Genomic DNA, 72,089 nt, shown 5'->3' on the forward strand with positions numbered 1-72,089 from the left:
ATACATATTCCATGGTGGTTTGCTGCTCCTATTGAGCCATCTTCTAACTACCCTTCCCTCACCTCCCACCCCCCAAAAGACCCTGGAGTGTGTTATTCTCCTCTGTGTGTCCATGTGTTCTCCATGTTCAGCTCCCACTTATGACTGAGAACATGAAGTGTTTGGTTTTCTGTTCCTGTGTTAGTTTGCCGAGGATGATGGTTTCCAGCTTCATTCATGTCCCTGCAAAGGACATAATCTTATTCCTTTTTATGACTGCATAGAATTCCATGGTGTATATGTACCCCATTTTCTTTATGCAATCTATCATTGATGGGCGTTTGTGTTGGTTCCATGTCTTTGCTATTGTAAACAGTGCTGCAATAAACTTACACGTGCTATGTGTCTTTATAGTAGAACAATTTATATTCCTTTGGGTATATACCCAGTAATAGGATTTAGGGGTCAAATGGTATTTCTGGTTCTAGGTCCTTGAGGAATCACCATGCTGTCTTCCACAATGGTTGAACCAGTTTACATTCCCACTAACAGTGTAAAAGAATTCCTATTTCTCCACAACCTTACCATCATCTATTGTTTCCTGACTTTTTAATAATTGTCATTCTGACTGGTGTGAGATGGTATCTCATTGTAGTTTTGATTTGCATTTATCTGATGGTCAGTGATGTTGAGCCTTTTGTCATATGTTTTTTGGCCACATAAATATCTTCTTTTTTTTTTTCTTTGTAGTTTCTTTTTTAATTGCATTTTAGATTTGGGGTACATGGAAAAACATGTAATATTGTTGCATATGTACACACATGGCAGTGTGGTTTGCTGCCTTCCTCCCCATCACCTATATCTGGCATTTCTCCCCATATTAGCCCTCCCCAACGCCCCACCCCCCGCTGTCCCTCTCCTATTTCCCCCCAACAGACCCCAGTGTGTGATGCTTCCCTCCCTGTGTCCATGCTTTCTCATTGTTCAACACCTGCCTATGAGTGAGAACATGCAGTGTTCGATTTTCTGTTCTTGTGTCAGTTTGCTGACACTTCTTTGGAGAAGTGTCTGTTCATATCCTTTGCCCACTTTTTGATGTTTTTTTTTTTCTTGTAAATTTGTTTAAATTCCTTGTAAATTATGGATATTAGACTTTGTCATGTAGGTAAATTGCAAAAATTTTCTCCCATTCTGTAGGTGGCCTGTTCACTCCAGTTTCTTTTGCTGTGCAGAAGCTCTTTAGTTTAATTAGACTCCATTTGTCATTTTTGGTTTTTATTACAATTGCTTTTGGAGTTTCGTCATGAAGCCTTTGCCCATGCCTTTGTCTTGAATGGTATTGCATAGGTTTTAGAAAGAAGTCAAATTATCTTTGTTTGCAGATGATATGGTCTTATATTTGGAAAAACTGACAGATTCCACAACAAGACTATCAGAACTGATAAACAAATTTGGTAAAGTTGCAAGATACAAAATTAACATACAAAAATCAGTAGCATGTCTATATGCCAACAGTGAATGATCTGAAAAAGAAACTTAAAAAGTAATCTCATTTACAATAGCCACACATAAAATTAAATACCTGGAAGTTAATTTAACCAAAGAAGGAAAAGATGTCTTAACATTCTTCACAAAAATAGAAAATCCTAAAATTCATGTGGATCCACAAGGTACATAGAGTACCTGGAGCTATCCTATACAACTAAAAGAATCATGTTACATAACTTCAAATTATCCTACAGAGTGATAGTAACCAAAACAGCATGGTACTGGCATAAAACCAGATACAAGAACCGATGGAACAGAATAGAGAACCCATAAACAAATTCACACACCTATGGTGAACTCATTTTTGATAAAGGTGACAAGGACATAACTCTGAGGATAAGACAGTCTCTTCAATAAATGGTGCTAAGAAAACTAGATATCCATATGCAGAAGAAACCCATATCCCTATGTTGCCATACACAAAAATCAAATCAAAATGAATTAAAGATGTAAATGTAAGGCTTCAAACTCTGACACTACTACAAGAAAAAATTGGCAAAAATCTGCACGACATTGGTCTTGGAAAGAATTGCTTGAGCAATGTCCCACAAACATAGGGAACCAGAGAATAAATGGACAAATGATATCTTATCAAGCTAAAAAGCTTCTACATAGCAAAGGAAACATTCAGCAAAGTGAAGAAACAATCCACAGAATGGGGGAAAATATTTTCAAACTACTCATCTGACAAGAGATTAATCACCAGAAGATATAAGGAACTCAAACAACTCTATAGGAAAAAATTTAATAATCCAATCAAAAATGGGCACGAGATTTGAATAGACATTTTCCAAAAGACATATAAATGGCAAACATGCATATGAAAGGGTGCTGAACATCATTGATCATCAGATGCTTCAAATCAAACTACAATGAGGTATCATCTTAACTCAGTTAAAATGGCTTATATCCAAAAGACATACAATAACAAATGCTAGTGAAGATGTGGAGAAAAGGAAACCCTGTACAATGTTTGTGGGAGTCTAAATTAGTAGAGCCACTATGAGGAACAAATTAGAAGTTCCTCAAAAAATTGAAAATTGAGTTCCCGTATGACCCAGCAATCTCACTGCTGGGTATGTGCCCCAAAGAAAGGAAATTAGTTTATCGAAGAGATATTCCTGTTTGTTGCAGCACTGTTTACAATAGTTAATATTTGGAAGCAACCTAATTGTCTATCAACAGATGAATGGATAAATTAAATGTGGTACATATACACAATGGAATACTATTCAGCCATAAAAAAGGAGATCCTGTCATTTAAAACAACAAGGTTGGAACTGGAGATGTTTTGTTAAGTTAAATAAGCCAAACGTCACATGTTCTCATTTATTTGTGGGATCTAAAAATAAAAGCAATTGAACTCATGAACATAGAGAGTAGAAGGATAGTTACCAGAGGCTGGGAAGGGTAATGGGAGGCTGAGGAGGAGCAGGAATTGTTAATGAGTTAAAAAAAAAAGGAATTAGAAAGGATGAATAAGACTTAGCATTCGATAGCACAACAGGGTGATTATAGTAAATAATAATTTAATTGTACATTTGCAAATAACTTACAGCATAATTTGATTGTTTATAACTCAAAGGATAAATGCTTGAGGGGATGGAATAACTAACTAACTAACTAAATAAATAAATAAAAGGGTGTTGTAAAATGTCCCTAAATACTGCAATAATATACCTAAGAATTATATCAATATACTCATAATAAACAGATGTAAATATAAATGGACAAAATCTTTAGTGAGTCTGTGCTAATGATTTTATTTACAGAATATCAGATCTGTGGGGAATTGTTTTTGACCATTCCAGAATATGATTAGTCATTCCTACTCCCAAACATTTGTTTTTAAAGTGGCTATCTTACTTTGAAGTTCAGAGTGAAACTTTATTGTCCCCAGGTTCTACGGGGCAATTATTACATACTTACAGGTGTTTTTTTAATCCTCTTTGGACTCAATTAAAAGATTCAGGAAACTTGGATTTGTAATGAAATTATTAGGTTTCTTTTCATCTGAAGACTATTCTTTAATGACATCATGTTCTTAGTTTACCTTTCTTAATTTTGGACGTCATGGAAATGACACATGGCTTTGCTTTCCCATGATCCTGCCTCTCAGTTTGAATTTTCCCAGGCATCTATGACCAAGTCTAGCATTTCAGAGTCTGGTCAAGATAACTTCATAGTCTCTCCCCTTCTGTCTGTTACTTCTAGTTCTCTGTGATAACCAACTAGTCCCTAGTGTCACACTTGGATTCTAATACAGATTTTGTGGCTGGTCTCCTTTTCTGCCCACCCTTCTAGCTTCCCACTATTTTATTTTGGTAGTGGGAGTGGTATGTCACACTTACTTTTTAAATGAGCACATTACAGTCATTTAAGACTACCAGAGACAATTCAATCCAACTTTCTCTCATTTTTTTTTCTGCTCATAAATCCTTAATGACTTCTGTCTTAGTCTGCTTGGTGCTGCTATAGCAGAATACCTTACACTGGGTAATTTATAAAGAGTAGAAATTTATTTCTCACAGTTCTGGAATCTGGGAAGTCCAAGATTAAGGAATGGGAAGATTTGGTGTTTGGTAAGGGTTCAATCTCTGCTTTCAAGAGGGTGCCTTGAATGGTGCATCCTCCAGAGGGGATGAACAATATTCCTCCCCTGGCAGAAGAGCAGAACAGAGCAAACCCACTCACATAAGCCCTTTTTATTGTGAACATAATCAATTCCTGAGCCCTCATAAGCTAAGCACCTCCTATTAGGCCCCAGCTCCCAACTCTATTGCATTGGGGATTAAGTTTCAACATTAGTTTTGGAAAGGATAAAAATATTCAAACCATAGCAACTCCTGTTTTCAAACAGGCTAAGACTATAACCCCCTTTGTCAAAGTCCTCCAGGTCGGACCCTACTCTCCCTTTGCTTATTCTGTTATACACTCTCAGATTCTCAGATGGGCTGTTCCCTCTATGGGAAGTCCATTTTTGCTCCCTGTTTCCAACACCCCTCAACACACACACACACACACACACACACACGCACACACACAAATGGAGCCTCCTGGAAACCCCTATTGCTCTTACAGTTTGGCCACAAATTATATAACCTTTGAGCCCAATCACACCAGGCCTCTTCCTACCTTTTTCCTTTCCTTAGAATGGACATAGTCCTTCCCTTTTCCCTTATTATAATAGTACTTCTCAGGTCAGGTTAAGTTGTGATTTGATCAGTTACTGGTTTAGTGGCCAGCAGGAGAGATGGGGGGCAGAAGGTAGGGGAGGAAAGTTGTCTTGTAAGGGAGATAGCAAAATATTATCTTCATGCAAGAAGGGGATGCTAGTCCTTAATTGGGAGAAAAGGGTTGGGTTGCCAGTTTAGCAAAAAGGAAAATAAATACAAAGACAGTCAGTTAAATTTAGATTTTAGGTAATGAATTTTTAAAGTGTAAGTTTGACTAAAGTATTACATGTAACACATTTATTACAATTAGCTCTTTATCTGACATGCACATTTAACTGGGCATTCTGTATTTTATTTGACAATCCTAGAGCTCAGAGGGTTCAGGAGAAAGTGAGATAAAATGAAGAGATGAAAGTCTCTTTATATGTTACCAAGGATGCCTCCTGACTTTCATATTTTGCCCTCAATTGGTCATTCATTTTCTCGGCCTTTCATTTTCTTTCTACAATGTAACAATGACATCTAAAAAGTCAGCAAATTCCATATAAATTCCATATAATTGCTATTTCCCCTAATCTTCTCAATTACTTGAGATATTACATTTGCATGTACATTCATTTCTACTAGTATCACTTGAAAGTTTTAACAACTTTCAAGTTGAAAAAGTTGTTAAACTTTTTCATAGCATGCCAGGGACTACCTACTATGAGTATTTTATCTGTTACCAATGACAGAATCCTCATTGCCTGCTTTGAAAATCCCATTTTGGAGGTCTGTTCTCTAGGATCACTTCTGTTATCACCTGTTTTGGGTAAAGTTCTAGGGGAAATTGACTATGAGATAAAAATTTGATTGTAAACAATTTATAGGGGCATGCTCAAAAGAACCCTTGTGAATTGATGAGGGAGGAAAGAATAGCAGAGAAAAAATTGAACTGATAGTGTCACAACGAAGGCCTCAGCTGATCCTTTGGGGAGTTTGGGAACTGAGATAGCCTTTCAAATTTGCCGAGAATTGAAGCAGGAGATCTGACTTTTGTCTATCTACATCATCCCATCATTGGATGTGTGCTGCATAGGCTTAGGAGAGTCAGTTGCCTTCAAATAAGGCCAATTCTGAATTTGGAGAAGTGAGTGCCCCAGACCTGAGAAGATATGGCAAAGGGTGGAGAGTGGTTCTGGGCAGCATAACACAGCCTCCATTTCAATGAATTTAATTGTATCTCTGTTGGCTATCTTTTATCTATTAGTTTTATCAATCTTTAGTATAATTTTAAAAATTATTTATCTTCATTTTCCTTTTTGTCTCGTTGCCAGTTTCTATCATGTATTCCTTCCAAGTTAATCTTCATTTATGATTTTTTCTTGTTTTCATGATTATTTCCTTAGTCCTGTTTCTGTTTCATAACCTTCTGTTGTTTATTTCTGGGTTCTTTTCCTGACTTATACTGTTTCAAAGCTTTAAATGTTTTCTTTTAGCTCATTTAGAAATACTTAGGTCAGAGTTTTTATCTGCTTTGTGTTTGCATGTTTCTGGTGTGTTCACATCCTATGGGACTTGTCTCTCAAGGTATTAGGCTCACCTTTGGAAGTTTATTTTGCTGTCATCATACTTTCTGGGATTTGATTTCTCTGGATTCTTCCTCCGTTTGCTACTATCTGAACTTTACTTTTCCCTTCCCTACAATATTTCTTCCCTGTTCAATTTGATTTCTGAAATAAGCAGTTTTCTTTCTGCATGAGGATTTTTTTTCTTCTGGAAGAAAACATATGCTGAATAGTTGTGAAATCCTTAAGGGACTAGCTCACCATAGCTCTCTATGAACTCTTGATGATTCTGTGCAGTTTTCTTTACTTATCTGTTATTCAGAACCTGTGATCACTTATTCCAATGTTTCAACTGCTCTCAAACCTATTTTCCCAGTTTGGTCAAGAAATAATGATATTTCAGATTAGGGTGATGACAGTGAAGATAAACTGAACATTGAGAGATATTTTGGTGATATAATCAAGGGGAATCACTTATGGTCTAATGTAGGAGAGAAGAGATGCTGAAAAATGGTTTTTGGCTTAGGCAATTAGATGAAGATTTTACAGAAATAAGGGAAACTAGATGAATAATTGGTAATGGCAGATGAAGGCATTCTATTTGTCTATATTAAGCTTGCAGCACCTATTAGATAGCCATGTAGATATATCAAATAAATCAGTCTTTGAACTGAGAGAAAACAGTGTGCTTATATGTCCTTTGGGAAGCCTTTTCTGAATGCCCTCTTCCCATCCCATTAATTTTATTACCTTTGCTGCCCACAGCATCCTTCATCACTTTGATTGAAGCCTTTATCAAATTTATTTTGTAATTGCCTATTTATTGGTCCACTTCCTCTGTTGGATTGTGAGGTTTTTGAAACAGAATCTGTGTTCATTCTTTTTTCAGTTTCCTTCCTGGAACAATGCTGACAGTCAGCTCTTACTTGTTCAATGCATGCACACAAGAATGTCAATTCTATTTTTTCTACAGCTCCAATTTTTGAAAAATATTTTCCAAATTTGGCCTCTCTGTATCTTCTACCCACTTCAGGATTTATCTCTGAAGTTAGATACTTTTAACTTGTTCCAAATATTCTCTTATATATTTGACTTAGACCGTATGTGTATTTTATGTCTGGGTGAGCATATTAGTCTTTCAAACTAAATGCGTAATAAAATCCTCAACACTGTTTTCACATATATCTTAAATTATGTCTCCACAAATAGATTTTTGTATTGAAATACCTAAATGTAGGATTTAATATGTATATCATTAAATTTCATCTTAGTGAATTAAACACAATTCCAGGAGTGGAGATCATTTGGGATCCTACACATAAACATCTTGACTTATATATATTCTTACCTCTAAGTACTCAGACGCAGAAGTTGGAAGCATAACAAAAGTGCCAATGTTGGGCTCCAGACCCTTGTTCAACCCTCAACCAAAAAATTATGTTTTTAGGTTAATGTAAAACTTGTTTTATGGTGAGGTCAATGTAAAATTTATTTTTGGCAAAAAATTGTCTTAAAATTTTTGAAAACCATTTTTCTAGAGCAAGTCACTGGTGCATGTCCCTAGACTGTAATCAATACTACATCCTTTTCTCTCTGTCTACTCATTATCCAATTTAAATGGTTTTAATTTTGTAAGTTTGCATGATTTATCCACTATAGTTTAAAAATGGGTAATTTTTATGAATCATTGTACCTACTTATTTTAAAAAGATCAGAGTAATTTGGTATCTTAATGAATAGTCTTATGATATATAGTTTTGAGTCCTCCTCAACTTTAAACACAAAATAAACTGTTGTGAAAGAATTTGTCAATTTAACAGATGCTGGCAATTCAATTGATCTTGCACTTTGTGAAAAAATGCTGCATTTCGTGGTATGCTCAAAAAAGGTAACTGGCCGATTTGTGCTTGGTAATTCAGTCTATGCATTCTACCCTGGTTATTCTTTCCCTTTTCCTTTCACCAATACACCAAATGTATTTAAAAGGGGGGATGATATTGTACCATAAAATAATCTTACAACAACAGTCCCATGGAAGAAAAGAGGATTTGGGAACCATCTAACTCCATTTAGGACTATTTACTCAACTAGGTATAAATCCAGTCAATGATACTATGCTTCAGCTCACACTTACTATTTTATTTAAATTGCAAAGAACAAAAACAACTATTAAATCCCTTGTCTAAATGCAGATATGTCACCAACTAAATTTGTTATTTTTAAAAAATAGACACAGGATCTCACTATGCTACCTAGGTTGTTCTTGAACTCCTGGGCTCAAGTGACCCTTCTGTCCCAGTCTCCCAAAGTGCTGGGATTATAGGCATGAGCCACTGTGTGGAGCATAAATTTATTTTTTGATAGAATTAACATATGAAGGGCATACTAAAGCCTATTTTTCGTATTCCTGGTGACTCAAGTTGGATTCTAATGGTATTCTCACAAGTTCACAAAGCAACTTGATGATACAACTGAGACCAGAATCCTGGAATTTGGGTTCACAGGCCATTACACTTTCTACTATCCCAAATACTTACAAGAGGGACTGCTCATAAATAAAGAGAGCACCAATGTAAAAAAAAAAAAAACCTGACAAAATCAAACAATTCAAAGGTAACATCCTCTGGCCCTTTACCACTTACAAATTCTTCCTTCTTCGGTTTCAAGTATTTAATTCGTAACATTTTCCTAACCTAAAACTGACTTTGAGACTGAATATCAGCTTCTATGAGGTAAGATGTAGAAAAAAACAAAATTATTACAATTTCACCGTGTGATCTCCCCAGAGGTATTAAGTGCAAACTGTTTAAGTATTGCCCCTCCAACTTCCAAAATAATCATCTTTGGATGGGAAATGATCATTTACATAAAACAATATGTAGAAATTAAAACACTTTAATATAAACATTTCCAGAATATAGACTGACTTTTTATATCAGCACTTTTTGAGAGCTTTTAAAACTATATATCATCTAAGTTTATTATAGACTGTTTCATTTTCCGTGTTCAGAACTAGAAAATGCAAAAAATACACTGCAAATTAGATTGAATAAAGAAAAAAACAATCAGCTTGTTATTTCATACATATTCCTTGAAGAAAGCGGAGACACATAAACACAGGAAAACAACAATAGAATGCCACCAACACTAAAGCAAAACCAAGCAAAGAATTGATTTTGTAATGCTTGGCAATTCTGTCCTTTAAAATAAATTATCTCCCATGAGCAAATAATTCATTACCAGAGCAATTTGATGAGCAGAAGTAGACACAACTTCATTTAGGAAAACTACATTATATATGAGATATGTGAGAAACATTTAATATTTTTTTTCTTTTTTAAGAAAATGAAGGAAAGTAACGAGGAAAAGGCATATTGAATACTTTGACTTCACTTGGCTCTTTTAGAGATTAAAGTAGCCATCTACCTAGAAAAATTCCAATAACATGAATTTTATGAAAGCAAACTCTTTAACTTTTTTCTTCAACTTTGAAGGAAAAAACTAAAAAGTTAAAAATCCTAGAGTAGACTCATCCCAAATCACTGTCTCTTGTGTCTTTTCTTGAGTAGATTTCTTTTTCTCTTAACTTCTTGTGTTCTCATGTTAGTGTTCAGGGGCTAGGTTTAGGCTTTTTTGTTGTTTCTTCTTTCAATTAAATTACAAGTTTTTTAAAAAATAGCTTTCCTGAAGTGACACTGACTGTTTCTACCTATCCTTTTCTTCATCTGATCCTCTTGCATTTGTCTAAGTCCATTTTCTTAGCTGACTTTCTCAATTAATCCTTGGATAAACAAAACTAAAAGTTCAATACACAAGCGTAGACTCATTCCAAAACACAGACTCTTCTCTTTTCTTTAACAGTTTTGCTTTTCTCTTATGTTCTCCTTGAGTTTTTATGTTCTTTTTCAGATATTAAGTTTAGGGTTTTTTTTCCTTCTTCTTTTAATTCAATTTTAATTTTTATACAAAAAAACTAAGTATCCTGAACTGACACTGACTATATCTACCTCTTCTTTATCAGATGTTGCGGTCTTTTTCTAAATTCATACTGTTTTTTCAATTCAACTTTGGGTAAACAAAACTAAACATTCAAAATCCAAGAATAGACTCATCCCAAAGCATTTCCTCTTCTGTCCTTTCTTCAACAGATTTCTTTTTCTCTTTCCTGTGCTTACGTTCTTCTTTCTCAGAAGGTACATTGTGGCTTTTTTTCTTTTTTCGATGCTTAAGCTTTCCTGAACTGACCCTGACTCTATCTCCCTCTCTTTTCCTTTGTCGGATGCTCTTGTCTTTGTCTAAATCTGTATCTTCATAAGTCTTTTTCCTTTTATGCTTGGACTGTTCTTTCTCTGGCCTTTCTTTGCCTTCTTCCAGGTGTCGTCTTCTCTTCTGATGTTTCCGTTTATGACCCGCTTGATGGTCAGTAGTATTGTTTTCTGGGGAGAGGTGCTTGTAAACTTCAGATTCCACACTGTATGAGCCAGAGTTATTTTCTTGCTGATTAAGGCTCAAGAGTACTGGTTTTTCTGGGAAACAGTCTCTGGTGAGTTGACAGTAGCTAATAGAATCTAGTCTCTGTTTGCCGTCATAAGCTGATAAACAATGAGGTAACTGGTTTTCCACTGCTTGTGAAATACTGTATGGTCCTGAATAGGCCTGGAAAGTCTCAAATGGGATCTTTTCCTCCAACATTCTATGTCTAGGTCTGGCATCAACCATTTCTCTGTTCTGTGTTTCTACAGAGCTATCACCTATCTTTCTGAAACAAGTTTTTGGCTCTAGTCCTCTGGCTTTCTGCACTTTTATGTAATCTTCAAGTTCATCTTGGAAAGAATCATATGTCCTCTTTGAATGAGCTGGTAACCACTGAGGTAACTGGCTTTCCACTGGTGAAATATGGTATGGTCGTTGGTAGGTCTGAGGAGCCTCACGTGAAAATCTTTGCTCACACATTCTTGGTCTGGGTCCAGAATCAACCTCTCTGTGTCCATGAGTATCCACAGAGTTCTCTCTCATCTTTCTGAAACAAGTCTTTGGATCCAGTCCTCTGGCTTTCTGTACTTTGATGTAATCTTCAAGTTCATCTTGGAAAGAGTCATATGTCTTCTTTGAATGAGGCAACTGAGTTTCCACTGCTTGTGAAATATTGTACGGTATGGGGTATGTTCGGAAAGTCTCAAATGGGAGTCTTTGCTCAAACATTCTATGTCTGGGTCTGGAATCAACCACTTCTCTGTATCTGCACGTTTCCAAAGAACTTTGTTCCATCTTTCTGAAACAAGTCTTGGGCTCTAGTCCTCTGGCTTTCTGCACGTTGATGTAATCTGCACATTCATTTTGATAAGAGTCATGTGTCTTCCTTGAATTCTTCACTAGATTGATAACAATGGATTCTCTGTAAAGAAGACAGTAGAAAATTCTTGTTATTAGATTATTTTATACTGAATATTTTCTTTGCTCTTAAAAGTATTAGTCTGAAAAAAGAAAAAAAAATGCTCAAATTTTAAAAACCTACTTCATTATAAAAGCTATAAATCGTCAATTTTTATGCCAAAAAAGCAGCATGAACAGTGAGAACCTACTTCATTATAAAAGCCATAAATCATGATGTTTTTATGCCCCCCAAAAGGCAGTATGGACAGTGGTATATCTCCCAGGCACCTCACAATTTTTGTGCAAAGAAAAAAGAGGAAACTTCCTCAGGCCCAGGATGAAAGGGAAGATGGATATAAAGGAGCAGACTTATCTGATGTTGTTGTAGCACTAAAAATGTTAAGGCATGTTGGAATGTATGTGTAGGAACTAATGATATTTAATGTCCTCACAGATGCTCTGATTTGACTGTCATATTGTTTTTAAAGTTTTCATTAGTGAGTTCCTTATATATATCTTATAAATGTGATAGGTATTTATTCTGTAATCTTGAGGTTTTTTTAAAGTCTAAATTATAAATCTAGCCAGGTGAGGTGCATGCACCTGTATTCCCAGCTACTGAGGCTGAAGCAGGAGGATTGCTTGAGCCCAGGAGTTCGAGGCTGTACTGCACTATGATGAGGCAAATAGCCACTGTACTCCAGCCTGGGCAAGATAGCAAGAACCCATCTCTAAAAAAAGGAATGTAAATGTAGGTTAATTGGGCAAGTCAGGCAATTTAGCTTCCAAGTATTCAAATTCAAATAATATAAATATTTTCTACTAGAATAAAACAATGTAACAGAAAGAATATGTCTTGATTTTATTTTATTCATTTTATTTTATTTATTTTCTTGAGACAGGGTTTCACTCTGTTGCCCAGGCTAGAGTGCAGTGGTGTGATCATGGTTCACTGCATCCTCAATAACCTGGGCTCAAGCGATCCTCCCACCTCAGCTCCCCAAGTAGCTGTGACCATGGGTGCAAGCCACTAAACCTGGCTAATTTTTCTTTTTTGGGGGTAGAGATAAGGTCTCACTATGTCACCCAGACTTGTCTCAAACTCCTGGGCTCTGCCTCCCACAGTGCTGGGATTACAGGCATGAGACACCGGGCCTGCCTCTATGTCTTGACTTTAAAAGCATCAAGACAAAGATAAATAGTCAAACACCCTCTGACTTGCTAACTAAACTACCCAGTCTCCAACTGTCCACTCAATTCTCCTCTCCTTGAAATAACAGAATAAAATGGACTAAATATTTATTGAATTTTTAGTATGTGCCAGGGCAGGCACCTTACACATATTATATTTCATCCTAACAATCTTATATAAAAACTATCCAAAGTTACACGCTTGGTAGAAAAATGGATCTGGTATTCTACTCTAAGTCTATCTAACAGCAAGGGCTCTATTCTTAACCACTATATCCCACTGGAAAAATGGTGACTGGATCACTGGCTCACTGAATCCCTGGAACTGAGCAAACCTTCCAGAAATTCTCTGAATTTGGGGGGTTAGTATCAGAGTGATTCTTTAGCATCTCTCCAAAGAATACTGCTCTCTAGTCAGGAGGGGTGCCAGTTAGCCAGCTTTGTCAGTACACTATCATTACTACAGAACTCTCTGAGGGACACTAGTATGCAATAAGTTATAAATACTGCCAACCATACACAGGTTTAATTCATAGGGATATGGATGCCTAAGAAGTTTGTAAAAATACATCAAAGAGTGCTTAACTAGAAGCTCTAGTGTTTGGCACCATAGGAAAATTTTGGCAAAAATACTTACTTAATCTGATGTTCACTTCCTTGCATGTGGGACCGGAACATATCTAAAGATGTAAAAGCAATACTACAAATATGGCAAACATAGGTTCTCATACTAAATGCTGAAAAAACAGAGAGTTCAAGTTAAGAAGGTCAGTATAAATATATTTAGAATCACATAATGTTAGAACTGGAAAAGAATTTATTAAAGACCATCTACTTTACATTTTCCAATAAAGATGGGGCCCAGAGAGGTCAAATGATTTGGTCAAAGTCACAGAGCAAGTTAGTAGTAGTGTTAGCCTCTCAGAGTCCAAGCCTCTTAATTGAATGGCCAGAATTCTTTATACTACACCACACTGCTTCTCTAGCTTGACTTACTCCCTAAAAATCTGCTATCTGTCTACTTATTGTTGCTACATGGAGGTGCAGCAGGCACCTGAAATTTAGCATGGCCAACCAACCTTTGCCTCTGAATATCTTAACCAACTTCTTTTTGTTTGCCTCTAATTCTGTTCCCACCCAACCAAAAGGTGAAATGTCCCAAAACTTTAAAATCAAATAAAGGCAAATTTTTTACTCTCTTACCTGAAATCATTGCAGTGCATTAGTTACCAAAAGTAATTTCCACAGATTTTAGAAAGGAGAGAGGTTCAGTGAGCCCCACTCTCAGGATAAAAGCTGAAAGCAAAATTCTAAAACAAAACTACTAGTTACCACTTAAAAAGAGTCAAGAACTATTATAGTTAGGAATTATATAGTAGCTGGCACACTATTCTGCTTCGTAGAATTAGAATCAAGGAATAAATTAATTTTTATCTTTCTAATCTCATCATCCTTCCACTTCATCTTTGATCAGAAGAAGCAAATTAATACATTTCATAAGCCAAATATAAAATCATTCTGACCCTAAGGAGAAGGAAATAAATTGGTACCTGCAAAGATTTTAAGGACAATCAAGGTCATCTTCTTTTAAACCAAAAAGCGACCTAATCATTTAAAAGAACCTAAATTAATTATTATCAAGTGTATTGGCCATGTCTGAGCAAAGACTATTCATAGAAACAGGAGACTGCTTACAAGGGGAAAGAAAGATGCTGACTTTTCAGAATATGAGACTGCACACTACTGACATATACTCTACTGCAGGCCTAGGAAAACTCAGCAGGTTATGTCAAAACCTGAATGAAATGAACCCTCAAAACTATCCTTCTCTGCGGTCTAATTTCATGTGTACTAAGTCACTTTATGATTATAATTTGGTTTTTCATATTCTTTGATACCAAAAAAAGGATACCCTGGATGATATATATCAAGAAAAACTAGGAAATGGAAATATGTATTTCCTCATACCATAAATCAACACCAGAATAACAATACAATAACTTAAAGTACAATGTTTCCAAGACTTCTCTGATACAAATCACCTGGGGTGTTAGTTAAAAATATAGATTCCCAGGCTCTCCCCTAGAGAACATGACTTAATGTTTCTGGGTGAGGGACAAGAAATTTCTATTATCACAAATATGGCAAATGATTATCACAGGCCTTGTGAAAAACATATTAAAGTAATATTTTTCCAGTTCCTCAGTTATTTATCAGCCTCTTTCAAGTTTGTTTGTGGTTAGTGAGTCCCTGATTGAGGCTGATCAACTTGAGGATTTTGGACTTCCTGCAAAGTTAAGGACTAAACCCAGGAGAGTACACATTCACAAGAAACTCTTAGGAAATTCTTACTATCTTTTATAGCAGCTGTAACTAAGGCTTACATTAACTTGCCAATACATTTTGAGGGTACCCAAGTGGTGCAAGATAAGCAGGAGTCCTGGTTTCCTCTGGATTAATGGTTCTTAATGCTGGTTATACATTAGAATCACATGGAAAAAATTAAAATTATTGATGTTACAGCTCCATATCAGACCAATTAAATCAGAATCTCTAGGAGGAGAATATTGAGTCATGTTCTCCAGGGGAGAGCCTGAAAATCTATATTTTTAACTAACACCCCAGGTGATTTTTATCCTTACTTTTTGAAAGCTTTCCATATGATTTCACTGTCCAGCCACCATTGAGCACTTGCCTTAGATCAAGCTCCTCCAACCTGCAGCCCATGGGCCACATGTGGCCCAGGGTGGCTTTGAATGCGACCCAACACAAATTCACAAACTTTCTTAAAACATATGAGATTTTTATGTTTTTTTTTTGAGCTCATCAGCTATTGTTAGTTTATTTTATGTGTGGCCCAAGACAATTCTTCCAAAGTGGTCCATGGAAGCCAAAAGATACCTCTACCCTAGATTATTGAGCCAATAATCTTCATTATGACTAAAAACTCAGGTTATATTTCAGTTTTTACATATTTATTTAGTGCTTATAAAGTATACTGGATATATGTTCGCCTCAGTTCCTGCTTTGTTTCTCCACAAATTACATCAGAAACAATATTCTAACAGAGGTAACATAGAGGTTTAGAAGAACTGCCAGTCATGTATGAAAGACCCAGAGGCAGTTCTAGAACTGTGTAGTCTGATTAGCATTACCTTAGCCCCCCACTTTTTTTTTCCCCACATACTGATGTTCTTTATCTTTTTCTAGGATTCAGACATCTCAGAAAATGATATATAAAAGTTGTGTAAATCCTTTCTGTGAAGATATGAAGCCTATTCATTGGCCCTAAGGTCAGAATTCATGATTGAATCCTCCTGGGGCCTGCCTCCATTATGTTTCTTATACTCTCCACTCTTTTATTCCAGAGACTACTCCATGGTCCTGTCCTGTTCTCAGCTGTTCTGTTCTCAGGTATTCTAGGATTCCTTGTTCCTGAGTTCATCCAGAAACTCAGGCTCCTTTGCATCTTTTACCTTTCAAAATCTTCAATAACCTAATACTTGTGGGGCCTACTCTTCCCCTCATCGTAGCCCTATCTTACAAGTCTCTGAACTAAGGTCCTTGTTTTCAAAGCATGAATTGGGAAGGTGCATGTCTAACACTACTCTCAATCTTGGCTCCATATAAAAATCACAAAGGGAGTTAAAAAAGAGAAAACAAAACACAAATTATAAGTCCCAGAGATGGTAATTTAATTGATTGAAGGGATGGCCTGAGCAATGGGATTTCTAAAAGCTCCTTGCATGATTCTAATTAGTCAAGATTGAGAACCACTGGTCTAACACCTTAAATGGGGAAAAACCAATCGAGAACTGCACATAATCAAAACTGCAGCTGTCAGGAAGAATAGCTAATGGTTACCGGGCTTAATCCCTAGGTGATGGGATGATCTGTGCAGCAAAATCACCATGGCATACATTTACCTATATAACAAACCTGCACATGTGCACATGTACCCATAAACTTAAAAGTTGGAAAAAAACTGCATGTGACTATGGGATTTATGCTATAAAGAAAAATAGAAAATGTCCAATTTACCTATTTTTAAATTATGACAGGACAAAATATTTTTACAAACCTAACATTTGTTACGAACCTATTCTTTGATGGGTATTATATATACTACTTCAGTTAATTATTATCCTGTGGAGTCACAGTATTTTCATTTTATATCAGAGGATCTGTGGTGCAATTTGGCAAGTGACTATAAGTGTATCTCCAAATCTATGTTTATCCCTCTATACAACACTGCCTCTCAATTTACAAATATGAATTGACAAAAAATTATGTCCTCATTACCATATAAAGCACTAGGAAGGATACTGCAGAATAAAGTGTTCTCCTTTGTCTCAAGGATACTAATTCCCTTGAGGGGCTATAATTGATGCAATTTTCAATGAATAGTAAAGGCTATGAGAAATCAGAGAAAGGGGAGAACACCAAGAACTAGAGCAGTAAGGGAAGTTGTGATGGATCTTTGGGGACAGAAAGGATCTGAATTTGTAAGAAAGCAGGTAAGGGCATTCCAAGGGATGAAAATAATATCAGGTATGGCAGAGACAGAAATGAGCACAATGTGTTGAATCCAAATAATCTGTTTAATTAACACTGAATATCTATGTGGCACCAAGCATCAGGTTAGATGCCAGATGAATACAAGATGAATAAAACAGTCAAGTTGCTCACAAATCTAGTGTGAGAAAGACACATGAACAAAAAATTTCAGTCTCACTTGGTAAAAGTAAAAGAGGTATGTTTAAGAGGTAGACAAACGCAAAGAAGCAGAGGCACTCAGCATAATATGGGGGTCTGAAAAAGGCTATTGTAAGAGATGATGTCTTAGCTAAACTTGGAGAGATGATAAATAGTTAACTTGAAAAGAGTTGAGAAGAGCGTTTTAGGTACAAAAAATCATGAAAACAGTGCTTACAGGAACTTCTTAAAATTTGGGATTGTTGTAGAGTAAAACATAAGGGGAAGAGATGGGAAACGGCAAAATGGGTCAGATCAAAGAGAGACTTATATGTTATGCTAAGGATCCTAGACTTTGTATTCTGTGTTTTGGGAAACCTCGAAGTGGTTTAAGTAGTAAGTGACATGGTTGGTTAATTGTGTGTTTTAGATGAGTCTTTTCTGTGACTGCAATACAAAAGATTAATTTAAGAGGAGTAAGCCTAGAAGTAAGGAGATCAGGCAAGACATAATGAGGACACAGACTAGATGGGTCTCAGTAGGGGTAGAGACAAGCAGGGAGATTGGTATAACATTCAACTTTAAAACTGGCAAAAGTTAATAACGGGTTGAATGTGAGGGATAGGGGAGAGGAGAGAATCTAGAGAAGTTTAAAATAATTCCCAGAAATCTAATGTGGTAAGTGGGTGGGTGGTGATCCCATAAACTGAAATTGGGACTTCAGATATATGTGTTGTTTTAATGGGTAGGAGAGTAGGCAGTGGCGAATAGTCTAAGTTTGAACACAGAGTCTAAGATATCTACCAAACTTTCATGTAAAGGTGTCCAACAGGCAGTTACATTCAGGATTATGAAAGGCAGAAGATAGGTCAGAGAGATTTTGGAGATGTCAGAACATGGATGGGGGTGGGTAGTCAAAATAATCAGAGTGGATGAAATCTCCTGAAGATAATGTATGGGTGGGCAAAGGAATAGCAACATACTGATAAAACCCTGGAGAATGCCATTCTTTGAAGAAAGATGGTAGAGAAGGATGAACCTATGAAAAGTCCACCAAAGCAAAGGACAGCGAATTATAAGAATCAACAGGAGAGAGTAATGTCAAAGGAGCTAAATAAAGATGTCTATTGGATGTACAAATTTAGAAGTCACTTTGGCATTGTGAGTAGTAGTCACAGTGAAGTGGTAGACTAGTGGTGTGAAGGTTGAGGGAATGAGTGCCAACAAATAGCAGTGAGTTGAGCAAATAATAAGTGAAGACAGTAAGAGTGGATTACATTTTAAAAATATCTTGGCTAAGGAGGGAAGGGGAGAATGTAGTAGTTAAATGAGAATTCAGGGTTACAGGAGTATTTGGTTAAACCAAGATACTTGGTAGTAATCCACATCTGATGGTCAAATTTTTTTTGATAAAATAACAAAGGAGCTTGTCTGAGAAGTGTGAGGAGGAGTGTAGAGCAGGGGAAGAGAGTCTTGAAGAATGATGTAGGTTTAAAACTGTTGCTAAGGGGAAAGTGAAGAAAAAGGAAATAGATTAAGTGGGACTAAAGGCCCAAAGAGGTTAGGTACCAAGGCTCTGAAAGCTTACCTAATCCCTATACTTTATAATTTTCCATAGCATCATTCAGTAGGCTTGAATGCAGAAGTAGAAAATATAGAGGGTGGAAATGATCCAGGGTTGAAATCCTGCTAATAGAGAGAGAATAACAATGAGGTACAGTAAAGCTTTCCAGAAGGTTGTTAACAGCATTATGGTGTGAGGTGATGGTAGTAGAAATGTAATGAAGGACTACAGAAAGGAGAAATAGTTCTAAGATTTGATAAGACTTGCTGATGGATAGAATATAGATAATCAAGTAGTTAAAGATAGTCTCAAAGATTCAAGTGCAGGCTACTAATAAACATTGGAACTACTAGTAAAGATGGAAAATTAAGGAAATTCAAGTTGATTGTAGAGAAGATTATTAATTCTGTTTTAGGTATGTTGAGTTACAGGTGAAGGTGAGACATCTAAGTACAATAATGGGGCCAAAAATTAGTAAGATAAACAAAACAAATACAATAAATAAAAAATACATACATACTTTAGTTCCATATCGTTATGGTAGCCATTCCTGTGCTAACAAGATCTGAGCTGGATGAGGGACATGAAGGAAGCAGTGAGAATGATGAAGAAAAAGAGAAACATTAGATATGGAAGAAACATATATAAACAAAAGCATATGGAGAAGAAGGTAGACAGAAGAAAATGGGTGATGAGTGAAACAGTTAATATGGCATATGTTAAATTATTACCACTTGTTCACTTGTAATGAGGGCTTCTGCTGTTATTGTTCTTTGAAATTCTCATTAGCTAATTAAAATTCTCCAGGTATTTTTAAATGTTCAAATGTTTACTGCTCTCAAAATGAAACTGCTCTCAAATGAAACCCAAGGCAGAGCTGAAAATCTGTTCCTTGAGCTCTAGCTTCAGAAGCTAATGTAAAGTAATTCCAATGACTGGATTAAATTATGCTGATGATCATCCCCTCTCCTTCACCATCAGATGAGATTTCACCAAAATCCTTTTTTCCTCATTCTAATAATGTAAAACATCAGAGTACCAAAACGGCCCTCCCCATTTAGAAGTGACAGGAGTGCACACACTTCTCAAAATTAACTCAGTTCAAATGTACCTAATGCTACAAAATTAGAAGCCACTTCTTTCAGATACCCTCAACCTAGCAACAGGAAAATACCTTAACAAGTGGAAATTGTCATTTCTCTGAACATACACTCCTACTTTCAGAAGCCCTACCACTTCTATTTCTACACTTGCCTAAATCAACATTCTTCACAATCCTAGATAAAAACACATATCTCTATGGAACTTTCTGAGATATGTTGAATCACACTAAGTAGGAAACTGGAAGAGTAAAAGAACAGGATAAGAACTCAATAAATAAAAATAATTAATAGTTCTCTGATTCATATATTAAGCTAATCTCCACTGAAGTGGGCCTATTTCTGTGCCAGTTTCTTTTTTTTGTTAAATGAGAAAATGAGAAGCCAATTTATTCAGCTCCCGGGTGAGGTTCTGTGGTCCAGGAAGGGGCCAAAGAAGTCACACCCAGCTGTTTAGGTCATGGGGTTTTATGGGGAGGGAAGGAGATTGATTGGCTATTGGGAAAACAACGCAAAGGCAATTTTATTGGCTGTCAGGAAGCAGGAAGTACCTGAAACTAGTTGCCATTGGTAGGTGGGCAGGACTTTGGGTAAGTGGGCCTTGATTGGCTGTTGGAGAAACAAAGTGAAGGCAATCTTATTGGCTACTAAGAAGCAGGAAATGCCTGGAGCTAGTGGTCATGGGTAGGTGGGCCAGTTTCTATCTGCAGCACTGGAAATACAGATGAATTAGATGAAGTCCCTTGCCTCAAAGACCTTACATTCAAATGGGAGACAGACACATGGAGAGATAATTAGAAATGCAGGCTAAGGAAGCACAGAAGATTAACCTTGAAGTAAGTGAATGAGTGGGAGTTAGCCAGGAGAAGAGTGTTATGGGAATATTCCAGACAAAGTGGCAGCATGAACAAGGGCACAGAGACAAAAAACAGGGTAACGGTTTCTGGAAACCGCATATGGTTTGCAGGTACTGACCCACATAGATCATGCCAGGAAGTAGCAGGGGATAAGCCTGGAGAAGGCAGGCAGAAACAAGATGACGGAGAGCTATGGAGCTTAGATTTTATATTTAGAAGATGAAGGAACAATGAAGGGTTTTAAAGAATGGTAATGACACATGGAAATACTTACACTTTAAGTGAAACACTCTAGTGGTTAAATTGTGGGTGGGTTTGGGGAAACAAAACTGGAGGCAGAAAGAGTAGTTAAGAGGTTCTGGCAATTGCTTCTCAAAACTTATTAAGTACAAATCACCACGGATCATGTTAAAATGCAGATTCTGATTCTGTAGGCCTGCAGTGGGGCCTGACAGTCTTTGTTCTAACAAGTTCCCAGGTGATGCCAATGGCGTTGATCCACAACCCACACTCTGAGTAGCAAACCTCTAGGAAAGATCTTGAGGACCTGAAGAGCAGGGCTGGAGAGAAGGGGAGAGTAGTATTCAGGAGGTAAAAGAGTCACAGCTTGGTGCTTCATTAGATATACGAAGTGAAGAAGGTGGTGTTTGGGGGTTCATAGTTACCTGCAGGTTTCTACTTTGAATGACTAGGTGGATTTGAAATGGCTATGAGGCATCCAGGTGAAGCAGTAGCTGCCATTTGGATATGTGAATCTAATGCTTGACAGAAAGGTCATAAGCATACAGATGAGAAATGAAACCAGGGAAATAGAAATCGTGTTTGTAGAGTAAGGTCAAGGATGAAACCATGGGAATACCTACATCTAGGTAATGAATAAAAAAAGAGGCCACAGAGAAAACGAAAAAGAAACAGAAATACAGGAGAATAACCAGTGCATAAAGAGTTACATATGACAAAGAATAGAGCTTTAAGAAGGAGAGGATAATGAACATTTTCACATGAAGCAGAAAGGTTGGGTAAAGAAAGAACTGAAAAATAATAGTGAGTGGAAGAAAAGAAGTGGGTGGGAGAGAGAATATGAAAGGGGAATAAAATACACTAGTAGTGAGAAGGTGCCTGTGGGGGGAAAAATGAAAAAAAAAATATGGTTAGAAGAGCAAGTGGATCACTCCAGTCAGGATCAGTCTCTTTACTGTGCCTCAATTCTTGCCATTCTTTCTTAGCTCCAAGCCCTTTGGTTCATCCTTTCTTCTTCCCACTTCTATCACTTGAAAATCATCTAAATATATGAATATTTTTCTGGAACATTATGCTTCACTCCCCTAGTTACCAAAAATATGTACACAAAAATGCATGTCTGTCAGCTCTTGCAATGAAGTATTATTAACCTAACTAGTTTACACACTTGCTCCTTTAGGGAACTGTATTCCCAAGAATGACTAGTCTAGCACCAAAGAGACACTTAAACAATACTTAGTAACAAAATGATATAACCACATGATACTAATTTAAAATGCTTTCTTATGTATGTACTTAAGGAACCTTATTTACCTAAAATGACATGAAACCATGAGAATTCCTGTATTTGATTCTAAAATTAATGGGGATCATCTGAACCATTCAGGGTCTCATTTCCTAAAAATGAACAGATCAAGCTACATGGACTTGAAAGTCCTTACTTATCTAAAATTCTATGATTCCATGAATACTACCAACTTCTCACTCAATAAGAGTAAAATGGTATGTAAATAAGCTAGTATGTTTTATAAAATACAAACTTCCTATGAAAAAGTTTTGTGAAAACTTTACTGTTTACCATTTGCATTTGATTTTTCTGGAAGAGCCTTCTCTCTTATTTTGTTTACAAATGTCTTCCTAGCTTCATTTCTTTTGTGTTTTTTTTTTCCCCAACATAATCTTGTTGGGCCATTACTGGACTATAGAAGGAAGCAGGATATAGCTTGCAAAATTTGTTTGGATTATTCAAACCCAAATCACTGCTGGAAAAGGAAGGCATAGTCTTGTCTTTAATCCCACCTGGAGGAGGCTTGACAGCAAGGGGCTTCAGGAACGTTGACGCTGCAGAAGTAGTAAGAGGCACTCCTGCTGAAATAGTTGTAATAAGAAATGATAAGCACATGTTCAGATATTAAAACTGCATTTATTGTAAAGTACTAAAGTTAAGAATTCTCTAAAAACCCACTCTCTGGACTTTTTGTTTTTTTCAACAAACAGCTGCTGGATAAAGGTTCTAAAGTAAAAAAGAATTTCCTTCTGTGAGAATGAAAATGTGAATATGAATCTGTCACCAAGTTTGATATGAGAAGGAAGAAATGTTCTGTACTAGGAATTGCCTAGTTATATCCATATAAAAAATCAGTGAAAGCATGATAGCCATCGTAAGATGATTCTTTGAAATTAGTGAGGATAAAACATGATACTAACTTCTAAGTTAGTCTTTCTTGAATAAGATAGTAAGGCATTCATTCATTCTACATTTGTGATGTCTGCATCAGAATAAAATATATACAGTTGTTTAAGACTATAAAACTATACATGTTCCCACAATTCCAGTATTTCATACCTCTTTTATTTATTCTCCTCTCTGAACTCAAGATGATAAATTTGGGGACTGAAGATAAAGCTTTTACAAAATGTTTTTTCTTGTAGGGCATAGTGATTTGATCTATCTTTTCAATGACAGGCAGAAAAAATGTACACAAATTAGAGACTAAATTTAAAAATAATTCTGGTTTCATTTATTAATAAAATGAAAGTTTTAATAACATATCTCATAGCATTGATTTTTCTGGGTGACATTTATACTATGAGTTCAAAATTAATGATGGTGAATTTTCAATGCCAGGCATGCCTTAGTCCTAAAGTGTTGAAGTTACAAAGAATGTGGTAAATTATTTACTACATAGGATTGATCATCTTTTTTTGTTCTGGCACATGCACTTAGAAAAATAGAAGTTGGGTTTTCCAGGGTATACTCTGCCATCTCAGGCAACTTTGGGTCAGTTTTCCCATATGCGCTCGTGACCCAACATCATTGGAAGAAGGAAAGACATAATGTTTTATACTTCCCTTTATCTTTAGGGTTTAACATAATATAAGTACTCAGTAACTAATTGATGATGCTGGTACTACTTTATATTCACAGGGAGAAAGAAATAGGCTGTCATGATAGAAAGAAATTCAGTAACTTTTTTTTGCCTACAGTTAGTAGGAAACATATCACTACATTCTGGTGAAGACATTGATTTGAACACTCTTATGAGATAATGTTTTGGAAAATACTAAAGCAAAAAAGATGCCAAGGGGAAGAAGCAAAAAGTGAAGATTTTATTATTTGATTAGAAACTGACAGAGCTCAGCTGCTTACTGTTGTTTCTTTATAGCAGTACAGCAAATCACTTGCTATTGTTTGGATTTGGTGAACAGAAAAGGAGAGGTCATAACGTTTCTTAAAAATCAGCTAGCAATTAAAATCTTCATACTAAATGACAAAGACAGAGACAGAGATTAACTGGGCAGAAGAATAATGATCAAGTTATTTCAACTGGGGTGAAAGTCTCCCCAATAAAAAGTGTATGGCAGAGTTAAACAAAACATGATAGGTAGATCCTGCACTGAAGACAAAGAGGTGAACAGAACCTTACCCATCTCTGGTTGAAATCCTGATGGAGATGCCTGATCATGTTTCTCCATTAATTGCTTCAGTTTTTTAGCATGGATGTTTCCCACATAGTGAGACTGAGCAATAAGTGGGGAGCTAAACATTATGTTGCAGAGATCACAAAATCTGTTTTTGTCTACTCCTTCATTCCTATGCACCTGAAACAGGCACAATCTTGTTAGAAAGATTCAATAACTAAAAGTTTAGAATTACAATATCAACATACATTACTCACTTGAAAATTCTCAACATGCATCTTGGTTTTCTTATCAGGCACTTCATTTTGCTCCCCATGCATTTGAAAATAAAAACTAACATTTTGAGCATGTTTTTCACCCTGAAAAAAGATATAATATGACTTTATTTATTCAATAAAAGAGTCATTCAAAATTTATACCTTTCTGAATTTGAGGATGGCACTCGTGGGTTAATATATTTAGTCAAACTTGGTACAGACTCACATGCCTTCAAATCTCTAAATGTTGGTTAAAATGAAAATAATACTAAATTTAGAAGCTAATAACTTTCAGATTCTTGCTTTTGAAATGGATTCCTAGTTGCTGCCCAATATCAAATATCTTTTTTTTACTTAGTCACTGATCTTGAACAATGTACCCAGCTAAAAGACTATGTTTTTCAGCCTTCCTTTCTGCAAGATGCAGCCATGTGACTAGATTCTGGTCAATAAGCTATAATTTGAAGTGTTATGAGGAACTTCTGGGAAGCCTCCTTAAATGACTGGGCCATAAGCCCTTATTCTACTCTACTTCCTTCCTGCTTCTGAAATTAAGATACAAAGGATGGAGTTCCAACAGTCATCTTTGGACCATGGTAGACATTCAGGAGGAAAACCAGTTCATCAGAGCAGAAAGAAGGAATATGCCTAGGTCCCTGATAATGTTATCAAGCTGTCATGTCAGCCCTGTACTACCTACCTGCAAATTCTTTTTTTAAAATTTAAGTTCTGGGGTACATGTGCAGACTGGGCAGGATTGTTACATAGGTATACACATCCTATGGTGGTTTGCTGCATCCATCCTCCTATATTATGTATTTCTCCTGTTACGCCTCCCCAATCCCCTACCACCTGCTATCCCTCCCCTACACCTCTACCCCCAACAGACCCCAGTGTGTGATGTTTCCCTCCCTGTGTCCATGTGTTCTCATTGTTCAACACCCACCTATGAGTGAGAACATGCAGTGTTTGATTTTCTGTTCTTGTGTCAGTTTGCTGAGAATGATGGTTTGCAACTTCATCCATGTCCCTGCAAAGGACATGAACTCATCCTTTTTATGGCTGCATAGTATTCCATGGTGTATATGTGCCACATTTTCCTTATCCAGTCTATCTTTGATGGGCATTTGGGTTGGTTCCAAGTCTTTGCTATTGTAAACAGTGTTGCAATGAACACACTGTGTGTGTCCTTACAATAGAATGGTTTATAATCCTTTGGGTATATGCCCAGTAATGGGATTGCTGGGTCAAATGGTATTTCTATTTCCAGATTCTTGAGGAATCACTACACTGTCTTCCTCAATGGTTGAAATAATTTACACTCCCATCAACAGTGTAAAGGCATTCCTATTTCTCCATATCCTCTCCAGCATCTGTTGTTTCCAGATTTTTTAATCATCGCCATTCTAACTGGTGTGAGATGGTATCACAATGTGGTTTTGATTTGCATTTCTCCAATGACAGTGATCATGAGCATTTTTTCTTATTTTTTTGGCCGCATAAATGCCTTCTTTTGAAAACTGTCTGTCCATATCCTTTGCCCACTTTTTGATGTGGTTGTTTGTTTTTTTTTCTTGTAAATTTGTTTTGGTTCTTTACAGATTCTGGATAATACCCCTTTGTCAGATGGGTAGCTTGCAAAAATTTTTTCCCATTCTCTTGGTCGCTGGTTCACTCTAATGGCTGTTTTGTTTGCTGTACAGAAGCTCTTAATTAGATCCCATTTGTCTATTTTGGCTTTTGTTGCTATTGCTTTTGGCATTTTAGTCATGAAGTCATTGCCTATACCTATGTCCTGAATGGTACTGCCTAGGTTTTCTTCATTGACCTTCTTCATAGAACTGGAAAAAAAATCTTAAACTTCATATGGAACCAAAAAAGAGCTTGCATAGCCAAGACAATCCTAAGTAGAAAGAACAGAGCTGGAGGCAGCATGCTACCTGACTTCAAACTATACTACAAGGCAACAGTAATCAAAACAGCATGGTACTGGTACCAAAACAGACATATAGACCAATGGAATAGAGCAGAGACCTCGGAAGTAATGCCACACATCTACAGCCATCTGATCTTTGACAAACCTGACAGAAACAAGCAATGGGGAAAGGATTCCCTGTTTAATAAAAGATGTTGGGAAAACTAGCTAGCCGTGTGCAGAAAGCTGAAACTGGACCCCTTCCTTACACCTTGTACAAAAATTAACTCCGGATGGATTAAAGATTTAAACATAAGACTTAAGACCATAAAAGCCCTAGAAAAAAAACCTAGGCAAATTATTTTATGTGAGAAAAGAAATCCTTCTGGGTTTAAGAGACATTAGAAATAATCTGTAACAAATATATAACCAAATATGTAAGAGTAGCTAAGATGATGGTGTACGGGGAAGGGAAACTAACATTTCCTGAGCACACAATGTAAGGCAATCACTCTCTCTACAGAATTTTATTTATTTTTTAATTAAATTTAATTTTTCCATAAGTTATTGGGACACAGGTGGCATTTGGTTGCATGAGTAAGTTACTTAGTGGTGATTTATGAGATTTTGGTGTATCCAGAACCCGTGAAGTATATGCTGCATCATATTTGTAGTCCTTTATCCCTTGCCCCCTTCCACTCTTCCCTCCAGTCCCAAAAATCCACTGTATCATTCTTATGCCTTTGTGTCCTTGTAGCTTAGCTCCCACATATCAGTGAGAGCATATGATGTTTGGTTTTCCATTCCTAAGTTACCTCACTTAGAATAATAGTCTCAAATCTCATCCAGATCACTGCAAATGCTGTTACTTCATTCCTTTTTATGGCTGAGTAGTAGTCCATTATATATATATGTATATATATATAGTAGTTTCTTTATCCACTCTTTGATTGATGGACATTTGGGTTTGTTCCACGATTTTGCAATTGTGAACTGTGCTGCTATAAACATGTGTGTGCAAGTATCTTTTTTGAATAATGACTTCTTTTCCTCTGGGTAGATAGCCAGTAGTGGGATTGCTGGATGAAATGATAGTTCTACTCTTAGTTCTTTAAGGAATCTCCACATTGTTTTCCACAGTGGCTGTACTAGTTTACATTCCCACCACCAATGTAGAAGTGTTCCCTGTTTACCACATGCACACCAACATCTACTGTTATTTGTTTATTTTTTGTTTATGGCTATTCTTGCAGGAGTAAGGTGGTATTGCATTGTGGTTTTGATTTGCGTTTCCCTGATCATTAGTGATATTGAGCATTTTTACATGTTTGCTGGCCATTTGCACGTCTTCTTTTGAGAACTGTCTATTCATATCCTTAGCCCACTTTTGATGGGATTTTTTTTCTTACTGATTTGTTTGAGTTCATTGTAGATTCTGGATATTAGCCCTTTGTCAGAAGTATAGATTGTGAAGTTTCTCTCACTGTGGGTTGTCAGTTTACTCTGTTGACTATTCCTTTTGCCATGCAAAAGCTCTTTAGTTCAATTATGTCCCAGCTATTTATGTTTGTTTTATTGCATTTGCTTTTGGGTTCTTGGTCATGAAATCCTTGCCTAAGCCAATGTCTAGAAGGGTTCTTCCAATTTTATCTTCTAGAATTTTTATAGTTTCAGGCCTTAGGTTTAAGTCTTTAACCCATCTTGGCTTGATTTTTGTGTAAGGTGAGAGGTGAGGATTCAGTTTCATTCTCCTACATGTGACTAGCCTATTATTCCAGCACTATTTGTTGAAAAGGGTGTCCTTTCTCTACTTAATGTTTTTGTTTGCTTTGTTGAAGATCAGTTGGCTGTATTTGGGTTTATTTCTGTTTCATTGGTGTATGTGCCTTTTTTTATACCAGTATCATGCTGTTTTGGTGACTATGGCCTTATAGTATAGTTTGAAATCAGGTAGTGTAATGCCTCTAGATTTGTTCTTTTTCCTTAGTCTTGTTTTGGCCATGTGGGCTATTTTTTGGTTCCATATGAATTTTAGAATTGTTTTTCCTAAGTTTGTGAAGAATGATGGTGGTATTTTGATGGGGATTGCACTGAATTTCTAGGTTGCTTTTGGCACAGAATTTGTAGACCTCATTTTCACAATATTGTTTGCACCCATCCATGAGCATTGGATGTGTTTCCATTTGTTTGTGTCACCTATGATTTCTTTCAGCAGTGTTTTGTTGTTTTCCTTGTAGAGGTCTTTCAACTCCTTGATTAGTTAGTTATATTCCTATTTTCTTTTCTTCCTTTTTTTTTTTTTTTTTTTTGCAGCTATTGTAAAAGGGGTTGAGTTCTTGATTTCATTCTCTGCTTAGTTGCTGTTGGGATGTAGAAGAGCTACTGATTTGTGTACATTAACCTTGTATCCAGAAACTTTGCTGAATTCTTTTATCAGTTCTAGGAGCTTCCTGGAGGAGTCTTTAGGGTTTTCAAGGTAAACGATCATATCATCAGCAAACAGTGACAGTTTGGCTTCCTCTTTATCAGCTTGGATGCCCTTTATTTTTTTCTCTTGTCTGATTGCTCTGGCTAGGTCATCCAGTACTATGTTAAAGGGGAGTGGTGAGAGTGGGCATCCTTGTCTTGTTCCATTTCTCAAAGGGAATACTTTGAACTTCCCCCACTCAGTATTATGTTGGCTGTGGGTTTGTTATAGATGGCCTACAGAATTTCAAAATGTGAAATACACCCATTGTATAGGAAAGAACAGGAAATATTATTGAAACACATACTCACTATTCAGTTTTAACATTTTGTTGCATTTCTCTCAAATTTCCTTTTTAAAAGAGGTAAAATTTTAGATACAATCCTATACCCTCATGCTCACAATCCTTTCTTCCTCTCTCTCTCCACATAAGTAATCACTGTCTTAAAGTTGGTGTACCTGATCTCCTTTTATGCTTTTATTCTTTTACTACACAAATGTATCCATAAATAGTTTTATATATTACTACCTTGTAAATTTTTTTTTTCAAAAATGTAATCATTTGCTACATATCCTTTTCATACTGTTTTTTAAAACTCAGTATTTTGGAGGATGTGGAGAAATAGGAACGCTTTTACACTGTTGGTGGCAGTGTAAATTAATTCAACCATTGTGGAAGACAGTGTGGCAATTCCTCAAGGATCTAGAAATAGAAATACCATTTGACCCAGCAATCCCATTACTGAGTATATACCCAAAGTGTAATAAATCTTTATAAATGCATATTATAAAGACATATGCACACGTATGTTAAATTGTGACACTGTTTACAATAGCAAAGACTTGGAGCCAACCCAAATGCCTATCAGTGTTAGACTGGATAAAGAAAATGTGGCACATATATACCATGAAATACTATGCAGTCATAAAAAGCATGAGTTCATGCCCTTTGCAGGGACATGGATGAAGCTGGAAACCATCATTCTCAGCAAAGTGACACAAGGACAGAAAACCAAACACCTCATATTCTCATTCACAAGTGAGTGTTGAACAATGAGAACACATGGACACAGGGAGGAGAACATCACACACAGGGTCCTGTTGGGGGTGGAGGGGCTAGGAGTAGGATAGCAGGGGTTGGGGGGATTGGGGAAGGATAACATTAGGAGAAATACCTAATGTAAATGATGATGGAATGAATGCAGCAAGCCACCATGGCATGTGTATACCTATGTAACAATCCTGCACAAACTGCACATATACCCCAGGACTTAAAGTATAATAAAACAAAACAAAAAAAACCCAAACCCCAAAACCTTATTAAAGCTATTATTGAAAAAAAATAAAAAAAATTTAAAAAGACTTATTGATACTGATACATGTAGCTCTGGTTCATTCATGCTACATACTGTATAATATTCTAGTCCATATGCTACCTATCCAGTTTCCTGTTTAGGACAATTATGTTTCAGTTTATTTTGCTAATAGAGGCATTGCTGCAATTAACATATATAAATAGATCTCCCAATATACATGTTCAAGAGTTCCTTTAGAATAGATACCTAGAAGTGGAATTCTTGGCTTATAGAGTGTGGATTTTCAACTTTACCAGGTATTAGAAAATTTTGATGCAGTGTTAAGTGTTATTAGATTTTAATTTTTGCCAGTATTATGGTTCTTATATGATATTTCATTATCATTTTAACTTCCATATCCTGTATAATCATTAGTGAAGTTGAGTATCTATTCTATGGCTTGTTCACATTACTTTCCCATTTTCCTATTTGTTTCCTGTTCTAATTGATGTGTGATCCTTTACATATTCTAGACACAAGTCTTTCATTAGCTATATAGGTTATAAATATCACCTAATGTGCAGCATATATTTTTAACTTAATTTATCATTTTTTAATTTTTTAAGATCTTATAAATTTCTTCTACAGATATTGTGACTTATTTGAAAGCTGTGACTTATTTTAAAGGTGAAATTGTTGCAGATATAGGAAACCAGGCCAATACAATAAAACAGGATAAAAGCCTCAAAACAAATCTATATATATGTAGAAATTAGCATATGATAGAAGTGCCACTACAAATCAATGGGGTAAGGATGGACTATACAATAAACAGTGCTGGAACAACTGGCTATCCATATGAAAAAAATGTTATCACACTCCATACACGAAAATCAATACCAGATGGATTATAACATAAGAAGTAAAACTTCAAAGTTTTAGAAGAATATAAAGGAAAGTATCTATATGACACAACTGTATAGAATGGTTTCTTAAAACACATACACACAAACACAAAAGAAATATTAATAAATGCAACCTCATTAAACTGCAATACTGCTATATTTTACAATACTATACTGAGAGAGTCTGTATATCTTTTTTTGTAAAAATGTATGTGTATATGTGTATGTGTGTTTAGAAATCATATTGGAATCATAGAAGCAAAAGAGGAATACAATAATGGTTAACTACAAGTTACAGAATTATACTTATTTTCTCGTATTTTTGCCTATTTTCTAGAGTGAATAGTACTTTATGATTTCACAAAAAGCTGTTTTTCACATGTAAATTAAAACAGTTCAAATGGATAAATTGTAGTTATCTCAGAGTCTCCTGAATGTCTGTCTTTGTTACTAATTCTAAATCTGATCTATGGAGTTTAAAGATGTGCTAGGCACTCTCATACATTTGATTTCACTTAATTCTCACAAGTATAGTAAGATATTTTACCACTCTCATTTTATAGGTCCAAGAAATATGTTCAGAAAGGTAAAGTGACTTGCCAAAGCTTATATAACTAGTCAATGGTGGAGTCAAGACTTAAACCTAGCTCCTCTCAATCCAGTCAACACAATTTCCCTATCTGTAATTATAGCAATTTAATTTCAGCCAAGATTAGGACTAAAATATAATTACCAATAAGATTAGCAATGGGAAGAACAAGATGAGGTGTTTAAAAAAGAACTAGCATTACATTAGTTTTAATTGAATGTATCTTATACTTTTGGTAACCTAGATACCAGACATGAAAGAAATCCAACAGCTCATCAGATGATGTACAAATATGAAGCAGCACCAAATGAAGGGAAAGAACACTGGATATGAAATCAGAATAAACCATTTTTAGGCTTAGTCATACCAGTGACCAGCCATGGAGAATTATTAACCCTCTGGGTCTCAGTTTTCTATAAACGAAGAGAGTAAGGACATTAAACGTTCTGTTTTAGCTCTAGGAGTCTACGGTCCTGTGTCTAAAACATGTGGCTCAATCAACTAGTTAGTTTTGTTTTTATCGTCTTCATTTGCTGTAAACAAAGACTCTGGGAGTTCTAGATGATATCCCTTGATTCACATTTAGTTTTCTATGCAAGCTCATAATGCCTCTCTTATATTTAATACAAGGACGGATGACTTGATGGATACAAAGGGAGGCAGAGCGATGTGAAAAAAGAAAAAATCTTTGGAGTAAAAAGACTGAGTTTAATCTGAATTCCCCAAACTTCAAGTAGTATATTACCATCCCTTTCTGAGCCAGTCTCCTCATCCATCAAAGGAAAATAATACTACCTTTTTCACAGGATTCTTGTAAGAATCAAGTAAAATGACTTATAAGAAGTTTACTTGCTACATTTAGAAACTGCTTTAGACCCTATTACTATTATTTTTAACCTACCTCATAATGTGAAATTCTTTGTGATTCAAACTGTAGCATCACTCCACATACTTGACAAAACTTATCTGTAAAAAGTTCAGCCTTTTTCTGTTTATTCCAAATGGCATCTGTGAATAAAAAAGGGAAGACAAATATATCACATTAATAAATACTTAGAGATATCATTTTCATTCCTCAACTATATATGATTTTATATGCCACTTCAAATTTGAGTGCTTGTGAGACTAGAGTAACAGCCTTTTGTTCGAGTATGCAATTTAAATTTAATATACACATACTAAGTATCCCTCTAATGTCAGATATAACAAAGAGTTTATTTAGTATGATAAGTCTAGGCAATGGCATTCTAAGGAATCATTATGGGGGCATCAGTAATTTCATGAGCTTCATGGAATGATTTTGGACACCAGTAATTAAAGGCTGGATTTCTAAATGCAGCCTTGGCCAGGTGCAGTGGCTGATTCCTGTAATACCAGCACTTTGGGAGGCTGAAGTAGGAGGATCGCTTGAGGCCAGGAGTTTGACCAGCCTGGGCAACACAGCAAGACATCATCTCTACAAAAAATAGAAATAAAAATTAACTGGGCATCATGGCACACGCCTGTGGTCCTAGCTACTCCAGAGGCTAGGATGATCACTTGAGCCCAGGATGTTGAGGCAGTTGAGGCTGCAGTAAGGTATGACTGTGCCTTTCAGCCTGGGTAACAGCAAGACACCGTTTCAAACAAATGAACAAAGAAACAACCAACCAAAAAACAAACCAGAAAACCAACCAACCAAACAAAAAACAGCCTTGATGTTTTGTGTTTTATAGCAGACAACCCTAAGAAATGCTTTGCTTTAGGACTGTCACTTGTCACAGGATTCTCTTAAGAATCAAGTAAGAGATTTTTACCACTCTCATTTTACAGGTCCAAGAAACATGAAGCTATGCCTTCAATGTTATCTAGAAATTACAAGGAACCACAAACTATCTTTGCCCGTAGTAGGCAAACATCCTTCATAACTGTACAAACACTAGCACACTCATGTGGCCAAACAAGTCTCATACAAGCCCCTCAAAACTATAATGTAATGTTCATATACTAAGATCTAGAAATATATGCTATAGTGTTTATCACTGTAATAAATAATACATGCCAAAACTTTCTGCATTTATACTTGAGGTCTATACTGTCATCTAAAATTCTTAAGAGCTACAACGTATTCTGCCAAAGTTTATCCATTTTTCTGTACAGTGTAAATCATAAACACCAAAATTCTCATTGTTATTTGGCTATGAAAGTGGATAAGTTGGTACCAAATGCTTTCGCAAAGAGATGCCAATTGCATATTAAATGAATAAAAAGTTGTAGAACAAATACAATATATCCAACTCCCAATAATAACAAAAATTAAATATATGCACAGAAAAATCTGGAATAAAATAAACCATATTTACAAATGGTTAACTCTGATAAGTGGGGCTAGAAAAGAAACAAGGAGAGACAACTTAATGTTTAACTCTCTGTACAGCTGTATTAATTTTTGCAGAAAAGCATGCAGGACTTTCTAGTTTAAAAACCATTAGGAAGAACATCATCAAGATGGTGGAATAGGACTTTTCAGCACTCATCTCTCTATAGAAACGTCAATTAAAACAACTATCCACACATGTAAATAGCTTCACAAGAACCAAAAAACTAAAAAGCAAAACAAATAGGCAGGAGATTATAGCAGCATCTGGGTGTAGCACAGACATAAGGTACGTTCAAGAAGGTAGGAAAGATAGTTTCACATTATCAGCATCAGCTCTCTACCAACTCCGGTATAGAGTGGAGAGAGATACCCTCTGTGTGAGAGAAATAGAGGGAAGTGAGCACTGAACTTTCATTCAGCTCTAAAACTGGACCCATGCCAATAATACCCAGTGCTAAGAAAGCCCCCACAGCCTCCAGGTCAGTGGACTCAACCTCCAGGCCTGCCCCAGTCACAAGCTGAATCATTCAACCCCAACCTCCAGGCCTGTACAGTGAAGTTGGTCTTCAGGTTACCTCAACATCAGGCTAACCTCAGCAGTACCAAGCCCTCAACCACCCCCAGCATTGGACTAGCTCCCAAGGCTCCTGGCTTCAGGCCAGGGCCAGCCCCAGCACCTGGCCAACCCCTACAGCCCTAGTCATAAGGCAGGCACCTGCAGACTCAGCCTCGAGACCAGCCCCTGGAGGAGGCTGATATAGGCCCCAAGAGGCTGGTACCCACAGACTGAGCCTCCAGGCCCACCCCAGAACCAGGCAGGATTCCATAGCCCCACCCTCTAGGCTGGCTCCTGTAGCCCTTGCTGGATCTCCTGCAGCTCAGTGTTCCAGCAGACCCAGGGCCCAGGACAGTTCCAGTAGACCACAGTGCTGGACTGGCTGCTATGGACCTAGGTGCCAGGACCATCCCTGTGTTACCAAGTTCCAGGCTGGGCCCTGTGGCTCCAAGACCCATGTTAGCCCCAAGGGACCTAACCTCTAAGCTAGCCCTTGCACATCAAGTCTCTGGGCTTGCTTCTACAGACTCAGGCTCCAGGCCACCCTCAGTAGTTCCAGGCATTGGGCTAGCACCCACAATTCTGGGCTCCAGACCAGACTGTGGTTCCACGCTCCACACTGGTTCCAGCACCAGGCCCCAGGCTCCAGGCTTATTCTAGAAGACTCGGCCTCCATGCCCACTCCCATATACCCCAGTACCAGGCAGGACCCCTTGGACTGAGGCTCCAGGACCACACATGCAGACTTGGGCTCCAGTCCTTTCTCAATTATCCCAGGAACCAGGTATCTCAGTGATCATTTCAATAATCCAAGACACCCCAGTGCTAGGCTAGCCTCCATGAACTCAGGCTCCAGGCCCATGCCAGTGGTCCCAGGTGTCAGGCCCATCCAGTGTTCAGCCATCTCCTACAGACTGAGGTTCAAGCCCTACCCCAGCACCAGGTGAGCCCTTGTGGACCAGGCTTCAGGCAGGTTCCTGTGGATGATACAGGCTCCAGGCCCACCCTCGTGGACACAGGCTCCAGGCCCATCCCTCAAGACCCAATCAACAGGTCCACTGCAGCAGATTTGGGCTTCAGGCCCAACCCTGAGGACCCAGGTACCAGGCCCACCCATCTGCTAACCCAGGTAGTAGGCCAGCCTGTCCAAGGATTCCAGCAACAAGCACATCAAGGATCATACTAGATGGCCTGCCAAGAATCTCTGGATGGGCTGACTGGTGAAGGGCTTTCCCAGAAAAATTAAGTCTGCAAAAACTGGAATAAGTCCTTACATTTCTTTAAATGCACAGACATTAATGTAAGGCAATGAGAAACATGAAAAACAAAGGAGACATAACACCACCACAAGAACACAATTTCTTAGTAGCTGACCCCTATATAAACTATCTGACAAATATTCAAAATAACTGTTTTCAGGAATCTCAGTAAACTTAAAAAAAAAAAGAGAGAGAGAGAAACAATTTAATAAAATCAAGAAAAAAATAAATGACCAAAATTAGACATTAACAGAGAGATTGAAATTATATTTTTAAAAGGTCAAATTCTGGAGCTTAAAAAGACCATGAATGAAATGAAAAATGTAACAGCATCAACCCCAGAATTGATCAGGTAAAAGAAATAATATATGAACTCAAAGATAAGCTATGTGAAAATATACAGTAAGAGGAGAAAAAAGAAAAAAAAAAGAATGAAAAGGAATGAAGAAAGCTTACAGGATATATGAGCAGCATCAAAATAGCAAATGTTTGGGTTATAAGAGCTCATAAAGGAGAAAAGAAAAACAATGGGATGGAAAGCTTATAAATAAATAATAACTAAAACCTTTCCAAATTTGGAGAAAGATATACATATCCAGGTATAGGAAGGTCAAAGGTCTCCAATGAGATTCAATCCAAAAAAGACTACTCCAAGATAAACTACAATCAAATTGCCAACAATTATGGACAAAGAGAGGATTCTGAAAGCAGGAAGAGAAAAGAAGCAAAAAACATAACATATAAAGGAGTTTCCATAAGGCTAGCAGCAGGCTTCTCAACAGAGGTCTTATAGGCCAGGAGAGAGTAGGATCATACATTCAACATGCTGAAGGAAAAAAACCCTGCCAACCTAAATTACTGAACCCAGCAAAACTTTTCTTCAGAAATAAAAGAGAAAGGCTCTCAGGCAAACAAAAGCTGAGGGAGTTTATTCTCACCTGGGCTGTCTTACATGAAATGCTAAAGGGAGTTCTTCAATATGAAAGAAAAATATGAAAATTAGTAACACGAAAACATATGAAAGTATAAAACTCACTGGTAAAAATCAAATTCAGAAAACTTTAATACTGTAATAGTGGTATGTAAATCACTTATGTATTTAGTGAAGGTAAAAGACAAAACTATTGAGAATAATAATAGGTACAATAATTTATTAAGAGATATACAATATAAAAATGTAAATCATGACATTAAAAATATAAAATGTGCTGGGTGGAAAAGTGTAGAGTGTTTTATATGATCAAAGTTAAGTTGTTAGCAGCTTGAAATAGCCTGTTAAAACATAAGATGTTTTTATAAATCTCATGGGAACCACAAAGCAAAAACCTACAGTAGATACCCAAAAGATAAAAAGTAAGGAATCAAAGCATACCACTAGAGAAAATCACTTAATAACAGAGAAAAACAGCATGACATGAAGGAACAAAAGATCTATAAACAACCAGAAAACAATTAATAAAATGACAGTAATAAGATCTTGCATATCAATAATTACCTCAAACGTAAATATGTTAGATTTTCCAATTAAAAGATGTGGGGGAGAGGCAGGAGGATTGCTTGAGCCCAGGAATTAGAGACTAGGCTGGGCAACATAGCGAGACCCCATCTCAAGAAAAAGAAAAAGATACAGAGTGGCTGAGTGGATAAAAAACAATAGCAACTATATGCTGCCTACAAGAAAGACTTATTTTATCTTGTGGGAACACATACAAACTGAAAGTGAAGGGATGAAAAAAGATATGCCACACAAATGAAAACTAAAATAGAACAAGAGTACCTATACTTAAATTAGATAGATGCCATTGAAGATAATTATTTTAAAAGTTATATTAGATATCTTCACCTAAGCTTAATTTTTAATATTACATGGACTAAAAATGCTTACTTTAAAAAGTGCATACTCAAGATAAGAATAAATGTAATTAGAAACATGTAAGAAACAACACAATGAATTGTTACAAATTTATCTCTATAACATATAGTATCACCTCTGAATTCTTTTTGAGATTGTTTTAGAATATATGATTTATCTAACTTTGGCCCTAACATCAGCAATGTAGAGAAGCTAACTAAAATGCACTTTAGGACTTCTCTTGTTTCAGGATTAACTACTATGTGCAAACTAAGCATAGTGGTAGAATCTTGAACTTCCCATCCATTAAAATCTTTAATAAGTAAATGCAGGAAGCAGAGCAAGACAGCAGAATAGAAAGCTCCACCGATTATCCCCCCACCCAACAAGGACAGCAAGTTAACAACTATCTACACAGAAAAAAATACCTTCACAAGAACCATAAATCAGGTGACCACTCAAAGTACCCAATTTTAACTTCAGATCGCTGAAAGCAGCACCTAAGACATAGAAAAAAAAAGGTCCTGAATAGCTGATGCCACCCCTCCCCCACCCCTGCAGCTGCAGCCTGCTGCAGAGAGCATTTCTGGGTGCTGGAAGGGAGAACACAACAATTGCCTCACAACAATTGTGAGGCAATGAACTCGGTGCTGTCCTGTTAGAACAGAAAGGAAAACCAGAACAAACCCAGCTGATGCCCAACCAGGGAAGGAGCATTTAAACCAGCCCTATCCAGAAAGGAGCTGTTGATCCCAGCGGTTCCAACTTGAGTGCCTTCAAACCTTACCTCTGAGGGCCAAAGTGCTCTCAGTCTCTAAGTCAACTTGAAAGGCAGTCTAGGCCATAAATACTGCAACTCATAGGTGAGTCCTAGGGCTGAACTAGGCCCAGAAACAGTGGACTGGGGTTTGGGGCACAGGACATAATGAGACACCAGCTGGGGCAGCCAAAGAAGGACTGAAATCACCCTTCCCTTAATCCCAGGCTGTATAGTTTGAGGCTCCAAAAGAGATCTCTCCCTTCTGCTTGAAGAGAGGAGAGGGAAGGGAGGGGAGGACTTTGTCTTTCATCTTGGTTACCAGCTCAGCCACAGCAGGATAGGGCACCAGTCAGAGCAGTGAGGCTCTGTTCCAAGCCATAGCACCCAGATGACATTTCAAGACACCCTGAGCCAGAAGAGTATTCCCTGCCTTGAAGAAAAGGGCTCAATCCTTACAGCATTCATCATCTGCTAACTGAAGAGCTCTTGGGCCCTGAATAACCAGCAGTGATGCCCAGGAACCGCCTCGAGGGTCTTGCTGAGCCTCTGAGGCTTGCTGGCTGCCGGTGAGCCTCAGCAAATTTCCGCTGTGGTGCTATGGGGCAAAACTCCTGCTTTAGAAAAGCAGAGGTAAAAGTAAAGGGGACTTTGTCTTGCCCCTTAGGTACCAACACCACCATAGGGAGGTAGAGCATCAAGTGGGTTCCTGGGGTCCCTGATTCTAGAGCTGACTGTTGGCTAGCATTTATGGAACTGCCCTGGGCCAGAGGGGTGCTCACAGCACTGAAAAGTGAGTGCTACACCAGTCAACATTCACCACAAGTGGACTTAAAAGCCCCTGTACCTTGAGGGTACTCCAGTGGTACTCTGGCAGTACACCTTGCCTTGTAGCCAGGGGAGGCAGTGGCTAAGAGGTGAGGCTACTCTGACTTTGGAAAGTGAAGGGAAGGATAAGAAGGGCTGAGACTTGTGGTTTGAGTACCAGCTCAGCTGCAATGCAATAGAATACCAGGTACACTTCTAAGGTTTTTTAACTCTAGTCTCTGACCACCAGACAACACTTCTAGAATCACCCAGAGATTGGGGAACCTTGCCATCCTGAAGGGAAGAACACAGGCCTGGCTGGCTTTGCTACCTGTGGATTGTAGAATCCCAGGACCTTGAGAAAACATAGGCAGTAGTAAGGGAGTGGTTACAATGGGCCTTAGGCAAGACTCAGCACTGCTCTGGCTTCAGGTGTGACCCAGCACAGTCACAATGGTGGTGGCCACAGGGATGCCTGTGTCACTCCATACCCAGATTTAGGTGACTCAGAACAGAGAGAGACTCTTTAGGCTTTGGAGAAAGTAAGGGAAGAGAAAAAGAGTCTCTGCCTGGTCATATATAGAATTCTCCCAAATCATGTTCATGACTATCAGGGCAGCATCTCTGTGAGTCTGGGAGAACCACAGCATTATTTGGCCTGGGGTGCCCCATAAAGAAGACACAGTTTAGATCACAACACCCAGGTCCTTTCAAATAGCTGGAAAGCCTTCCCAAGAAGGACAGCTACAAATAAGCCTAGACAGTGAAGGCTACGTTAAATACTTAACTCTTCAATGCCCAGACACGAAAGAATAGCTACTAGCATCAATACCATCCAGAAAAACATGACCTTACCAAATAAACTTGAAAAGGCACCAGGGACCAATCCTGGAGAAACAGAGACGTGTACTTTCACAGAGAGAATTCAAAATAGCTGTGTTGAGGAAACTCAAAGAAATTCAACATAACAGAGAGGAGGACTTCAGAAGTGTATCAGATAAATTTAACAAAGAGATTGAAATAATTAAAAAGAACCAGGTGGAAATACTGGAGCTGAAAAATGCAACTGGCATGCTGAAAAATGAATCAGTCTTTTAATATCAGAATAGACAAAACAAAAGAATTAGTGAGCTTGAAGATAGGCCACTTGAAAATACACAGAGAAGACAAAAGAAAAAAGAATAAAAAATAATGATGCACACCTACAGGATCTAGAAAATAGATTGAAAAAGGAATCTAAGAGTTGTTGGCCTCAAAGAGGAGGTAAAGAAAGAAATAAGGGTAGAAAGTTTATTCAAAGGGATAATAATGAGAACTTCTGAAACCTAGAGAAATATATTAATATCCAAGTACAAGAACATTATAGAACACCAAGCAGATTTAACTCAAAGAAGACTACCCCAAGGCATTTAATAATCAAGTCTCCAAATGACAAGAATAAAACATCCTAAAAGCAGCAAGAGAAAAGAAACAAATAACATACAATGGAGCAGAAATACGCTGGGCAGCAGACTTTTCACTGCAAACCACTTTACAGGATAGAAGGGAGTGGCATCATGTATTTAAAGTGCTAAAGAAAAAAAAACCTTTTTACCTTAGAATGGTATATTCAGTGAAAATATCCTTTAAACATGAAGGAGAAGTACTTTCCAAGACAAACAAAAGCTGAGGGATATCATCAACACCAGACCTGTGCTAAAAGAAATGCTAAAGGGAGTACTTCAACCAGAAAGAAAGGGACATTAATGAGCAATAAATAATCACCTGAAGGTACAAAACTCACTAGTAATAGTACACAGAAAAACACAGAATATTATAATACTGTAACTGAGGTATATAAACTACTCTTATCCTAAGTAGAAAGACTAAATAATGAACCAATCAAAAAGAAGAACTACAACTTTTTAAGACATAGTACAACAGTAAGACGTAAGTAGAAACAATAAAAAGTTAAAAAGTGGGGGGATTAAGTTGGGGCAAGTTTTTATTAGTTTTCTTTTTGCTTGTTTATGTAAATAGTGTTAAGTTGTTATCAGGTTAAAATAATGGGTTATAAGAAGATATCTGCAAGCCTCATGGGAACCTCAAACCAAAAAACATACAATGGACACACTAAAAATAAAATGCAAAAAACTAAATCATATTACCAGATAAAATAATCTTCACTAGAGGAAGACAGAAATGAAAGAAAGAAGGAAGAGAAAGCCACAAAACCACCAGGAAACAAAAAATCAAAATAGAAGTACTAAGTCCTTACTTATCAATAACACTGAATGTAAACTTCCCAATCAAGACACTGACTAACTGAATAGATGAAAAACCAAGACCCATTGATCTGTTGCCTAGAAGAAACACACTTCACCTATAAAGACACACAGACTGAAAATGAAAGGATAGAAATAGACATTCCATGTCAATGAAACCAAAACAGAACAGGAGTCACTATACTTATATCAAACAAAATAGATTTAAATACCAAAACTGTAAAAAGAGACAAAGAAGGTCACTATGTGGTGATAAAAGGGTCAGTTCAGCCAGAGGACAAAATAATTTTAAATAGATATGCACCCAACACTGCAGTGCCCAGATATATAAAGCAAATATTACTCAAGTAAAAGAGAGATGTACACCCCAATATAATAACAACTGGAGACTTCAACACTGCACTTTGAGCATTGGAAATATCTTCCAGGCAGAAAGCCAACAAAGAAACAGCAGACTTAATCGGCACTACAGACCAAATGGATCTAATAGACATTTACAAAACATGTCATGCAACAACTGCATAATACACATTCTTTTCCCCAGCACATAGGTCTTTCTCAAGAATAGGCCATATTTTAGGTCACAAAACAACTCTGAAAACATTAAAAAAAAAACTGAAATAATATCAAGCATCTTCTAGAGTCACAATGGAATAAAACTGGAAATCAGTAGGAATTTTGAAAACTATATGAATACATGGAAATCAAACAATATGCTTCTGAATAACCGGTGGTTCAATGAAGAAATTAAAAAGGACACTGAAAAATTTCTTGAAACAAGTGATAAGAGAAATACAACATGCTAAAACTTATGGAATACAGCAAAAGCAGTACTCAGAGGGAAGTTGATAGCTGTAAGTATCTACATCAAAAAAGAGGAAAAACTTCAAATAAATAATTGAATGATGCATCTTAAGGAATTAGAAAAGAAACAGCAAATCAAACCCATAATTAATAGAACAAAAGAAATAACAAATACCAAGAAAAATTAAATGAAATTGAAATAAAAAATACAACATGAAAGATCAATGAAACAAAAAGCTGCTTTTTTTTGAAAAGTTAAAAAAATTGACAAACTGTTAGCCAGACTAACTAAGGAAAAAAGCAAGAAGATCCAAATCAAATCAGAAATGAAAAAGGAGACATTACAACTGTGGCTACTATGAGCAACTATATGCCAGTAATTTGGAAAATCTAGAAGAAATGGACAAATTCCTAAAGAGATACAGCCTACTGACGTTAAACCAGGAAGAAATCCAAAACCTGAACAGGCCAATAACAAGTAATGAATTTGAAGCCATAATAAAAAACATTCCCAGTAAAGAAAAGCCCGGGACCTAATGGCTTCATTGCTGAATTCTAACAAACATTTAAAGAACTAATACCAATCTTACTAAAACTATTCTGAAAAATAGAGGAGGCAGGAGTACTTCCAAACTCATTCTATGAGGCCAGTACTACCCTGATACCAAAACCAGACAAAGACAGATCCAAAACAGAAAACTACAGGCCAAAATCTCTGATGAATATTGATGCAAAAATCCTCAACAAAATACTAGAAAACAGAATTCAACACTAAATTAGATCATTCATCGTGACCTAGTAGGATTTTTTCCCTGGGATGCAAGGATGATTCAACATACATAAATCAAACAATGGGATATATCACATTAATAGAATAAAGGATAAAAACTATATGATCATTTCAAATTGATGTTGACAAAGCATTTGATATAATTCAACATTCCTTCATGATAAAAACCCTCACAAAACTGGGAATAGAAGGAACATACTTCAACATAATAAAAGCCATACACAACAGATCCACAGCTAGTATCACAATGAATGGAGAAAAACTGAAAGCTTTTCCTCTAACATCTAGAACGTGACAAGGATGCCCAGTGTCAAAAGTGTTATTCAACATAGTACCAGAAGTCCTAGCTAGAGCAATCAGACAAAAACAAAAACAAACAACAACAACAAAAAGATATAAAGGCATCCAAATTGGAAAGGAAGAAGTCTAATTATCCTTGTTTGCAGATGATGATATGATCTTATATTTGGGAAAACCTATAGACTCCACAAGAAAACTATTAGAACTGATAAAAATCAGTAAAATTTCAGGAAACAAAATCAACACACAAAAAGGACCAGCATTTCTATGTGCCAACAATGAACAATCTGAAAAAGAAATAAAAAAGTAATTCAAGTTCTCGCTTTGGCAGCATATATACTAAAATTGGAATGATACAGAGAAGATAGCATGGCCCCTGAACAAGGATGATATGCAAATTCACGAAGCATTTCATAGTTTTCATCCTATGCCAGTCAGAATGATGATTATTAAAAAGTCAGGAAACAATAAATGCTGGCGAGGCTGTGGAGAAATTGGAACACTATTACACTGTTGGTGGGAATGTAAATTAGTTCAGCTATTGTGGAAGACAGTGTAGTGATTCCTCAAGGATCTAGAATGAGAAATACCATTTGAGCCAGAAATTCCATTACTGGATATATACCCAAAGGATTATAAATCATTCTACTGTAAAGACACATGTGTGTATATATTTATTGCAGCACTATTCGCAATAACAAAGATAGAATCAACCCAAATGCCCATCAGTGATAAACTGGATAAAGAAAATGTGGTACATATACACTGTGGAATACTATACAGCCATAAAAAGGAATGAGATCATGTTCTGCTGGGACATGGATGAAGCTGGAAGCCATCATCCTCAGCAAACTAATAAAGGAACAGAAAACCAAACACCACATGTTCTCAGTCATAAGTGGGAGTTGAATAATGGGAATACATGGACACAGGGAGGGGAACAATGCACACTGGGGCCTGTTGGGGGGCAGGGGTGAAAGAAGGGAGAGCATTAGGATAAATAGCTAATGCATGCAGGGCTTAAAACTTAGATGATGGGTTGACAAGTCCAGCAAACCACCATGGCACACATATACCTATGTGACAAACCTACATGTTCTGTACTTGTATTTTGGAACTTAAAGTAAAATAAAAAAATTTTAAAAAGTAATCCAATTTACAATAGCCACACATAAAATTAAATACCTATGCATTAACTTAAGCAAACAAATGCAAGATCTCTATAATGAAAACTGTAAAACACTGATGAACGATATTAAAGAGGGCACCAAAAAATCGAAAAATCTTCCATGTTCATGGATTGGAAGAATAAACATTGTTAAAATGTCCACAGGACCCAAAGCAATCTACAGATTAAAAGCAATCCCTATCAAAATGCCAATGACAATCTTCACATAAATAGAAAAAAAAAATCCCCAAATTTATATGGAACCACAAAAGACCCAGAATAGCCAAAGTTATCCTAAGTAAAAAGAAAAAACTGGAGGAACTGTTCCTTCATTCCCTGACTTCAAATTGTACTACAGAGCTATAGTAACCAAAACAGCATGGTACTGGCATAAAAGCAGACATATAGACCAATGGACAGAACAGAGAACCCAGAAACAAATCCACAAACCTACAATGACCTCATTATTGAGAAAGGTGCCAAGAACATAATCTGGGGAAAAGACAATCTCATCAATAAATGGTGCTGGGAAAATTGGATGTCCATATGCAGAAAGATGCAGCTAGACCCCTATCTCCTCTATATACAAAAATCAAATCAAATGACATTAAAGACTTAAATGTAAAACCTCAAACCATAAAAATACTACAAGAAAACATTGAGGAAAATCTCCAGGACACTGGTCTTGGCAAAACTTTCTTGAGCAACACCCCACAAGCAATGTAAAAATGGACAAATGGGATCATATCAAGTTAAAAAGCTTCTGCGGAGCAACTGATATAATCAACAAAGTAAAGAGACAGTTCACAGAATGGGGGAAAATATTTTCAAACCACTCATCTGACAAAAGATTAATAGCCAGAATATATAAGGAACTCAAAGAACTCCACCAGAAAAAAATATCCAATAATCCAATCAAAACATCAGCAAAAGATTTGCATAGACAGTACTCAAAAGAAGACATACAAATGGCAAACACGTATCTGAAAAGGTGTTCAACATAATTAATCATCAGTGAAATGCAAATCAAAATTACAATGAAATAACATCTCACCCCCAGTTAAAATGGCTTATAACTAAAAGATAGGCAATAGCAAATGCTAACGAGGATGTGGAGAAAAGGGAATCCTCATATACTGTTGGTAGGAATGTAAGTTAGTACAACTACTAAGACCACCAGTTTAGAGGTGCCTCAAAAAAACTAAAAATTGAGATACCATATAATTCAGCAATCCCACTGCTGGTTATTACCCCAAAGAAAGGAAATCAGTATATCAAAGAGATATCTGCCCAACTATATTTGTTGCAGCACTGTTGATAGCTAAGATTTGGAAGCAACCTAAGTGTCCACCAACAGATGAATGGATAAAGAAAATGTGGTACATATACACAATGTAGTACTATTCATCCATAAAAAGGATGAGATTCATTCATTTGCAACATCATGAATGGAACTGGAGATTATGTTAAGTGAAATAAACCAGGCACAGAAAGACAAATATAGCATAATCTCACTTATTTGTGGGATCTAAAACTCAAAATAACTGAACTCATGGACATAGAGAGTAGACAGATGATTACCAGATGCTGGGAATGGTAGTGGGGGGGTTAGCAGGGAGGTAGAGATGGTTAATGGTACAAAATAAATAGAATGAATAAGCCCTAGTATTTGATAGCACGACGAGGTGCCTATAGTCAGTAATAACCACATATTTTTAAATTACATAAAGAGTAGATTGTTTAAAATTCAATGGATAAATTAGGGGATGGATACCCCATTCTTCATGTTGTGGTTATTTCACACTGCATGCCTATAACAAAACATCCCATGTACCCTACAAATATATACACATACTATGTACCCACAAAAAGTAAAAATTAAAAAGAATAGGTGAATATTCATTTGATTACAATATAACTTATTATAGAAGAACCATTTCTTTTAAAGAAACAAAAGGAAATTATTAATTTAAAGGTTCAAGAATTCCTAAAATTTAACACTTATTTCTCTCTCAGATCAACAACACTTATTTCTCTCCCTTAATTCCAGACTTCTCCACTATTAACAGTCAAAGTTTGAAACTCACACTCAAGTTAATAACTACCAGTGCTGTTTCTTTTTAAACACACCCTTTCATGACTGGTGCTTTAGATCATTTCCATGAAGGCTATGAAGTTACTAGTGTTCCTGTAACTTTTTCTTTAGAATGGCATTGCCTAGACTTACTTCGACTCATTTCCTCAAACAAGTTCTTGGTCTCTTTCTCTCTCTCTTTTTTAATCAAGTAGCATAATATTTCCAGGATTAAAATCTCAGTCATTCTTCTCCCCAAAAAATTATTGACTCATATAAGTTCTAGCTCATAACATTTTTCAGTATTTATCTCTTCCTGCTCACTCATAACACTACCTAGTTCAGGCCCTCAGTGTCTTGGGTATCATATAGATTTATGTATTGAGCTTAGTTTCAAAATATTATGGTAGATATTTTTGAGAGGTAAGAAAGAACAGTTAATGAGGACCTCTGTATATAGATTATCCCTTTAGCACTTAAGACAAATGTGTAAGGTAAGTGGCACATTTGTCTAAATATTTGAAAATTTTGAAGGATCCAGTGAAATCAAAATAACTTGTCACATGTCATTTGGTTTAGCTGGAACTTAACTTTGCATTATCTTGACTCTTTTCATTATGCATACATAACTGTTCCACATGTTGGAAATGGCAAACTAAGTGACGCAATTCCTAATGTCATGAAATTGACAATTTAGTAAGGAATATGAGATGTGTATATTAAGAACTATGATCCTAAGAGCAAAATGGTCTAAGTTTTATAAGACATAAGAAGGTACAGTGTGCTCCTTCTGAGAAATTTGGGAAAAAAAGTCTCTAGAGTAGAACAGATTTTGAGCTAAGCTTTAAAAGACGTGTAAAATTCAAATAAAAATAGTGGAATAAAAGTATTTTAGGGGAGGCAAGAGTATGAAGAACAATAATGGAAAACTTAGAATAAAAACAAATCATGATGGGCTTCACAAGGGCATAAGGACTTAATTCTGAATTCAACGGGGGGAAAGGAATCAGGCTTGGACCAAAAGAGGGGCAGTGGGCAGTGAATGGAAGATAAGAAAAGAAGAGGTATATCAAAACTAGAAGAGTATTAAAGCTTGAGTTTAGAACGTGCTACGAATATAATAATCCTTTAGATCTATTACATCTTTTTTTGAGACAAAGTCTTACTCTTTACCTGGGTTGGAGTACAGTGGTGCAATCATGGCTCACTGCAGCCTCCATCTCCAGGGTTAAGTGATTCTCCAACCTCAGCCTCCCAAGTAGCTGGGACTACAGGTACACACCACCATGCTCAGCTAATTTTTGTATTTTTTTGTAGAGAAGGGGTTTCACCATGTTGCCCAGGCTGGTCTCAAACTCCTAGGCTGAAGTGATCTGCCTGCCTCTGTCTCTGTCTCCCAATGTACTGGGACTAAAGGTGTGAGCTACTCTACCCGGCCTAGATTTATTACATTTAAGCTTAAGTAATATTGTTCCTGATGCAAGAGATGGGGCTTTGACTTTAGATCCAATACATTCATCTACAATTGTCAATGACAAATTCTCTTCATGGGTGTAAGAAAATAAATGTGTTGATATTCTGATTTCAGTGAATTGAAAATTAAAATACATGAAAATATGAAATTATTAAAAATGATACTGGAGTAATAATTCATATTTAAAAATGTACTTAAAAGACAGACTGAGCTCTACAAGGAGAAAATAAGGAAAAAAAAAAGAAAAATTAAAATGTACTTAAAAGGATTTATCCCAATTTCTTCTAAATAGCATGCTTTTCTAATTCAGTCAAATGGTTTATATCTACTCAAATATTCAGGAACAAATCCTGATGTGAAAATACTTCTTAATCCTGGTTTTATATCAAATTCACACATGCAGCTTTTCAAAATCATACATGCTAAATTAAAATCAGAGTATCTGTGTGTGCTTCAATTCAACCATAAGTGATTGTGATGATCAGTTATGATGAGAATTGTTGCCTTATGGGACAGTCTCAGAATCCTACACACAATGGCTGTCCAATATCTATTTGGTGACTAAGTTGATTGATATAAAACTCTTGTCATTTAGAATGGTACTTAATCAAGCTAAATTATGCTTTAGTCTAACCTGAAGAGATTTTTTCATAAAAGAAAGGAAGACTATATAAATGTACATCTTTTTGCACTACTTTAAATCTACTTAAATCTCCAAAATTCAGGCTGAATAATCTCGGCTTTTAGCCTATATTTGGCTGTAATCTCTTAGCCAAACTGGTCATTTGGTTCAACCTTCCACCATGGTTGTTTTCAAGCCTGGCTGCACATCAGAATCACCAATTAAAACATACCAGTGACCAGGATCCACTCCAGATTAATTAATCCAGAATCTCTGAGAGTGGTTCCCAGTCATATTTTACTATTTGTTTGTTTTGTTTATTAAAGTTTCCCAGGTGATTCTGTTGCATAGTGAGGGTTATAGCCTCGCTATGGTTCTGGGAGTCAAAAAATCATGTCTCAAATGGTGGGGGTTGGGGGCCAGGTGGATCTAAAGAAACATTTAGCATCTCTTGTGAATCAGACATATGTTTCTTACATATGTCAAGCCTGGAGATGAAGTCTCTTTTTAAGGCTAGCCTTGCCTGTAATCCCAGCACTGTGGGAGGCTTTCCTTCCCTCTTTGCCCGTTTTGTGAATTAATCCCAGTATGTCATAATTTCTAATACTTTTATTAGTTTGCCTAAATCCCTGCCACTCATAACATATAACGTAAACACAATTACTTTAATACTGTAATAATAACAAACAAGTAAAATGGGACCACCTTATTTTTTAAATTGTGTTAAAAAACCATGTAAAATTTACTATCTCAACCATTTTAAGTGCACAGTTCAGTAGTATTAAGTATATTTAACTCATTTTGAATATTTATCCTCTATTAATGTAGCCTACAATAGCGTCACCATTTTTTGGTGGTCATATCATACTGTTGAGTCACGCTTAGCTAACTTTCTGTTAAAATACACAGTTCTTTTTGATCTGGAGCTGGTTAAACTGTGTCCTTCTATGATACAGTTATATAGATAGAACTTTTTCTGGATCCCAAAACAGATTCAATATATACTTATACTTTTGAATTTAAGTTTTATCTTGTTAGACTCAACCAACCATTGCCAGCCTTTCAAGATCTTTTTGGATCTTCTAGAGTCTGCCACCAGGAGGCTCATGGAAGGTAGGTTTCTACTGAGAACAAATTTATAAAATGGGTGTTGTTTTCCAGAGACTACTGTATACTGCCAAATTCTCCTCAGGTTGCATTTACCCTAAATTGTACATGAATTTGATGATCTCTACTTTCTAAAAGTGATACCAAAGGCTTGGAGAGGTTAAGCAGTTTGCCCGAAGTCACAAGCTGATAAGTGTCAGAGCCAGGATTCAGATCTAAGTCTGCCTAAGATTTCCCTGAGAGCATTCTCTTAAAAGGCTAGTCTTTTTTTTTTTTTTTTTTTTTGAGATGGAGTCTTGCTCTGTCACCCAGGCTGGAGTGCAGTGGCATGATCTTGGCTCACTGCAACCTCCGCCTCCCGGGTTCAAGTGATTCTCCTGCCTCAGCCTCCCAAGTAGATTAGACTACAAGCGTGCACCACCACACCCAGCTAATTTTTGTATTTTTAGTAGAGATAGGGTTTCATTATGTTGGCCAAGCTAGTCTTAAACTCCTGACCTCAGGTGATCTGCCTGTCTCGGCCTCCCACAGTGTTGGGATTACAGGCAAGGCTAGTCTTAAAAAGAGACTTCATCTCCAGGCTTGACATATGTAAGAAACATATGTCTGATTCACAAGAGATGCTAAATGTTTCTTTAGATCCACCTGGCCCCCAACCCCCACCATTTGAGACATGATTTTTTGACTCCCAGAAAAAAAAATGACCAATAGCCAATTCTGAAAGTGGGAGAGGAAACTGGTGACAATGCAGATGTTTTTCAGCCTGTTTCAGGGTGACAGCTTAGAGGGAAGGCTGGCCTTTGGGAACAGATGTTAAATTAGAGGATACATGAGCAGATGATGTTGATTGTGAGGAAGATGACTGGGGTAGGAACTAATGTTTACTGAAAACTCACTATCTGCCAGTAATAAAAGTGTTCTGGCAAAGAACTGGGACTTAGGAGCTGATTCTAGTAGAAATGGGAACCAAGAGATAGCTGAAGAAACTTAGGGGCATCTTCCTCTCTTTTCTTTTCTTTATACTCTTAACATGTCTTTTTTTCTTCCTTAACTGATTAGAATATGAAATAAATATATTTTTATTGGTTGGTTGTTAAGTGTGGGTTTATACGGATTCTTTATTCCAAAAGTAGTAAGTTGTAAAAAGCATTAGGATGAGAGAGACTGCATTGGTTTTCACCTTGCTATTAACTAGCTGTATGACTAAGAACATATCACAGCCTTTCAGATTTCTGTTTCTGAAGTTTCTTTTCTACCTGACTTTATATGGGTTGATGATTATCAATGAAAAAACATATTTTAGATTGGAATACATACAGAAGCAAAATTTTGGTGGAGTATTTATAGAGGACCCAAATAGCTTAGCTACTTCCAAATACAAAGACTGTCAGGAAGCACATATGATTATTTAAAGTGTCAAGCAGCTATACAGTTAATGCAAACATTTAAGGGCCTAAAAAAATTAAAGGGTCCCAATATTTCTTCTCCTACTCCTCCATTATCTTTATTTTCTTGTCTATGTCCTAACCCTAAAGTTCATTCCCTCCAAAATATTACTTTGCAAAAATCCATGAGGCATTTCTATTACCAAATGTAATATTTTAACAACTGCAGCTAGAGTTAAAAAGAATTTTTGCAAAATTAATATATTGGTTATGATTTAGGTATAATAATTCAGTTTTCCCTAATGATAAATGTACAAAATTCAAGGCAGATGGTCTTTTATCTTTCAATCTAATTAAGTAAGACATTAGGAAAGCTAGGGTTAAAAATATAAACAGATTACATATTAGAATATCAAATGACAACACACTGAATGTGGTGAAGCATGATTTCAAGTCTCATCTCGAAAAAATATACTTCTTTGAACATGGTATGGTAAATACTTCCTGGTTAATTTTAGGAATATAATTTCAATATTTCTAGTCTAGAATTTTTCAACTGTTCTTCATTCCCTGGCACATTTGAATTTTTTATGCTACTATAAACTTGGAAAAGAGATACAGATAGAGAAGCAAGATTTTTTTTTTTTTTTTTTTTTTTTTTTTTTTGAGATGAAGTCTTACTCTGCCACCCAGGCTGGAGTGCAGTGGCTCAATCTTGGCTCACTGCAACCTCTGCCTCCCAAGTTCAAGTGATTCTCCTGCCTCAGCCTCCTGAGTAGCTGGGATTACAAGCATGTGCCACTGTGCCCGGCTAATTTTTGTATTTTTAGTAGAGATGGGTTTTCACCATGTTCGTCAGGCTGGTCTCAAACTCCTGACCTCAAGTGATCCACCCACCTTGGCCTCCTAAAGTGCTGGGATTACAGGTGTGAGCCACCACACTTGGCCAAGGAGCAAGATTTTATAATCAGAATCAAAGTCTAGTTTAGTGAAACTTGGTATTGAGATCTTAATGACACAAAGGCATGCTTTCAAATATGAACTGAAATATACTGTCTTTAAAATATACAGGAATTCCCAATGCTGACATCATTTATTTCCATTTTAATATGAAAAAAAAGCAATGGGGAGTAAGAAAATACTATCCAGAACTAGGTTCATAATGGGAAGACAACCTAAATCTGATAATGAAGTAAGGGCTTAAAAATAATACTATATGGAAAAGATAAGATAAAACCAATGTTTACTAGATGGTCCCATTTATACTCAGGGTATAAGAGGGTAAAATTGCTTTGCAATGCTGTGCTTTGTGGTAATAAGAAACTATTTCTTCAAGTTGCCAACTGTTAACAAATTCAGCATAACTTCAAATACATATTACTTTCCAGAAATTAAATACATCAGAAAGTTCTTCAGAGTGGAGAAATGTGGTCATATAACAAAACTATGACCTATATGTACAAAGTTTCAATTTGGGATGATAAAAAAGTTCTGGAGATGGACAGTGGTGAAGCTTGCTTGACAATGTAAATGTACTTGATGTCACTGAATTTCATACTTAAAATGGCAAAGTTTACGGTGTGCATATTTTACCACAATAAAACATAAAATAAAATTTTGAAAAAAATAAAAGATAAAAGCATCTGAATCACTGCATGAAGGATAGGTGCCCTGTAGAGTCAACTTGTTGCTCAGAGGAATATGCATGAGCAAGTGATAGTTGTTTTGCTACCATGACATAAGCAATTCACTTTTGAGTAATATTTACGATGATTATTTGAAATGAAAGAGTAGTTTTTGTGACAAATTATAAATGGGATCTGATCTGAGAGTTCATGTATTCCATGTAATGTATTTAATTACATTGAAGTGTGGCTTCAGCATTTGGTGGGAGAATGAATAAACTCCAATTTTCTATAAATAAGAGTGTTTTACCACTTCATTTCCCTCTTACAAGAAATGTTTTCATGACCTAAGAAAATAAAACTTTCAGAATAATTTGTAATGGGGAGAAAATCTATTACCTATAGCACTGGGATGTAAGAAAAAATATTTAAGATTCTGAGTTGGTCAAATGGATTCAAGTCCCATCTTTACCCACAACTATATAGCCTTGAGCAAATTAATCACTATGGACCTTTTTTTATTTCACCTAAAAGGTACAGAAATACAATGTGTAATTTTTAATTCTAGGATTTGTGAATATTAAATAATTTCTAAAATGTTCAATACATGTAGGCACTTGATAAAGTATGCTTGTTCACCAATCCAGAAGCTTTGAACTTTTTACTTAATATTATACATACTCATTTTATTTAGACCAGAGTTATTTTAAAGATCATCTAGTTCAGGGTTTCTCAAACTCGGCACTATTGTCACTTTGGGCTGGATAATTCGTTGCTGTGAGCAGCCTGTCCTATGAATTGTATGATATTTGGCAGCATCTCTGGCCTCTGCCAATCAAACTAGCATTCCATAGTTTGACAACCAAAAATATCTCCAGACAATGTCAAATATCTCCTGTGAGGTAAAACTGGCTCCAGTTTAGAACCAATCTAGTCTAATGTCCTCATTTCATAAATGAGGAAGCTAAGGCCCAGAGAGGTAATAGAAATTAAGTAATTGAGAGAGGTAAAATGTAAATCATATGATTCTAGACTCAGGAGGATCTGGTCTATTGAAAAATTCTAGTAGTCTGGGAAGAGACGATAGTAATAGCACAGGGATGTTCTTAAGTCAGTAAAATACAACTAGGAGTACTAATAGCTCACATTCTATGGACTTCGGCATTACTAAAATCCCTTATGTTGATCTAAAATACTCAATTCAGTTTGTACCAGAATATCTGCCTTCAATGATATAAAAAGCAAAGAGATTGACTTGACAGAACCCTACATTTTAGCTACTTTTGTTGGCTTGGGCCTACTCCAAATAGCATCACTATTATGTGAAAGTAAAGTAACATTAAGTTCTGCATTCAAAAGTGCAGCTAAGTGTGAAATCCAATTGTCATATTTGAAACTTACTCCTAATTAATGCTACTACATAACAACAGGCAATTTAAGATGAAATGCATTTTTATGACAAAAATATAACATTTATGGCTTGAGTCAGCATAATGAATTTGGTCCACCCTTACTTACGGAATTATAAACCATGCAGGATCTCAGAGGAAAGGAACCAGAAAATTACTCTATTTCTTCAGTTCCAGGCAAGATAATTTTCTGCTCATTCCAATTAAATGTTTTTGTTAACCCCCAAGTTTAAGCTATTTAAATTAGGTGACTCAATTTTATATATAACTGGCTATATTTAATAAAATGAATCTCACTTGCATTTGTTAAATGACAATTAGGCTGAGTTGTATAAAACCCCAAATTTCCTCCTCAGGATAACCCATCAAATGTTTATGGGAAAAACTTGTTATTAGATGTTTTAATGCTTTGCTGAAGTGGGAAGTTCACAGTCGGATTGATCTTGATACAAAACCATCTACCATTGTAAAGGATTCGTTGTATATCCCATTTTAATAAAGTGACAAAAATGGAGCAAACTTCAGGACTGGATCCAATACTATAAACATAAATCTCATTCTTAGTCATAGATTTAAAGTCGGGCATTAAAAAATCTGAGAAATAATCACTTTAATTGTGCAAAGAGCACATGTGCTATATTCTCCATAATTATACTTTTAGACATAAATTCCCTCAAGAATTCTTGATTAAGTAGAATTTTTTTTTAAAACTGACTTGACCTTTGCAATCTCTTAATACCATCAGAATCTTGAAAAAGAATGAGCAGAGTACAGCAGTGAGTTATAGGAGACTGGGGAACTGAGTAAACCTACATAAGATGTTTTAACTCGTTTTGTCCCCTACAGGTCATACACTGTTTAAGGAGTTTTCATGAATAATAGCTGTGGTAGAAGTGAAGATCTGTACCTACCAGCATGATGAATACCCACAGTTATAATGCTATCTAGTGTCCTTAGTTTTTCAGTTTATAAAATCAATACCTGACTTATGAGTTTAGCCAGTGTTAACAATGACAAATTACAACAGAATTAACAAAATAATTGGGAGTACTAGTTACATGTTTAACATTTACATTTTCTTTATTTACACTAAGTCTTTGACCTTCATAATCATAAGCACTTTGTGGCTAGCCAGCTCAGGGGTCATACTTGTGAAATCAGAAACTGAATTAAGGCACTGTGTAAATCCATTAATACACTTGATCCCATGACAGCTACTTTGCATCAAAAAGCCACCAAATACATGGCATTCATTACAACAGGTTAGTAAATGTGAATGAATCTGCAAGACTGGTTTCCGATGGGAAAGAATCAGAGTTTTTATCCCAATCGATATTCAATAAATATCGTAGGGGGTACACTTAAGTTAGTATTTAAAACAAGTTTAGTTAGTATTTTCACACACTGAAATCTAATAGAGAGGGTCAGAAACGAACGAATAGTAATTTACCTCTCTCCAGACATCTCAACTTGCCAAATGCAGAGAATCAAAAGACTAATTCTGTAATAGTTTACTAACGATTCTTCCCTGACACCAAAGTTAGATTTGTAGTATAATTTGCTTCACTGTGCCTGTAGTATATAATATACTATGAGCTACAGATTACAGATTTATAATAAACAATGAAATGGTCCTGTGGCTCAGGAGTCTGACTAGTAACATTTAAAACTGTATTCCCTCCCTTATTTATTTATTTTATAATTTTACTATCAATCACTGAGTTGTTTAGTATAGCTGTGTCTAATTTTTATTTATATCTTTAACACTAAGCATAGTCCCTGGCACACACATATAGGGGTGTTCAATAAATGATTCCTGAATACATGAAAGATTACCCACTGTATTTTCTTATGGTGGACTTACTATCATTTGACTTGAAACTTTACTGAATAATATAGAGACAAAGGACAGTCTTGTTAGGTAATTTCTACACAAATGGATTAATAGCTAAATTAAAAAAAAAAAAGCCAGAAGATTTTCCAATCTAAAACAGGATACATTTGATATATTTTTTTAAAAGGAATGGGTAAATAAGCAAGAATTTTTAATTTTCTTTTTTACTATGAATATACCAGAACATTATTCCTGGGTGAAAATTCACTTTTGAGCCATTAAACTTTTTTGAAAAATGAAATATTAAGTGTCCCACAAAATCTCATAATTCCCTTTACCATGAATTCTGAGTGTATATGTGTCTTTTGATATGGCATTTCTTTTCTTTGTTCTATTTCTATGTTTACTGCTCAATGTCCCATTTGTAATCATTGAAAGCTTCTAATATTCCCTGTTTGCTAATTTCTAATTTCCACTGACATTGGTTCATTATCCACCCTAAGACAGATGAAATCCTCAAGAATATCAGCTACAGTTCAAAATGGATCAGCAAATACTTTTCCAAACCACTTTTAATGATCCTATAAGGAGTGTACTTGCAATAATTGAATCTTGACAATTCTTTGACATCTTTTAGAGCAATCTCTTAACTAGGACTTATACAAACAAGCAAAAGATACTGGCACACCACCAAGTAACATTTTCCTTTCTTCTCCTTTATCTGCCATAATAACTGACAACCATTATGGCCTTCACAAATATCTAAACAAAAATTTTTGAGGCGTAATAGTGTTTTGAACAGTGCAATATATAAAATATTTGCCATTTGTTAAGTGAAAAGGTGAGAGAGTTTTAGTTTGGACTGAACAGTGAATGAAGGATATTTAGCTAAAATGAAATGGTAAGAGATAATTTTCAGGTTAACAATTATATTTGGTTTTTCATATGCTAGTAAATTGTCTCAACACTAACTCAACATAGATCTCATTACTCAATGAATGTCAGGTGATAACTATCAGACAAGGTTTGTTATGATTTATGAGTTATTGTACGAGCACACAACCATGGAAATGTCATTGAAAGAATATCAATCCAGAACTGCAAAATCATGGTTGATACTTTCAGATGTGAAATCAACCCTCGGAGTGTGGGTAGTTCTATTCCCTTATTTCAAAAATGTCAAAACCCAAATCGAGGGGGCGGGGCCTGTTCAGGGCCACAAAGTCTAGTGAATTAATTGGCAGCTGAACCTATGTTAACTGCATCAGACTCCTATGCCAGGGTGCTCCTCATTTTACTGTCTAGCAATAATATAGATAAGGTATTGCTGCTACTTTATAAAATTAGCTCTCTGAAAGCCTTAAATATTTGCATATATTTAAAGATACTGCAAACAAACCAGTTACACCACCAGGAAAAAAGCCATTTTTTCCCCAGGAGATACTGGTCTTAAACCTTACTCTGAACAGACAATAATAGCCAAATTGAACTGTGATATTGATGCCTATAAAACTGTTCTTGCCTACTAGCTGGTTATGGACATAAAGTCTGATATAAAAATTAAAAATCCAGAGTTCATGTTTTCATCCACTGAGGCTGACTGAAGACACTAGACTAAGTCTTTCAAAGGTTGCTTTTAGTAAGAGAGTTGATAAAACATTACAGTGTATTTCTAGCTTCCATATTTAATAAGTGGCATTTATGTAATGTGCCTATACAAATATTGTAAGGGATTTTTTTTCTACTTTGCCAGTCCTCCAAAGTGAAAGGTGTGAAAGGTTATGGGATAGCACACAGGGATATATGATGATTATTTTTATGGGAAATTTTTAATGGGGCATCTTTCTAAGAGAAAGGAACTTATGTTTCTCTATTTTGATGTCCACAATCTTTTACTTTGGAGGCAAGCTAGCAACATAAGGTAACACGGCAAATATAAGAAATTTACGATGGCAAAATGCTTTACTGGGATGCTCTGTTGTGGAATGGTCTCCATCAGCTAAGAACATTTCCCAAACTGCTTTAAAACACATTTCAATGGCAAATTTTACAGTTTGCTATTAGTAGGCTGTTTACAAGTATACAGAACTTTGTGTGAATACCGCTTATATTGATATAGTCAAGAAATATCTTTTATGTTAGGAGTAATATGTGTTGGTAGGTACAACAGAGCTTATTAAAACCCAAACCACCTTAAAGATGGGCCTGTAAACCTTGCTTTACTAGGTCACATCCTCAAATAGCCAAAGAAAACTCTCCAAAGTGATTCCTGAAATCTGTGCTTTTGCCACACTCTCTTCTTCTCTTCTTTCCCCAGTAGAGTCCCTTCCATTAGACCTTACCTTCCTAAATCCGGCATAGCTTACTTTAAAGCTCAAGTATACACTTCTAACCTGCCCAAATTTCTAACATCACCTCTCTGTAAATATTCGACTTTGAGTTTCTACACTGCAGGACGTTGAATTTCACCAAACGGGGTTTACTCCCCTTTATTTCTTTGGCCTTTCCTCTTTTATCCCCCCCCCTTTCTCCATCGGTCCCCCTTCCCTTATCCTTGACTCTCTTGGTCCACAGCACTTCTACCTTGCCTCCTCTCTCTTCAAAATCACACCTCAGCTTCCTATAGCACACTAAGGTGTCCTGGCTGGGAGAGAAATTATGTGGTATTTTTTTTCCCCTTCAACTCCTGCCTCTTGAGTACCTGCAATTCTTTTGCCTTGGGACCCCCATCCTTTACGAGTGGGAGAGGTAGGGAAGGCCCTCTCGGCTTCAGTCCATCTTGCACACTAGGGGCCAACACGGCGGGGCGGGGCGGGGCGAGTTTGGCCTTTACTGCGCCACGGCAGGTGGGGGGTGGGGCAGTGGCGAACCGCGCCCAGCCCGATCTCGGAGGGGTTGAAGAGAGGCAGCGAAGGAGATGGGGCCGCCCCCGCACCCCGGGACGGGAACTCACCTTCTCTGAGGCAAGGGCGGGTGTCTACTTTAAAACTACTGCCCCCCCTCCCCGCCGCCGCCATTGTGGAGCCGCCAAAGCCGCCGCCGCCGCCGTCGCTAAAGCCACCGGCAGGCGGGCAGGCAGGGGTGGAGGTGGCGGAGGAGGCAGGAACAATTACTGCCGCCGCCGCCGCCGCCGCCGCCGCCGCGCAGGCGGTGTAGGAGGAGGAGGAGGCGGCAGAGACGGTAGCTTCCTGAGGGGAAGACTCCGCCGCCGGCGGGGTGACTGTGTTCGGCGCCGCCGCCATCGCAGCGAGGCGCGCGGACAATTGCACTTGCGTCTGGATTCCGTTAAGCTTCTTTAGCCCCGCCTTCCGTTAGCCCCACCCCCTTTGCCCCTCTTTTTGACGCTTCAGCTCGAGCCTCGTTCTGGGTCCTCGGTCCACCAATCGGAGAGCTTTAGAGCCACAGGCCGTTTTCCCCTCCCCCACTGCTTGGCGTCACCCCACCTCCCTTTGGAGAGGAAGCAATGACAGCCAAGGGCAAAGGGCAAAAAGCGCGGGATGTAATAGCACGTGGGCCTCGCACAGTGATGCTGCTTTGGAGAGCTAATCTAAAACCAATTTAAGAGGAAAAAAATGTCTGGAAACCTATTGACCCCTCCTCCAAAATATCTCTGAAATATATTTTCACCTGGTTTTCTAAAAGCACTTAGTACAGATAATAGAATAGAATCTTTCGTCCTGATACATAGTTTTCTTGGCCTCTTAAAGGACAGCTTACCTAGCAATCTGTCCATCTTAATTACAATAAATTCCTGTGAATTCAGCACCCAATAGAAGAACTGGAATATTACTGATAATTTAAATCTCATCTTGTCCCCCAACCTCCCCTCTCAAAGAAACCAATACCATGATTTATATTTATTATTTCCTTGCACTTTAACATATATTCTTATCACATAGATATGCGCCTAAATAGTGTTGTTTAGCTTTGTTTTCAATTTTCACAGAATTTTACATCTTTTTCTAGGTAGCATTCTGGGACTTGTTTCTGCTTTTTTTTCCCCTGAAGCAATACTCCCACCTCACCCTCTGAAGTAGCTGGGATCGGAGGAAGGAGCCATCACGCTTGGCCTGGAACTTGTTTCTTTCACTCAACATTTTGTTTCTAAGATTCATCCATGTTGTTGCTTGTAGCTGTAGTTATTCACTGTCAATGCTGTGCAATAGATCACTCTTTTCGTTATTGATGGGCACACCTCCTGGTGCACTTGTGCAAGTCTTCCTTAAGTATTCTCTCCCTTCCAGTCTTACTTCCATTGCTGTATTTCAAGTCCTCATGATGTTTAGTCAGAAGTATGGCATCTATCCCACTGGTCTTATTTCCTTTTATCTCAATCCCTCCAATCTATTACCATATTGCTGCCAGTCATTATTGGCTGTCCAGTGCTTATTGAATAAAGTCAAAAGACACAGTTTTGCACTATTAGTTTTCCCACTCACCTCTTTGACCTAATCTCTTTCCACTGTTCCCATCTCTCCTCTCTGCTTTTACTTTGATTCAACAAAGACCTGGGCCTAAAAATCTTCTTAGATTCCTGTGAAGATCATGTTATTTCATGGTGCAATGTTATTGTATATGTTCTTCCCTCTTCCTGAAACACCTTTTTCCCCACGTTAGGCACTTGACTAATGAAATCCTATACACCCCTAGAAACCCAGACAACACATCGCCTCACCAGGTTACCTGTTCTGTCCTTCCTTAGAGTTAATTTCACCATCATCTGTGCTAAACCTGTATCTGGTGCATAGTTTTGTTGTAATGAGTTATATACTTTGTACTTCGCAATAACCTGGGACCATTTGAGACAAAAGACAGTGTCTTATTTTCGATGACTCATGCTCCAGCCCAGTAAAGTCCTGGGACAGAAGTTGAAAGGCAGGGATCCCTAGGCCCAGGTCTCTAATTTCCTAGATCTGGCTTATCATACGTTTTCTTCTACATACACAATTGTATATTCATGTCCTCATCAATATTCGAAAAGGGTATTTCATGCCAAAAAAAAAAATATCTTAACAACATGAAGATTTGACAGTACTGGCTGTGCATTCCTGAATGGCGATGGTTGGCTAGTGCTAATAACCAATTAGAGAGACATGGAGTGCTAGGCTCTTAAGCGCTTCCCTTTATGTTGTTTTTGTGGTTCAATAATTTATCCAAGATTACCTGAGTCAATGTGTAGTTTCTCTAGTCTTCTATCTTGTCCTTCTGTAAGTTAGATCAACTTTTACTCATCAAGGAGATTACTGGATAGACCAGACACAAGAAATAGTCTAGTAGGACAAGGCAAGCATAAAAATGGGGTTTGATTTTATTCCTTCTGATATGGTGGGGGGTTGCTCAAAAACATTGTTTTTCAAAATATGAATCACAGCCCACTTATGTAAGAAATATTCAATCAGAATCTCTTGGGGAGTGGGCATCACTCAAGATTCAGTCAGAAAAAAAGAAATTACACTAGGTATTTCAACCAGAAAATATTTAATGTAGAATATCAGGTGCTTAAAAGAATTAGATAGGTTAAAGAGTAGAATCCAGGAGACTTGCAGATATGGTCATCTGGCGCTTGGAAGCTTTCCCATCCTCTCCTATGTTCTCTCCCTTGTTGCAGAAGCTGGAATCCTATGAATTACATGTCCTAAACTTCTTGTCCAGCAGAATTCTGAATATGGTTTAGGTATCACCAGTGAAAGGTATTCATATAATATTTTTTAAATAGAAAGGAAATAAAAGCCATTCTTTATGTGGAATCCAGCAGATATAAAAATAAATTTTTTCATGGCCCAATTATTCCTCTGTAAGTCCTGTACTCAAAGGTTTTGGAGGATCTGTGGGAATACCTGTGGTTTTCTCAGTTTCTGGACCTGTCTGACAGTAACAACTATATCAGTCAACACATATATATTAAATTATGGAATTCTTCCTTCTTGGAATCTATGAAAAATTCTGTCTCTGCCATTTTAACAGCAAAAAGAAGTGGTAGGATAACGTACAAAATAAAATAATTAGTTAATTTTCTCCCCATCCTTTAACTGCATTTGGTGACATGCTATAGCATGAAAATGCCACCAAACCTCAGTCATGCACTATGACAATAAGCACACACTTCCTTTTCCTTGTCTTATACTTATCATTGCTCTCTAAGACAGTAATGTTATTAAGTGAATGCCAAGTTAATTTATCTCACAGGAAAGAGGAGGTAGAATATAGCAGAGAGTAGCAATTAAGGAAAGCCTGCTATGGGCCAGATGTTTCCTAGAATTTCTCAGTCTTCTCACAACAGTGATGTTATATTGAGCTCATTAATTCCATTTAAAAATGCAAAACTCAGTTTCATGAGTGTAAGTAACTTCTCCATGGTTCTTTACTTACTGATTAAAATGGTCCGTTTATATCATTGACCCACAGGGAGGAGACTGTATTAATTGCAATGAACTTCAACTACCAATCCCCCTAATCATAGAAAGAAAACAAGGGTGGAAGTAAGAGAGGGAAGCTGGGTCTAAGGTACAGGCAGAGGCGCTAAAAAGAAATAAAGGAGAATATTTTTGCATATGTGAGAAACCAGCAAAAAACAAAAGCATACCAGTGGTCATTTCACTATATTTACAGTGAAATATAATATATCTCATTTGGAATAATATGGGGAAATTAAAAAGCCATTATCAACAAACACAATACATTTAAAGGCATCAGAAAATGGGAGAAATAATCCAAACATAATTTAATAGCATATAACAAATATGATTGACATAGGAATGAATATGACTAGATAGAACAGTAATATTTAATTTTATTAACAAATGATTCAAAAGTAAGAAGCAATGGCAAACATCCAAAGTTGTTCAGAAATACTAAAATTAGAGACAAATGAGTAGACACGTCGAGATATACAAATAATTACAAAGGCACTGCTACTTAATACTACTACATTGACAATTAAGTTTCAACACATGAATTTTGGGAAACATACAGACAATAGTAGTATGTATAATGTGAATCAATTTTGAACAAAAATGTATTTGCACATGTGAACATACAGTTTTTGAATTATATATAGACACACATAAAATATATCTGGAAAGTATATACAAAAATACTGTGAGTAGACATCCTGTGGTAAGTCAGGCTTAAGATTAAACTATAAGCTAATTAATGCATGTATTTAGTAATAGATAAAATTACAATAGTATAGGATGTACCTGGTTGGGAATGGAAGTTACATAAATGTATCTTTATTGATATGAAATGTTGTCAAATACGTACATACATTTAAATGAAAAGGAAGTTATACAGAACTTTTATAAAAATAGATCTATGTATGCCTAATGTATTTGTCTAATAGTATACACTTTCATATATTCTCATTCTTGTTCTCTTTTTCCTACTCCCATCACAGACGCACACACATCTTATCAGCCTAGAGAGGATCTGAAGGAAATATCCTACCTTGTGATTTAGTATCCAGATCTATGTCCGAATCATTCTTAATGCTTCCTTTCCTATGTAAACATCTAAAAATTTCCAGAATGTTCTTACTATTAGATTTTGACCATGGGGAAGTGTTTTCCTTTAACCTAAGCTTCTCCTTTGTAATTGGTTAAAGGACCAACGTGGTTAGGCATTGGTCACTTAATCACTCAATGGGATATGGAGTCAGTGAACAATCTATGACTCTGTTTTCTTATGTTTCATGTGCCTTCCTGACCTCTGATTTTTGCATTTTATGTATTTCCTCCTTTTTTAATTGTACTTTAGATTCTGGGGCACATGTACAGATCATGCAGGATTGTTGCATAGGTACATACGTGGCAATGTAGTTTGTTGCCTCCATCCCCCCATCACCTATATCTGGCATTGTATTTCCTCCTCTTTACATCACCTTGCAGATCTTGCTTTAAAAGACATCAGCTTTCCTTCCAAGTAGTGTCTTGAGTTGTTCTTGTGGACAGAAACTGTTCTCAGCATTCAAGTGACAATGAAATTAAATAAAAGTAATTTCACATGTAATCGTGTGTATTAGATTTTTTAAATTTAATACTAATCCTAAATCTAGCTAATAATCGTCTTCTGAATGTGAAGAGCATCAGACTAAATGTCATTGTAGCCTTTTTTTTTTTTTTTTTGTTATTGCTAAAGGGTGCATTTCAGGTGGGCATCCTGGAAGTATTTAAGGCAATTATTGAATGTGAAATTTTGTGCTACAGGGAGAGGCTGAGAATTTAGCTTGATGATATATGGTGTGTGTGTGTGTGTGTGTGTGTGTGTGTGTGTGTGTGTGTGAGTGTGTGTGTGTATGTGTGTGTACTTAATAAACCAAATCTAGGTCTTTGAACTCTTCTTCAACAGAGCCACTCACAAGTCTTTTCTTCAGGAAAGAATGATTTTAAAATAACTCTATTCCAGGAGCTTTTGGGTGAGGATCTGAACATTTTTACAGGGCCTTGTATTCTAAAACTACTCAAGATAACCACAGTATACTTAATTAATTATAATAATCAGAGTTGGCATTTATTGAGTGATGAACATGATAAGAGAGAGAGTGACCTAATTCAAGTGTTGCAAAGACTGATGGCTCTGCCTGTGGGATACACATCTGCTGACTCTCACTTTAGTGTTCAATCCAATAGACCTGCTCCCCTGAGTATTGTGTCTTTTCAACCTCCAGGGATAGCACAAATATGAGGTTCCAGGAAGGGAAAACCTTGCAACTTTATAGTACATTTATATAGTAATGGTTCTCATAGTCCTTCCCCAAAGGGACCTATGACCATTTACTTAACTGTACACTGGGGAAAATTACTTAAACAATTTTTGTCCTTTGGACACAGAATTCTAGCTAGCTCTGTGTCAACTAGATGCCTGAAGACCTGAAGCATCATCATGACGCTCTATTGGAGGTCCTCACTGTGTTTCTACTGAGTCTGCCCAGGTCTGGTTCACTGTCATTCTAATGAGTCCATAAACTAATCTATCATTTCCTTGATCCACAAATATATAATTCAAATGAATGCACATGGCGGATGATAGAACCTCCATAATCGTTCCTTAGTCTGTGAGGAGAAAACTATAATTATGGGGAAATTCAGTAGTAGCAGCTTCAGAGCTGCTACTATTTCAGCCAAAACAATAAATAAAAAACCATATGAAATCTTGTGAAGACCAGGTGTGGTGGCTCACACCTTTAATCCCAACACTTTGGGAGGCCAAGGTGGGCAGATCACCTGAGCTCAGGAGTTCAAGATCAGCCTGGCTAACTGGTCAATATGGTAAAACCCCATCTCTACTAAACCTACGAAAAAAAAAATTAATTACTTTGGAGGCTGAGGCAGGAGAAGTGCTTGAACTAGGGAACTGGAGGTTGCAGTGAGTGAAGATTGCACCAATACACTCCAGGCTGAGGGACAGAGCAAGACTCCATGTAAAAATAAATAAAAATCCTTTGAGGAGTGGCAGAAATTTGTGCCACTCTTAAAGAATTAAAGGATGTGGAAGGTTCCAAGATGGCCAATTAGGAGCAGCTCAGGATTGCAGCTCCCAGTGAAAGTGTGGAGGGTAAGTGGACACCGCATTTCCAGACGGATTTTTAATACCCACAGACCAGGAGATTCCCAGGCGGAGGAGCCCCATGGGTCACCAGCATGGCTGGTTTGGCCCCCGGGGCTGTTTTGGCCAGCGCAGCTGTTTTGGCCAGTGCGGCTGTTTTGCTGGCACCCCAGCACGGTGGTTCTCCATACAAAATACACAGGTCTGGGTGCCATTTTAGCTGGTGACTGGAGCTCCTGGGAGACAGAGTAACATATTCATCTGTTTAAAAAGGGGACTGAAACAGGGAGCCAGCCCAGAAGATTCCCAGGCTAAAAAGTGCCAGGAATCTCAGCACGACTGTTTCAGCTGGCTCAGTGGGTTGCTGCATGGGAAATCACACAGATCTCAGTGCCTTTTCAACAGGCGACTGGAATACCTGGGAGACAGAGTCGACGGTTCAACTAAAAAAAGAAAAAATAAGGGGGTTCTGAGGCAGGGAGCCAGGTGATCAGGCTCGGCTGGTCCCACCCCCACAAAAAAACAGCAATCGGAAATGCTCTGGATTGAGAGTTTCACAGCAAGCACAGCTGAACCCGGGACAGTCCAGCCCTGTGGGGGAGGGGTGTCCACCATTACCGAGGCAGTCCACCACTAAGGAGGTAGTTTCCCATTGCTGAGGCAGTCTGCCATTACAGAGAGAGTCCGCCATTATAGAGGTGGGCCGCCATTGCCAAGGCAGTTCTAACTACACCCGTATAAACAGGACTGCAGGGAAGTTCACACGGCAGCTGGGTGGAGCCCACAGCCGCTCAGCAAAGTCTCTGCAGGCAGTGACTAGGCTGCCTCTTCGCTGGGCAGGGTAGCCCTGAAAAAAGCCAGCAGCACAACAAAAACTCATAAAGCCCTAACTCCCCGGGACAGAGCACCTGGGAAAAAAAAGAGGGGTTTATGAGTTCTGCTGCAGGAGACTTAAAAGTACCTGCCCAGCAGCTCTGAATGAACAACGGAGCTCACAGCTCAGCACTTGAGCTCCTATAAAGGACAGACTGTCTCCTCAAGCAGCTCCCTGAGCCCCATATATCCAAAGAGTCCCCTCATAAAGGAGAGCTCACACTGACATCTGGCAGGTATCTTTCTGGGACAAAGATAGCAGCAGAAGAAACTGGCAGCAATCCTTACTGTTCTGCAGCTGCTGCAGGTGATCCCCAGGCAAGCAGGGCGTAGAGTGGACCTCAGCAGTCCTACATAGAGGGGTCAGACTGTTAGAAGGAAAACTAAGAAACAGAAAGAAATAACTTCATCATCAACAACAGGACGTCCACTCAGAGACCCAATCTGAAAGTCAATAACTACAAAGATGACAGGTGGATAAATCCACAAAGATGGCAAGAAACCAGCGCAAAAAGTATGAAAACACCCGAAACCAAAACGCCTCTCCTCCTACAAGGGGTCACAACTCCTCACCAGCAAGGGAGCAAGGCTGGATGGAGAACGAGTGTGATGAATTGACAGAACCAGGCTTCAAAAGGTGTGGAAAAAGAAAGTTCTGTGAGCTAAAAGAACATGTTCTCACCCAATGCAAAGAAACTAAGAACGTTGAAAAAAGATTTGATGAAATGCTAATGAGAATAAACAACTTAGAGAGGAATATAAGTGAATTGATGGAGCCAAAAAACACAACGCAGAACTTCGCAAAGCATACACAAGTTTCAACAGCTGAATTGACTAAGCAGAAGAAAGGATATCAGAGGTCGAAGATTAACTCAATGAAATAAAACGAGAAGGCAAGATTAGAGAAAAAAGGGTAAAAAGGAATGAACCAAGTCTCCAAGAAATATTGGACTATGTGAAAAGATCTAATCTGCTTTTGATAGGTGTACCTGAATGTGACGGAGAGAATGAATCCAAGCTGGAAAATACTCTTCAGGATATTATCCAGGAAAACTTCCCCAACCTAGCAAAGCAGGCCAATATTCAAGTCCAGGAAATACAGAGAACACCACAAAGATAATCCTCAAGAAGAGCAACCCCACGGCACATAATCATGAGATTCATCAGGGTTGAAATGTAGGAGAAAATGCTAAGGGCAGCCAGAGAGAAAGGTCAGGTTGCCCACAAAGGGAAGCCCATCAGACTCACAGCAGATCTCTCAGCAGAAACCCTACAAGCTAGAAGAGATTGGGGGCCAATATTCAACATCCTTAAAGAAAGGAACTTTGAACCCAGAATTTCATATCCAGTCAAACGAAGTTTCATAAGTGAAGGAAAAATAAAATCTTTTGCAAACAGGCATGTACTCAGAGATTTCATCACCACCAGACCTGCTTTACAAGAGCTCCTGAAAGAGACACTAAACAGAAAGGAACACCCAGTATCAGCCACTTCAAAAACATGCCAAATGGTAAAGAGCATCAACACAATGAAGAAACTGCATCAACTAATGGGCAAAACAGCCAGCTAGCATCAAAAAGGCAGGACCAAATTCACACATAACAATATTAACTCTAAATGTAAATGGGCTAAATGCCCCCATCAAAAGACACAGACTGACAAATTGGATAAAAAGCCAAAACTGTTTGCTGTATCCAGGAAACCCATCTCACATGCAAGGATAAACAAAGACTCAAAATAAAGGGATGGAGGAAGCTTTACCAAGCAAATGGAGAGCAAAAACACCCAGGAGTTGCAATTCTCATCTCTGATAAAATATACTTTAAACCAACAAAGATCAAAAGAGACAAAGAAGGACATTTCATAATGGTAAAAGGATCAATGCAACAAGAAGAGCTAACGATCCTAAATATATATGCACCCAATACAGGAGCACCCAGATACATAAGGCAAGTTCTTAATGACTTACAAAGAGACTTAGACTCCCACACAATAATAGTGGGAGACTTTAACAACCCATTGTCAATATTAGACAGATCAGCAAGACAGAAAATTAACAAGTATATCCAGGACTTGAACTCAGACCTGGACCAAGCAAATCTAATAGACATTTACAGAACTCTCCACCCCAAATCCACAGAATATACATTCTTCTCAGTACCACATTGCACCTACTCTAAAACTGACCAAATAATTGGAAGTAAATCACTCCTTAGCAAATGCAAAAGAATGGAAATCATAACAAACAGTCTCTAAGACCACAGTGGAATCAAGTTAGAACTCAGAATTCAGAAACTAACTCAGAACCACACAGCTTCATGGAAACTGAACAACTGGCTCTTGAATGTTGACTGGATAAAAAATGAAATGAAGGCAGAAATAAAGATGTTCTTCGAAACCAACGAGAACGAAGACACAACCTACCAGAATCTCTGGGACACATTTAAAGCCATCTCTAGAGGAAAGTATATAGCAATAAATGCCCACATGAGAAACAAGGAGAGATCTAAAATTGACACTGTATCATAAAAATTGAAAGAGCTGGAGGAGCAAGATCAAAAAAACTCAAAACCTGGCAGAAGACAAGAAATAACTAAGATCAGAGCAGAACTGAAGGAGATAGAGACACACAAAAAAAACCTTCAAGAAATCAATAAATCCAGGAGATGGTTTTTTGAAAAGGTCAACAAAATAGACCACTAGCCAGATTAACAAAAAAGAATAATCAAATAGATGCAATAAAAAACGATAAAGGGGATATCACCACTGATTACACAGAAATACAAACCATCATCAGAGATTATTACAAACAACTCTATGCACATAAACTAGTAAACCTGGAAGAAATGGATAAATTCCTGGACACTTGCCTCCTCCCAAGCCTAAATCAGGAAGAAGTTGAAATCCTGAATAGACCAATAACAAGGGCTGAAGTTGAGGCAGCAATTAAGAGCCTACTACCCAAAACAAGCCCTAGTCCAGATGGATTCGCAGCCGAATTCTACCAGACATACAAAGAGGAGCTGGTACCATTCCTTCTGAAACTATTCCAAACAATACAAAAAGAGGGAATTCTTCCCAAATCATTTTATGACACCAACATCATCCTGATACCAAAACCCGGCAGAGACACAGCAAGAAAGGAAAACTTCAGGCCAATATCCATGATGAATACAGATGCAAAAATCTTAAATAAAATACTGGCAAACAGAGTGAAACAGCACATCAAAAAGCTTATCCATAATGATCAAGTAGGATTCATCCTGGGGATGCAAGTCTGGTTCAACATACGCAAGTCTATAAACATAATTCACCACATAAACAGAACCAAAGACAAAAACCACATGATTATCTCAATTGATGCAGAGAAGGCCTTTGACAAAATTCAACAGCCCTTTATGCTAAAAACTCTCAATAAACTAGGTATTGACAGAACATATCTCAAAATAATAAAAGCTATTTATGACAAACCAACAGCCAATATCATACTGAATGGGCAAAAACTGGAAGCATTGCCTTTGAAATCTGGCACTAGACAAGGATGCCCTCTCTCACCACTCCTATTCAATATAGTACTAGAAGTTCTAGCCAGAGCAATTAGGCAAGAAAAAGAAATAAAGTGTATTCAAATAGGAAAGGAGGAAGTCAAATTGTCTCTATTTGCAGACTACATGATTCTATATCTAGAAGACACCATCGTCTCAGCCCAACAACTCCTGAAACTGATAAGAAACTTCAGCAAACTCTTAGGATACAATATCAATGTGCAAAAATCACAAGCATTCCTATACACCAATAACAGACTGAAAGAGAGCCCAATCAAGAACAAACTGCCATTCACAATTGCTACCAGGAGAATAAAATACCTAGGAATACAACTAACAAGGAACGTAAAGGACCTCTTCAAGAAGAACTACAAACCACTGCTCAAGGAAATAAGAGAGGACACAAAGAGATGGAGAAACATTCCATGTTCATGATTAGGAAGAATCAATATCGTAAAAATGGCCATACTGCCCAAAGTAATTTACAGATTCAATGCTATCCCCATCAAGCTACCAATGACCTTCTTCACAGAACTGGAAAAACCACCTTAAACTTCATATGGAACCAAAAGAGAGCCTGCATAGCCAAGTCAATTCCAAGCAAAAAGAACAAAGCAGGAGACATCACACTACCGGACTTCAAACTATACTGCAAGGCTACTGTAATCAAAACAGCATGGTACTGGTACTAAAACAGATATAGACCAATGGAACAGAACATAGGCCTCAGAGGCAACACAACACATCTACAACCATCCAGTCTTTGACAATCCTGACAAAAACAAGCAATGGGGAAAGGATTCCCTGCTTAATAAATGGTGTTGGGAAAACTGGCTAGCAGTGTGCAGAAAGAAGAAACTGGACCCCTTCCTGACACCTTACACTAAAATTAACTCCAGATGGATTAAAGACTTAAACATAAGACCTAACACCATAAAAACAATAGAAGAAAATCTAGACAAGACCATTCAGGACATAGGCATAGGCAAGGACTTCATGACCAAAACACCAAAAGTATTGGCAACAAAAGCCAAAATAGACAAATGGGACCTAATCAAACTCCACAGCTTCTGAACAGCAAAAGAAACAGGCATTAGAGTGAATCGGCAACCAACAGAATGGGAAAAGATTTTTGCAGTCTACCCATCTGACAAAGGGCTGATATCCAGAATCTACAAAGAACTAAAACAGATTTACAAGAAAAAAACAAAAAAGCCCATTGAAAAGTGGGCAAAGGATATGAACAGACACTTTACAGAAGAAGACATACATGAGGCCAACAAACATGAAAAAATGCTCATCATCACTGTTCATTAGAGAAATGCAAATCAAAACTGCATTGAGATACCATCTCACACTATTTAGAATGGCAATCATTAAAAAATCTGGAGACAACAGATGCTGGAGAGGCTGTGGAGAAATAGCAACACTTTTATACTGTTGGTGGGAGTGTCAATTAGTTCAACCATTGTGGAAGACAGTGTGGCAATTCCTCAAGGACCTAGAAATTGAAATTCCATTTGACCCAGCAATCCCATTAGTGGGTATATATCCAAAAGAT

General features: G+C 37.1%; 1 protein-coding gene and 1 non-coding gene across 4 annotated transcripts; one reads left to right on the plus strand and one right to left on the minus strand.

Annotated features, from left to right (window-relative positions):
- Positions 1 to 10,184: 10,184 nt before the first annotated feature.
- Positions 10,185 to 59,932, minus strand: ZMAT1 (zinc finger matrin-type 1). Of its 3 annotated transcripts, none has more exons than XM_032257848.1 (7): positions 59,521 to 59,932; positions 33,023 to 33,129; positions 24,951 to 25,052; positions 24,699 to 24,873; positions 23,071 to 23,136; positions 13,452 to 13,551; positions 10,185 to 11,645 (listed from the first exon to the last, which is right to left on the minus strand). In XM_032257848.1, the coding sequence occupies exons 1-7, from the start codon at positions 59,807 to 59,809 to the stop codon at positions 10,340 to 10,342; spliced, it is 2,145 nt and encodes a 714-aa protein (XP_032113739.1). In that variant the 5' UTR covers positions 59,810 to 59,932; the 3' UTR covers positions 10,185 to 10,339. The 3 variants fall into 3 exon arrangements, with proteins under 3 accessions (XP_032113739.1, XP_032113738.1, XP_032113740.1); XM_032257847.1 differs by having other exon boundaries at positions 23,071 to 23,139; XM_032257849.1 differs by lacking the exons at positions 23,071 to 23,136; positions 24,699 to 24,873; positions 24,951 to 25,052; positions 33,023 to 33,129; positions 59,521 to 59,932 and adding an exon at positions 21,696 to 22,015.
- On the plus strand, positions 44,189 to 44,290 carry LOC116536171. The gene has a single exon (XR_004262510.1). It is a non-coding gene; the product is annotated as a U6 spliceosomal RNA (small nuclear RNA).
- Positions 59,933 to 72,089: the final 12,157 nt, after the last annotated feature.

Source organism: Sapajus apella, unplaced genomic scaffold, assembly GCF_009761245.1.
Source record: "Sapajus apella isolate SASKATOON/1434 unplaced genomic scaffold, GSC_monkey_1.0 scaffold98, whole genome shotgun sequence".
NCBI classification, from domain to species: Eukaryota; Metazoa; Chordata; class Mammalia; order Primates; family Cebidae; genus Sapajus; species Sapajus apella.

Excerpts from the sequence above, each read along its gene's own strand:
- ZMAT1 (XM_032257847.1), bottom strand. The coding sequence starts at position 59,809 with ATGGCGGCGGCGCCGAACACAGTCACCCCGCCGGCGGCGGAGTCTTCC. Across the intron at positions 24,874-24,950 it reads TGCATGTTGAGAATTTTCAA|GTGCATAGGAATGAAGGAGT; the intron begins GTGAGTAATGTA and ends TGCCTGTTTCAG. Across the intron at positions 11,646-13,451 it reads GGAAGTGAACATCAGATTAA|AGAATCCATTGTTATCAATC; the intron begins GTAAGTATTTTT and ends TCTTCTTTACAG.